Source organism: Pseudophryne corroboree, chromosome 4, assembly GCF_028390025.1.
Source record: "Pseudophryne corroboree isolate aPseCor3 chromosome 4, aPseCor3.hap2, whole genome shotgun sequence".
Lineage (NCBI taxonomy): Eukaryota > Metazoa > Chordata > Amphibia > Anura > Myobatrachidae > Pseudophryne > Pseudophryne corroboree.
In genome coordinates this window covers 805,568,667-805,640,755 of record NC_086447.1, presented here as the reverse complement: position 1 = coordinate 805,640,755, position 72,089 = coordinate 805,568,667, and the positions used below count along the sequence as shown (strand labels likewise).

The window sequence follows — 72,089 nt, the reverse complement described above, 5'->3', positions numbered from 1 at the left end:
GCCACTCTGTCTGGTTCTTGTATTGCTGACAAAAGCCTTTTGATGTGGGATGCATGTGCTACAGGTGTGCCAGCTGCCGTCATGAAATTTCTGAGGCGCCATAGGGCCCCAAAATCATGCACCACTCCAAAGGCGTACCTAGAGTCTGGGTATATATTAGCTGACTTACCATTGGCCAATTCACATGCTCTGGTTAGGGCGACCAACTCAGCAACTTGTGCTGAGTGCGGTGGACCAAGGGGTTCAGCTTCTATGATACCTTCGTCATCTACAACTGCATATCCAGTGCACAAATCTCCCGATTCCGTCTGTCTGTGGCAACTACTGTCAGTGTAGAAAGTAAAGTCTACTCCTTCCAGTGGGTTGTCACTGATGTCAGGTCTCGCTGTAAAAGTTTGATTCAGGTATTCCATACAATCATGTGTATCAGTATCTGCACTAAATACTCCTTCACCATCATTCTCATCCTCCACTCTTTGCAGGATTTAGTGAGCTGCATCTCTTAATGGTGATGTTTACAAGGGCCATCAGTGATAATTCCCACTTTGTAAACCGAGCAGATGATACATGTCTGGTTTGGGCGGAGTTTAGTAAGGCTGATACTGCATGAGGTGTATGGATTGTCAAGTCGTGTCCTAACACTACATCCTCGCTTTTACTTACCAGCAAAGCTATCGCTGCAACACTTCGCAAGCAAGTGGGGAGAGACCGCGCTACAGTGTCCAACTGTGCACTATAGTAAGCTATCGGTCTGCTGGCATCACCATGTCTCTGTGTTAAGACTCCTGCCGCGCACCCAGCACTTTCAGTACCGTATAATTCGAAGGGCTTCTCATAATCTGGCATACCTAATGCAGGTGCCTGTGATAGACATTGCTTGAGTCTCTCAAACGCCAGTTCGGACTCATCTGTGTGAGAGATCCATTCCGGTTTGTTCGAAGAGACCATTTCTTGCAATGGTAAAGCCAGTATAAAGAACCCTGGAATCCAGTTTCGACAGTACCCACACATTCCAAGGAAGGATCTGTTGCTGAGTTTGTGGCAGAGTCATGTCGCGAATCGCCTGTATTCTATCACTGGTGAGGTGTCTAAGTCCTTGAGTCAAGCAGTGACCCAAATATTTGAACCTGGTCCGGCACAACTGCAACTTATCCTTTGAAACCTTGTGTCCTGTATGGGAAAGATGAAACAGAAGCTGTTTCGTATCTTTCAAGGACGATTCGAGTGAGTCAGAACACAACAATAAGTCATCAACATACTGTATTAGTACTGATCCACTCTCAGGTTGAAAGGATTGTAAACAGTCATGCAAGGCCTGGGAGAAAATACTCTGGCTGTCAATGAAACCTTGGGGGAGACGAGTCCAGGTGTACTGTACTCCCCTGTATGTAAAAGTGAAGAGGTATTGGCTGTCAGGGTGAAGAGGGACAGAAAAGAAAGCAGAACAGAGGTCAATGACAGTGAAGAATTTTGCAGTAGAGGGAATTTGCATGAGGATGACAGCTGGATTGGGCACTACGGGGAATTGACTCTCAACTATTTTGTTTATCCCCCTTAGATCCTGCACTAGCCTATAACCCCTCCCCCCACTCTTTTTCACAGGGAAGATGGGACTATTGGCGGTGCTGGATGTCCTGACTAGGATGCCCTGCTGTAGCAGCTGCTCTATGATGGGGTACACTCCTAACTCTACCTCTGGCTTCAGAGGATACTGAGGGATTTTTGGAGCTATCCTACCATCTTTTACTTGTACTGCTACTGGAGCTACATTCGCCATCAATCCAGTGTCCTGTCCATATTTGGTCCAAAGGGAACCCGGTACTTGAGAGAAAATTTCCTCTACCTTTGATGGACACATGTCTATAACAGTAGAATGCGACATTAGCCTTTGAGGGGTGTCTAGTATATCTTGTACTTCTTGAGCATGGTTCTCAGGTATATCTAAAAAGACACCCTCAGGAGTACAGTATATGACACACCGCATTTTACACAATAGATCTCTGCCGAGATTAGTCGGAGCCGATGCAGCCAGCAGAAAAGAATGTTTGGTTTGTAAGGGCCCTATCGTAATCTCTGCAGGTCTACTCAAAGGGTATTGATGCACCGTTCCTGTTACTCCCATTGCAGAAATCATTTTTCCCGTGGTCTTTATACCTGATGTGGAATTCAACACTGACCTGGCCGCCCCTGTATCTACCAGAAAAGGTAATGATACACCAGCTACATCAACCGTGACCTCAGGTTCACTACCAAGGCTAGCAATCAACTTCACCTGCTGCAGACTACAGGTGTGGCCCAACCCCTATTGTGTAGTGGGACCCTTCTGCAGCGCATTGGCAGCTACGATATGTGAGGGGGATAGCTGAGAGTTTTCGGAGGTCTGCCAGTCCCTCTTAGGTGGATACATCCATGTTTCCCCTCTGTGTGGTCCCTGTTCCCAATTATGTGTGTTATAGCGTGGTTCATATCCTGGTCTAGGGGGTCGGTATACATTATGTGTACCTTTATTCATACATTCCCTTGAGTAATGTCCTTCCTTCTGACAATTATAGCATATTACTACACGTGACTTACCATCAGGGGTCTGGGGTCTTGGCTGATGTGGTTTTGTTGTAAGAGCTATTATACTTACTGTCATCAGCTTATCCCCCTGTGACTCCCTGTGCTTACTGATGTTCCTATCGTGCTCGATAGCGGACTCTCTCAATGCAGCCACCGAGATACCTCTCCAGTTAGGTAGAGAGGTCTGCACTCTTGTTCTCAATGCCTCTTTTAACCCGTCCACTAATACTGAAACAGCTACCTCCCTATGGTGTGCATTATCTTTAATATCCTCGATCCCAGTGTATCTAGCTATTTCCTGCAGTGCCCGATGAAAATATTCGGATGCCGTTTCACCTTCCTTTTTTCTTATGGAAAAGATTTTATTCCATTTGACAACAGTAGGGAAATATACTCCTAATTGCAGATTGATTTGCTGTACATTCTCCTGATTGTATTAATCAGTGAGAGGTACCTCTGCGTCTAATTTACAATCTGTTATGAATTTTGTGGTGTCAATATTTGAGGGTAAACACACCCGTAGCACTCTTTGCCAATCTTTATTTGTGGGCTCATGGGCGTTACCTAACTCTTTAATGAACTTCTGGCATATGCCGATATCGTGCTGGGTTTATCTTCCTGCTCACAGTCCTGGCGAAAATTTAAAATGGGATACAGCTGGCAAGGGTTAGCGTTAGTACATTTATTAATCACTTTCCTATCCTGTACCAATGCAACATTGCTTGTAGCCACTTTCTCCCCATCAACATATGGTGGTGGTGGTGGTGGTGCGGTCGCCATTGTTTTCCCGCTAGGTTTGGAACCTGCTGTGCGAGCTTGTTCCCTTTGCACATCCCCCTCTTGCTGCCACAGATTTAAACAATCTGTATGTCTAATCCTTTGTTTTCTGGATTTTATCAGACATATCCTTATCCTTAAGTTCTGTAATACCTCTGGCTCAAAGCTGCCCACCCTAGGGAATGATACCCAATCTTTGTCAGTCATACGTACCCATTCGTCATAATAAACTTCAGTGTGTGGACCATATTTCCCACACATTATAAACCTCGCGGACCCCTTGGGCCACGACTCTTCTGCCTGAACCTGGCTACCATACGTCTCTTAGTTGAGCAACTGGCTCCCATAATTGTGGGCCTTTTCCCACAAACACAAAAATACTCAATATAAGCAGACGGTGAAAGTTCTTTCACCCACTCCCGCCCACGTTGGCCGGTACTGCGATACACTGTTGTTAGCGGAAGGCAATGTACCCAACTTAGGGCCCCTAATAGACCTATATTTACTGGAAGTTTTTAGGAGTGACTTACCCTTTCCAGTAAATATCTGCCATTGGAGATTTTCCTGAGTGACCAGCGAAAACTCCCTTTATGCACTTGTACACAAATCACGCTTGCGTATGCTCTATACAGCGATAATGATACCGCGATTTTATGCAAAAGCTCGTAAAAGGGGTATCAAGTTGCGCTATGTATCGCACCCACAAACATGCGGTCCAATCGCACAGCGTATAGGTACTTGTTACCTATCCGCCCTACGACCACTGGAATCGAATCACAAGCTGCGAAATCTCAGCCGGAGCGTATTAAAAAAAAACCTATATGGGTCACAATTCACAATTCCCTACCACACTCCTGTGTAAGTCTCCTCACAACATACATATTCCAATCTATACTAACGTGAGTCAGCCGCCTCACGCCGCCAAGCCTCCACTCACTTGGTGTGCCGAACGACGGGATCCCGAATTCACGGGGTTCAATACGTTCACTCCTACTTTCACTCACTCAAATACACTTTGTTTTTCTGTACAGAAAATTTCCACTCGTTCTGATCGGCAGCTTTTCCCCCAGAGGCAATACTGTTTAAACAAAAGTTTTATACTAATCTGCTTTTGAAACCGGATAGTTATGTGCTATTGTAGTATGGCTACTATCCCACCTTTCAATTGAACTAAACTATCGTGTAATTTGTACTTAGTGTCCTCACTCTTACGCACTTTGCGTAAACACGCGACCATGCGTGTCTTTTACGCTGCGTGCGCAGTCCTGTACTTTGTCCGAGCCACGGGTACAAAACCGTGCATTCGCAATAAAACAAATCCCACAACATTTATAAATGTGAGCAATGCTAACTATAATCACTCACGAGCACAACTCATGCTTGTTCTGTGTAACCCTTTATGACTGGGCCAGACCTGCGCGTTGTGCTTTATACTTACTTCCTTAAATATTTGTATTTCAAATTTAACTATATCGCAACAAATGTATCCGATTTCACACAGATCTAAACGAATCTAGCAATCTAAACCATGTGGCAGACCAATATGAGAGGGTATGCAAAGTATCGGTGCTCTTTGTGTACGCTTTTGGCGCCAAAAAAAAATTACACAGATTTTTAAATAGCTTTTTGCCTGTTTACCTATGGGTTCTATCAGTAACCTCTGCAGACCAGACAGAGCAGACGCAATCTAACAGCACACAAATAGGGTTTTTAGAACATCTACCAACCAGGAAAAGGTTACGTAGGATAACTTTCCACCGTTTGCTGATAGATTAAGTCTGCTATGACCTGCTAGTCTGTGAGCATGTGAAATCCGGATCGAGCCCCCAATTGTAAATGTTGATTTACATACAGGACTAAAAGCAACACTTTAAAAAGACATTAAATACACTTTAAATGGAGCCGCTGCGGCCGCTGTAATTAATCCTTAGCCTATGTACTTTTTACACCATTAGCGTACAAAGCCCTGTACCATGTACGTACTTTGCGTACAAACGCCGCGCTGGCCGTACAAAGTACACGCAATGCGTACACACCCAAAGATTCTCCGTGAGCACTTAGCAGCTACACGTGTGACTGAAATACACTTATAACCTTAGCAGGGAAAAGAGACACGAAACCAGTTTGTATTTAAGATGCTGGGTTCCAACACACCAACATATAATTGCTGAAAGGGGGGTTACAATAAACAACAATACAATACAATAGAAAAATGGCTACAGTCAATGGTACATATGTTTTTGGTTTCGCCGGCGCTTCCCGGCCAGTCCTCAGTCATCAAGGGAGATGACCTTCAGAGTCTGTGTGAGACCAGGCATGCAGCTGGCTTTTTTATACAATAGTCCAAAACCTAACACAATGGAAACTGTAATCTCTTTGTCCATTGGACACAGGGATGGTCATTTACAGTACAGGAGAGATCATAGGTCGGTTTGAATAGGTGGGCGATGTCTGTTCCAGGTGCACTTGCAGATGGTCTCCTCTGGGTTCCCGCCGCATACCAAGTGTACTGTAAATACAGTTAATATTTATATTCTGCTCCTGCGCATAACTATTCGCAGGAGCGTGCGATCTTCTGCAAACCAACACCGGAATATTGCCCTTAATGTATCCAGTCAGGGGAGGCAGGGGAGGCAGTGCCTCCCCTGTGATTAATTATTAAAATAATACAAAGTAGATACTTATGACACATATTCTGTGTCATAAGCATCTTCTTTATTCTCTTCTAATAATTTTTACTCATTAAATTTGTTTGGGAGGCACTGATAGCAGTGCCTCCCATAGATAACGGCAACGGGGATCGAGCGGGGGGGCGGTGCCAAGAACTGGGCTTTAAAAGCCCATTGAAATAAGGGAAGAAAGCGGCACCTACAGAAGTGCCTCGCTGACAGGGATGGACTTTCCCTGTCAGCAAGGCAGAAATGATTGGACAGCGGATCAAGCGCTGGATCCGCTGTCCAATCCCCCATACAGCAGGCAGGACAGTAAGCTGCTCCCCTCCCTTCATTCTCTCCCCCCCTGTCCTCACCTGCTGCTGGCGGTGGGAGAGTCCCGCGGCCGGCGATCATCACCGGGACCTTGTGCAGTGATAGCCGCAGGCAGCACCGAGGAGTGGGGAAAGTGTAGCGGCGTCAGCTGGCCGGAGCCGGCGCCCAGTAGCCTAGAGCTGCAAGTGCAGGAGCGGCGGCCGGTGCTCTCCTCCTCCTTCAGCCTCGTCCAGACAGCAGCCACAGACGCATCTCCGGGTGTCTGTTTCCTGTGGAGCCGTGTCCGGTGGGCTCTTTCAAGTGAATGCAGGGTTAGTCGAGCCAATAGCCGGCCGCGATCCTGAGGTGCTTGTGGTGAGTACGGCACCCCTGTTCCTCCTCACAGCGCGGACAGGTAATGTCACCCCCACCCGCCTCCCTTTCCCTCTTCAGGGCCGAAACTAGGATATTCGGCACCCGGGGCAAGGCAGTCATTTGGTCCTTCCCCCCCCCCCCCCCCCACCGCCCCAAACTAAGAAAAAACAAAATTAAAAATAAGTAAATAAAAAAAAAAATACGTAATTAAAAATTTAAAGTAAAAAACACTGCACGGTAGTACCTCTCATTACGCAGTCCCACAGAGGAGAGAGAGAGAGGGGTGAGGGAGAGATGGGGGGGGAGAGGGGGGGCATGCACTCCTACATAACCCTGCAACAAGGTGTGTGGTGCCAGGCAGGTATAGGGGGGTATTCCACACACAGCCCTCCCCCAGCACATTGTAACATTTGATCCATGACACAGCTCTCCCCCCAGCAGCACATATAATCCACAACAAAACTCTCCCCCCCAGCACATATAATCTTTTACACAGATCTCCCCCACAACACATATAATCCCTGACACAGATCTCCCCCACAACACATATAATCCCTGACACAGATCTCCCCCACAACACATATAATCCCTGACACAGATCTCCCCCACAACACATATAATCCCTGACACAGATATCCCCCCCAGCACATGTAATCTTTTACACAGATCTCCCCCACAACACATATAATCCCTGACACAGATCTCCACCCCCCAGCACATATAATCCTTTACACAGCTCTCCCCTAGTGCATATAATCCCTGACATAGCTCCCCCCAGCACAAATACCACACACAGCTCTCCCCCTCCCCAACACATTTAATCCCTGACACAGCGCACATTACCCACCCTCATTAACATCTTTCTACTTGTAACTCACCGTGGGTTATCCTGTCTATGGGCTCTGGCTGGCAGTTCCTCCTCTTAACGGTGCAGGTGAGACGGTGATGGCACTGCGTTGTGTCATTCCCGCCGCCGCGGTCAACGTCGGAGGGGGACTTTAGGAGGTGGGCTGTGGGAGACACCGTCCAATCGCTGCCCGCCCACTCCACCTATTAACGTGGGAGGGGCAGCACACAGTGACGGTGGGGACAGCGGGGATGGAGGAGCGGCTGGCCGAATCGCTGGGCAGAGTTCTCAGCGCCCCCCTTCTTCCGGCGCCCGGGGCACGTGACCCCTTAGCCCCCCCCCCCCTAGTTACGGCCCTGCCCTCTTTCCCCACTACATGCTGAGCCCATACACGGAGAAGGGGTTACCTCTGTGAGGGCTGATGACCTCTCTCCCAGCTGCCATAATGTATAAAAAAGAAAGAGGGACTCTGCTGCATAATGTGTAAAATGGGGGACTCTGTTGCTGTAATTTTGAAAAAAGGTGACTCTGCTGTAATGTGTAAAAATGGGGTTTCTGTTGCTGTAATGTGTAAAAATGGGGATTCTGCCTGCCGTAATGTGTAAAAGGGGACTCTGCCTGCTTAATGTGTAAAAAGGAGGGCTCTATAGTTGTAATGTTTAAAAAAAAAAAAAAAAAGGGGGGACTCTGTTGCTGTAATGTGTAAAAAGGGGGACTCTGCATTCTGCCGTAATGTGTAAAAAGGGGGACTCTCTTGCTGTAATGTGTAAAAAGGGGGACTCTGCATTCTGCCGTAATGTGTAAAAAAAAAGGGGACTCTGCTGCGGTAATGTGTAGAAAGGGGGATTCTGCCTGTCTGCCGCAATGTGTAAAAAAAAAAAGGGGGGGACTCTGTTACTGTAATGTGTAAAAAAGGGGGACTCTGCCTGCCGTAATGTGTAAAAATGGGGACTCTGCCTGCCGTAATCTGTAAAAGGGGGCTCTACCTGCCTACTGTGCAGTACTAGCCCACCCCCATGTACTCTAATGTATCTGCTGTTCCTAAAAAGTGAGCTGAGGTTTGTGTTCTTGTGCTGCTGGGGATGTACTGGTGAAGCCAGTGCCTCCCCAGCCATTGACCTCACCGCACGTCACTGATATATACCCTGTTGCAAAGCGGATTACTGAGGCCAGAACAACTATGTTGGTGTTAGACGTGCGTCCGGTATCCACCATTAGTGCAGTGGTACTGCAGTGTCACCCCTAGATGGGCCAGGTGTTTGTGCCGCACACTTGTGTCGAACTTTTGAAAAATTACCAGGAGATGCTGTCAGTGGACTGAAAAATTGCAGCCCATTTTCAAAATTCAGCCACTGCGTGACACTACTGGATGGGCCGGGTGGTTAAATCGCTTAGCTTAGTCATACAGTTACCTCAGTGCACTTCTTTTTCTTCTTTGCATCATGTGCTGTTTGGGGACTAGTTTTTTAAAGTGCCATCCTGTCTGACATTGCAGTGCCACTCCTAGATGGGCCAATTGTTTGTGTCGCTTAGCTTAGTCATACAGTTACCTCATTGCACCTCTTTTACATCTTTGCATGATGTGCTGTTTGGGGCCTTTTTTATATTTGCTATCCTGTCTGCCACTGCAGTGCCACTCCTAGATGGGCCAGGTGTTTGTGCCGCACACTTGTGTCACTTGGCTTAGTCATATAGCTACCTCTTTGCACCTCTTTTTCTTCTTTGCATGATGTGCTGTTTGGGGCCTAGTTTTTTTAAGTGCCATCCTGTCTGCAACTGCAGTGCCACTCCTAGATGGGCCAGGTGTTTGTGTCACACACTTGTGTCACTTAGCTTTGTCATAAAGCCACCTCTGTGCAACCTTTTGGCCTAAAAACAATATTGTGAGGTGTGAGGTATTCAGAATAGCCTGGAAATGAGTGGAAATGAATGTTATTGAAGCTAATAATACCGTAGGAGCAAAATTACCCCCAAATTCTGTGATTTTAGCTGTTTTTATGGGTTTTCCCCCCAAAAAATCATCCAGATCCAAAACCAAAACCAAAACACCAAAGGGTGGTTTTGGCAAAACCAAGCCAAAACCAAAACACGAGCGGGGAATTAGAACCAAAACACAAAACACGAGAAGTGCCCACCGCACATCTCTAGCTTTCACTGGTTGGTTAATGGCTATTGGTATAGTCTGGCTTTCATATTTAGATTGGCGCTGGACTCCTTGAAGGTAGATGTTTCCACTGAATTAGAAGCACTGAGAGAAGTTTCCTATGGCAACAAGATTGAAATTTGTAGACGAGTAACATCAAACTACCTCATTCATATGGTTTTGTATTTCTTGTGCTCAAAAAGTTGGAGATGTATTAAACCTTGGAGAGAGATAAAGTGAAGAGATAAAGTACCCACCAATCAGCTTCTGTCATTTTTCAAACACAGGCTGTAAAATGGAAAAGCTGACTGGTTGGTACTTTATCTCTCCTTACTTTATCTCTCCAAGGTTTAATACATTGCTCCCTCAGTTTTATAATTACGATGCTTCATTGGTTATAGAGATATGTTGTGTTTGTTTGCCGTCATTGGCGTTCCTACCATGGGAAAAATGTGTGCGATGCACACAGGCCCACACCGCACCCACTGCACCCATGTATTCACCTTTTTCGGAGTTCCGCACCGGGCGCTGCAGCTGCGGCATAAATCACACCCAAAATAGCCACCACGCATGCGCAGTACGAAATTTACCTCCAGACCATGGCAGGCGCCATGTTCCCAGAAACCTAAACATGCGTAGTAGACTCCAGCACAATGCCGGAGCCTATGGTGCTGTGGAGTGGAGGGGGCCCACCTGTTTCTGCACACGGGCCCCCTCCTCTCTTAAAACACCCCTGGTTGCCGCAGTAGCACTACACATCCACATAGTCTTGGGATTTGAGAATCCATTTTATCTCCTCTTACTAATATCAGGGACATGCAGTCAGGGGAGGCAGGGGAGGCAGTGCCTCCCCTGTGATTAATTATTAAAATAATACAAAGTAGATACTTATGACACATATTCTGTGTCATAAGCATCTTCTTTATTCTATTCTAATAATTTTTACTCATTAAATTTGTTTGGGAGGCACTGACAGCAGTGCCTCCCATAGATAACGGCAACGGGGATCGAGTGGGGGGGCGGTGCCAAGAACTGGGCTTTAAAAGCCCATTGAAATAAGGGAAGAAAGCGGCACCTACAGAAGTGCCTCGCTGACAGGGATGGACTTTCCCTGTCAGCAAGGCAGAAATGATTGAACAGCGGATCAAGCCCTGGATCCGCTGTCCAATCCCCCATACAGCAGGCAGGACAGTAAGCTGCTCCCCTCCCTTCATTCTCTCCCCCCCGGTCCTCACCTGCTGCTGGCGGTGGGAGAGTCCCGCGGCCGGCGATCATCACCGGGACCTTGTGCAGTGATAGCCGCAGGCAGCACCGAGGAGTGGGGAAAGTGCAGTGGCGTCAGCTGGCCGGAGCCGGCGCCCAGTAGCCTAGAGCTGCAAGTGCAGGAGCGGCGGCCGGTGCTCTCCTCCTCCTTCAGCCTCGTCCAGACAGCAGCCACAGACGCATCTCCGGGTGTCTGTTTCCTGTGGAGCCGTGTCCGGTGGGCTCTTTCAAGTGAATGCAGGGTTAGTCGAGCCAATAGCCGGCCGCGATCCTGAGGTGCTTGTGGTGAGTACGGCACCCCTGTTCCTCCTCACAGCGCGGACAGGTAATGTCACCCCCACCCACCTCCCTTTCCCTCTTCAGGGCCGAAACTAGGATATTCGACACCCGGGGCAAGGCAGTCATTCGGTCCCCCCCCCCCACCCCCACCCCCAAACTAAAAAAAGAAACAAAATTAAAAATAAATAAATAAAATAAAAAATAAAAAATACGTAATTAAAAATTTAAAGTAAAAAACACTGCACGGTAGTACCTCTCATTACGCAGTCCCACAGAGGAGAGAGAGAGATGGGAGAGAGAGAGAGGGGTAAGGGAGAGATGAAGGGGGGGAGAGGGGGGGCATGCACTCCTACATAACCCTGCAACAAGGTGTGTGGTGCCAGGCAGGTATAGGGGGGTATTCCACACACAGCCCTCCCCCCAGCACATTGTAACATTTGATCCATGACACAGCTCTCCCCCCAGCAGCACATATAATCCACAACAAATCTCTCCCCCCCAGCACATATAATCTTTTACACAGATCTCCCCCACAACACATATAATCCCTGACACAGATCTCCCCCACAACACATATAATCCCTGACACAGATCTCCCCCACAACACATATAATCCCTGACACAGATATCCCCCCCAGCACATATAATCTTTTACACAGATCTCCCCCACAACACAAATAATCCCTGACACAGATCCCCCCCCCAGCACATATAATCCTTTACACAGCTCTCCCCTAGTGCATATAATCCCTGACATAGCTCCCCCCCAGCACAAATAATCCCACACACAGCTCTCCCCCTCCCCAACACATTTAATCCCTGACACAGCGCACATTACCCACCCTCATTTACATCTTTCTACTTGTAACTCACCGTGGGTTATCCTGTCCATGGGCTCTGGCTGGCAGTTCCTCCTCTTAACGGTGCAGGTGAGACGGTGATGGCACTGCGTTGTGTCATTCCCGCCGCCGCGGTCAACGTCGGAGGGGGACTTGAGGAGGTGGGCTGTGGGAGACACCGTCCAATCGCTGCCCGCCCACTCCACCTATTAACGTGGGAGGGGCAGCACACAGTGACGGTGGGGACAGCGGGGATGGAGGAGCGGCTGGCCGAATCGCTGGGCAGAGTTCTCAGCGCCCCCCTTCTTCCGGCGCCCGGGGCACGTGACCCCTTAGCCCCCCCCCCCCCCCTAGTTACGGCCCTGCCCTCTTTCCCCACTACATGCTGAGCCCATACACGGAGAAGGGGTTACCTCTGTGAGGGCTGATGACCTCTCTCCCAGCTGCCATAATGTATAAAAAAGAAAGAGGGACTCTGCTGCATAATGTGTAAAATGGGGGACTCTGTTGCTGTAATTTTGAAAAAAGGTGACTCTGCTGTAATGTGTAAAAATGGGGTTTCTGTTGCTGTAATGTGTAAAAATGGGGATTCTGCCTGCCGTAATGTGTAAAAGGGGACTCTGCCTGCTTAATGTGTAAAAAGGAGGGCTCTATAGCTGTAATGTGTAAAAAAAAAAAAAAAAAAAGGGGAGACTCTGTTGCTGTAATGTGTAAAAAGGGGGACTCTGCATTCTGCCGTAATGTGTAAAAAGGGGGACTCTCTTGCTGTAATGTGTAAAAAGGGGGACTCTGCATTCTGCCGTAATGTGTAAAAAAAAGGGGACTCTGCTGCTGTAATGTGTAGAAAGGGGGATTCTGCCTGTCTGCCGCAATGTGTAAAAAAAAAAAAAAGGGGGGGACTCTGTTGCTGTAATGTGTAAAAAAGGGGGACTCTGACTGCCGTAATGTGTAAAAATGGGGACTCTGCATGCCGTAATCTGTAAAAGGGGGCTCTACCTGCCTACTGTGCAGTACTAGCCCACCCCCATGTACTCTAATGTATCTGCTGTTCCTAAAAAGTGAGCTGAGGTTTGTGTTCTTGTGCTGCTGGGGATGTACTGGTGAAGCCAGTGCCTCCCCAGCCATTGATCTCACCGCACGTCACTGGTGCACGCACGGCAGAGCAAGTACGCGCACGGAGGCCATCTGTGTGTAGTTTGTACGTGATGTGTGTACTGCAATATTTTTCGACTTCGACACTTCCCTATTTGAATAATGAAGTGCTTTGCAACTGCCACTGCAAGGACATTAAGGAACAGAGCATTGTGTCCTCCCCTTTCCGCGACTTGGTATTGCCGGCACCATGTATTCTTTATAGCCTTGGCTGGGTGGGCGGCCTTAACTCTCATCCTTTTAATCCCTTTGTGGGTGTAATTTTGAAAAATCCCTTCTTAGTGAGTGCCTACGTCACAAAAGCAAGCTACTGTCCAAATATCAAGTTCCTAGTCCTTATGGTTAAGGAGATTTTGTGATGAGTGGTATTTGCTCTACAGTATATATATATATATATATATATATGTAAGAAATAGAGAATACAAGCGCCCAAAAGTGTAGATATTGTGATATTGATGAAGTCCAGACACTGACGGAAGAAACACGTTGGGACGCTTTGCAGATATCTCCTTTATGGACATATAAGCTTTATATATTTTTTAATCTTGTATGTGTGTTTTTCAGCCATTCCTATGTCATTTTTATATATATTAAATCTATGTATTTAAAAACTTTGCACTGTTAAGGCTGATAATTGATTCTAATTGGGAACAAGCAATTCCAGACAGTGATATATGACATGTTTATGAATGGTACACACTATGTTTGCTATTTTCTCTTTTATTTATATGTACAGGTTGAGTATCCCATATCCAAATATTCCGAAATACGGAATATTCCGAAATAAGGATTTTTTTTAGTGAGACTGAGATAGTGAAACCTTTGTTTTCTGATGGCTCAATGACACAAACTTTGTTTAATACACAAAGTTATTAAAAATATTGTATTAAATGACCTTCAGGCTGTGTGTATAAGGTGTATATGAAACATAAATGAATTGTGTGAATGTACACACACTTTGTTTAATGCACAAATTTATTACAAATATTTGCTAAAATGACCTTCAGGCTGTGTGTATAAGGTGTATATGAAAGATAAATGTATTCTGTGCTTAGACTTAGGTCCCATCACCATGATATCTCATTATGGTATGCAATTATTCCAAAATACGGAAAAATCCGATATCCAAAGTACATCTGGTCCCAAGCATTTTGGATAAGGGATACTCAACCTGTATTAAGATCCAAATGATGGTTATCTGATCAATACCACTTAACTGACGATTTTTCCCTTCAAAAGCATTAACAACATTGTTTTTTAACATTTAGTTTATTTAATAAAGTTGAAAAAGTATTTTTGTTAAATATTAACCATTATATTATGCACATCTGCAGAACGGATCTCCTCGTCAAAAACGGGGGGACAGGGTGGGACGGCGCAGTTGCATGAAATCTGACCATGCCAGTTAAGGGGTTAAACCAGATAAGTGATCCGAGCCGAATTTATTATCTCCTGTACCTGCTCTCACCTTTTAATATCTATACTTTTGGGTGCTTGTATTCTCTATTTCTTGCATTTTATTTTATGTGTATACCCAACACTGTTTCCTGTGGAAAAAGTGAAGCAGCACTGTGAATACTTTCCGGATGCACTATATAATATATATATTGTAAGGACAGAAGCTACGGCACTAGGGTACAATCCGTAGTACTGAATCACGTTGAGCGTATATGCACCTGAAGTCAATAGAAACACTCCTCATACATTGGGGTAAATTTACTAAGATGGGAGTTCTATTTAAGATGGGATGCTGCCCATAGCAACCAATCAGATTCCAGGTATTATCTTCTAGATGGTGCTAGATAAATGAGAAGTAGACTCTGACTGGTTGCTATGGGCAACATCCCAACTTAAATAGTACTCCCATCTTAGTAAATTTACCCCAATGTATGAGGAGTGTTTCTATTGACTTCAGGTGCATATACGCTCAACGTGATTCAGTACTATGGATTGTACCCTAGTGCCGTAGCTTCTGTCCTTACTATATATATATATATATATATATATATATATATAGTGCATCTGGAAAGTATTCACAGTGCTGCTTCACTTTTTCCACATTTTGTTATGTTACAGCCTTATTCCACAATGGATACATTTATTTTTTCCCTCAAAATTCTACACACAATACCCCATAATGACAATGTAAAAAAAGTTGTTAATTTATTTATTTATTAAAAAAAACCCTAAGAAATCACATGTACATAAGTATTCACAGCCTTTTCCATTAGTCTCAAAATTGAGCTCAGGTGCATCCTGTTTCCACTGATCATCCTTGAGATGTTCCTACAGCTTAATTGGAGCCCACCTGTTGTAATTCAGGTGACTGGACATGATTTGGAAAAGCACACACCTGTCTATATAAGGTCCCACACTTGAAAGTGCATGTCTGAGCCCAAACCAAGCATGAAGTCAAAAGAATTGTATGTAGACCTCCGAAACAGGATTGTCTCGAGGCCCAAATCTGGGGAAGGGTACAGAAAAATATTGCTGCTTTGAAGGTCCCAATGAGCACAGTAGCCTCCATTATCCGTAAATGGAAGAAGTTCGGAACCAACAGGACTATTCCTAGAGCTGGTCAGCAGTCTAAACTGAGCGACCGGTCAGGGAGGTGACCAAGAACCCGATGGTCACTCTGTCAGAGCTATGGCATTCCTCTGTGGAGAGAGGAAAACCTTCCAGAAGGACAACCATCTTTGCAGCAATCCACCAATCAAGCCTGTATGGTAGAGTGGCCAGACGGATGCCACTCCTTAGTAAAAAGCACATGGTAACCTGCCTGGAGTTTGACAAAATGCACCTGGAGGACTCTCAGATCATGAGAAAATAGAATTTTAATTACCTACTGGTAAATCCTTTTCTCATAGTCCGTAAAGGTTACTTGGGATCCATTTAGTACCATGGAGTATAGATGGGTCCACTAGGAGCCATGGGCACTTTAAGAATTGAATAGTGTGGGCTGGCTCCTCCCTCTATGCCCCTCCTACCAGACTCAGTCTAGGAAACTGTGCCCGAGGGGACAGACATACTTTGAGAGAAGGATATAAAAGGATAGTGGTGAGATTCCAAAACAGCACACACAAACAAGAGGAAAGCCATGCTAACCAAACTTTGAACAGGAACAGCTGAACCAAACAACAATACTTAACCAAGTAACCGTGCAGGACGAACGAAGCACTGGGCGAACTACGAGAAAAGGATTTACCGGTAGGTAATAAAAAAACCATTTTCTCTTACGTCCTAGAGGATACTGGGGATCCATTTAGTATCATGGGGAAGTATCAAAGCTCCCAAACCGGGTGGGAGAGTGCTGAGGGTCTTGCAGAACTGATTGACCAAACTGAAGGTCCTCAGAGGCCAAGGAATCGAACTTAGAGAACTTTGCAAACGTGTTCGAACCTGACCAAGTAGCTGCTCGGCAGAGCTGTAAGGCCGAGACACCACGGGCAGACACCCAAGAAGAATCCACTGACCTAGTCGAGTGGGCCTGTATAGATTTTGGAATTGGCAATCCTGCCGTGGAATAAGCATGCATGATAGTGAGCCTGATCTAGCGTGCAATTGATTGCTTTGAAGTGGGACACATAATCTTATTGGGATCGTAAAGAACAAACAGCAAGTCCGATTTCCTTTGACGAGTTGTTCTCATCACATACACATTCAAAGCCCTCACAACATCCAAAGACTTTGAAGTAACAGAGGTGTCGGTAACAACCGGAACCACAATTGGTTGGTTGATGTGTAACGCAGACACCACCTTAGGAAGAAATTGCTGGCGAGTCCTAAGTACAGCTCTGTCCTCATGGAAGATTAAATAGGGGCTCTTGTGAGACAACGCCCCCAGCTCCAACACACGTCTTGCTGAAGCCAAGGCCAACAGTGTGACGGGTTTCCACGTAAGATATTATATGTCTACCTCCTGTAACGGTTCAAACCAGCCCGATTGGAGGAACTGCAGCACCAAATTGAGATCCCAAGGTGCCGTGGGAGGCACAAAGGGAGGCTGGATGTGCAGAACCCCTTTCAAGAACGTCTGGACCTCAGGAAGAGACGCCAATTGTTTCTGGGGAAAAAATGGACAAGACCGAAATCTGGACTGTTATGGAGCCCAGACGTAGGCCCACATCCACACCCAACTGCAGAAAAAGTAGGAAACGTTGCAGATGAAATTCCACTGTAGGATATTTTCTGCTCTCACACCAAGAGACGTAATTCTTCCAAATACGGTGGTAATGTTTAGACGTAATGTTTAGACGTCTTTGAATGGCATCCTGTAAGGTTATACTTGCCTCTTGTGAAACTGGTAAGACTGATTTGTAGAATCTGTGAGGTGGAAGCTCCTAAAACTCTAGTCTGTAGCCCTGGGAAATAAGATCTATGACCCAGGGATTCTGGCATGATGTTGTCCAGATGTGACTGGAAATTTTTAGTCGGGCTCCCACCTGCCAGTCTTCCAGGCCACGTGGTCCACCGTCATGTAGAAGGCTCTGAGGAAGCAGAACTGGAGCTCTGTTCCTGTGAACCGGCAGTTGCTGGTTTGCGTGGTTTACCTCTAGCGCCTCCGTTGGCAGTAGAAGATCCTCTGACTTTGCCCTTAAACCTGGCAGTACGAAAGGACCATAGGGTAAGTCCTGAGTAGGTCTTCCTGGTTGGGGAGCTCAGAAGGAAGATATGTGGACTTATCCGCAGTAGCTATTTGTCCAGTTCATCTCCAAATAAGGCCTCTCCTGTGAAGGGTTGGCCTTCCACACCTTTCCTGGAGTCCGCATCCACAGTCCACTGGCGTAACCATAAGCCCCTGCGTGCTGACATTGACATGGCAGTAGTGCGTGCATTAAGCAAACCTACTTCTTTTATGGCTTCCACCATAAAGTTCGCAGAGTCCTGTATATGTTGCAGGAGTAATACAATCTCCCCCCTAGATAAGGAATCCAACCCTTCAATAAGGTTACCTGACCATTTAGCAATGGCTTTAGTAATCTACGCACATGCTATAGTGGGTCTCTGAGCCACCCCAGCAGCTGTGTACAAGGATTTAAGTGTAGTTTCAATCTTACGCTCAGCTGTGTCTTTCAGGGAGGCTGCACTAGGGATGGGTAACACAATCTTACGTGACAACCTGGACACAGATGCATCCACTATCGGTGGACTTTCCCATTTTTTCCTATCCTCAGGAGGAAAAGGAAAAGATGATAGTAACCTTTTAGTGATTTTAAATTTCTTATCAGGATTAACCCATGGTTCTTCAAACAGGGTATTCAACTCCTTTGACACAGGAAAACTGACTGAGGACTTCTTTTTTACATTAAAATAAGATTCCTCACACTCCTCTGTCACCTTATCAGGAATTTGTAGCACTTCTATAATAGCTTCTATAAGAGCATGTATTCCCTGTGACAGAGCAGCGTCCCCCCTTCTGAATCCACCTCCCCCATGTCTGACCCCTCAGCGTCAGAGCCAGACTGCAGGATATGGGCCAGAGTTTGTTTTTTATGGACAAATGGCAAGGGACTGAGATGCTTGTTTGGGGACTGAGTCTCTGTTCATAATCTCATCCACAGACTGTCTTAAGTATTGCGTCTCTTTCTCATTGCGGGACAATTTATTAAAGCTATTGGAAATCATTCCTTTGAAGGAATCCAGCCATGCTGGTTCAGCCTCGCTAGCCTGAGAAGGTGCACTACACTGAGTACATAGTAGAGAGCTCCCTGGGGAAGAGGAACACTCTGCCATACATGCCACACACTCTTTGCCTGACATATTGTAAATGTGACAGCACACACACACACACACACACACACACACACACACACACAGGAAAGGTTAAAAATAGGATTTTAATTACCTACCGGTAAATCCTTTTCTCGGAGTCCGTAGAGGATGCTGGGGTCCACATGGGGGGTATAGACGTGTCCCTGGGGAGCCATGGGCACTTTAAGAGTTTAATAGTGTGGGCTGGCTCCTCCCTCTATGTCCCTTCTACCAGACTGAGTCTAGAAACTGTGCCCGAGGAGACGGACATACTTCGAGAGAAGGAAATACACAGATAGTGGTGAGAATCACACCAGCTCACACATAACAGAAATCCAAGCTAACCAGCTTAAAACAAGTCAGTAACAGCTGAACAACAGTACTTAACCAAGTAACAACGCAGTACGTAACTAAGTAACAATTGCAGGAAAACGAAGCGCTGGGCGGGCGTCCAGCATCCTCTACGAACTACAAGAAAATGATTTACCGGTAGGTAATTAAAATCCTATTTTCTCTTACGTCCTAGAGGATGCTGGGGTCCACATTAGTACCATGGGGACGTACCAAAGCTCCCAGTACGGGAGGGAGAGCGCGGAGGCTCCTGCAGAACCGATTAACCAAACTTCAGGTCCTTAGAGGCCAAAGTATCGAACTTGTAGAACTTAGCAAACATGTTCGATCCTGACCAAGTAGCCGCTTGGCAAAGTTGTAAAGCTGAGACACCCCGAGCAACCGCCCAGGAAGAAGCCACTTTACGAGTAGAGTGGGCCTTAACAGATTTTGGACACGGCAAGCCTGCCGTAGAATAAGCATGCTGGATAGTAGCAGGCCACCCAACTTTGTTGGGGTCATTAAGGACAGAGCTACCGACTTTCTGTGACAAGAAGTTCTCTTCACATAAATCTTCAACGCCCTTACAACATCCAAGGATTTTGAAGTAATTGAGGAGTCAGTAGCCACTGGCACCACAATAGGTTGGTTGATATGAAAAGCCGATACAACTTTCGGAAGAAATTGCTGACGCATCCTGAGCTCAGCTCTGTCTTCATGGAAAATCAAGTAGGGGCTCTTGCAGGACAATGCCTACAATTTCCGACACACGTCTAGCAGATGCTAATGCCAATAGTGTGACCACATTCCAAGTAAGGAATATGAGAGGGTATGCAAAGTATCGGTGCCCTTTGTGTACGCTTTTGGCGCCAAAAAAAAATTACACAGATTTTTAAATAGCTTTTTGCCTGTTTACCTATGGGTTCTATCAGTAACCTCTGCAGACCAGACAGAGCAGACGCAATCTAACAGCACACAAATAGGGTTTTTAGAACATCCACTAACCAGGAAAAGGTTACGTAGGATAACTTTCCACCGTTTGCTGATAGATTAAGTCTGTTATGACCTGCTAGTCTGTTAGCATGTGAAATCCGGATCGAGCCCCCAATTGTAAACGTTGATTTACATACAGGTCTAAAAGCAACACTTTAAAAAGACATTAAATACACTTTAAATGGAGCCGCTGCGGCCGCTGTAATTAATCCTTAGCCTATGTACTTTTTACACCATTAGCGTACAAAGCCCTGTACCATGTACGTACTTTGCGTACAAACGCCGCGCTGGCCGTACAAAGTACACGCAATGCGTACACACCCAAAGATTCTCCGTGAGCACTTAGCAGCTACACGTGTGACTGAAATACACTTATAACCTTAGCAGGGAAAAGAGACACGAAACCAGTTTGTATTTAAGATGCTGGGTTTCAACACACCAACATATAATTGCTGAAAGGGGGGTTACAATAAACAACAATACAATACAATAGAAAAATGGCTACAGTCAATGGTACATACGTTTTTGGTTTCGCCGGCGCTTCCCGGCCAGTCCTCAGTCATCAAGGGAGATGACCTTCAGACTCTGTGTGAGACCAGGCATGCAGCTGGCTTTTTTATACAATAGTCCAAAACCTAACACAATGGAAACTGTAATATCTTTGTCCATTGGACACAGGGATGGTCATTTACAGTACAGGAGAGGTCATAGGTCGGTTTGAATAGGTGGGCGATGTCTGTTCCAGGTGCACTTGCAGATGGTCTCCTCTGGGTTCCCGCCGCATACCAAGTGTACTGTAAATACAGTTAATATTTATATTTTGCTCCTGCGCATAACTATTCGCAGGAGCGTGCGATCTTCTGCAAACCAACACCGGAATATTGCCCTTAATATATCCTACAGCTGGGTACCAAACACCACCTTATAACCTAGTTCTGTCTCCTCCTATCCTGTAAAGGTGAATCCCTTTGTTCTTATACCATTTAAACTAGTGTAACTTGCTGGTGTGGTGCAGGGAGACTATGTGTACATTATGAACACATTAAATATGTAATGTGTTTTGATGGCTTTTCCATGCGATTACAAACACTACCGTAATTACTCATACCACGCGCTAATACGCAGGACCGCGGGAGTGACCATACGCAAATTGCGAATATGTGCACGCACGGCAGAGCAAGTATGCGCACGGAGGCCATCTGTGTGTAGTTTGTACATGATGTGTGTACTGCAATATTTTTCGACTTCGACACTTCCCTATTTGAATAATGAAGTGCTTTGCAACTGCCACTGCAAGGACATTAAGGAACAGAGCATTGTGTCCTCCCCTTTCCGCGACTTGGTATTGCCGGCACCATGTATTCTTTATAGCCTTGGCTGGGTGGGCGGCCTTAACTCTCCTCCTTTTAATCCCTTTGTGGGTGTAATTTTGAAAAATCCCTTCTTAGTGAGTACCTACGTCACAAAAGCAAGCTACTGTCCAAATATCAAGTTCCTAGTCCTTATGGTTAAGGAGATTTTGTGATGAGTGGTATTTGCTATACAGTATATATATATATATATATATATATATATATATATATATATATGTAAGAAATAGAGAATACAAGCGCCCAAAAGTGTAGATATTGTGATATTGATGAAGTCCAGACACTGACGGAGGAAACACGTTGGGACGCTTTGCAGATATCTCCTTTATGGACATATAAGCTTTATATATTTTTTAATCTTGTATGTGTGTTTTTCAGCCATTCCTATGTCATTTTTTATATATATTAAATCTATGTATTTAAAAACTTTGCACTGTTAAGGCTGATAATTGATTCTAATTGGGAACAAGCAATTCCAGACAGTGATATATGACATGTTTATGAATGGTACACACTATGTTTGCTATTTTCTCTTTTATTTACATGTATTAAGATCCAAATGATGGTTGTCTGATCAATACCACTTAACTGACGATTTTTCCCTTCAAAAGCATTAACAACATTGTTTTTTAACATTTATTTTATTTAATAAAGTTGAAAAAGTATTTTTGTTAAATATTAACCATTATATTATGCACATCTGCAGAACGGATCTCCTCGTCAAAAACGGGGGGACAGGGTGGGACGGCGCAGTTGCATGAAATCTGACCATGCCAGTTAAGGGGTTAAACCAGATAAGTGACCCGAGCCGAATTTATTATCTCCTGTACCTGCTCTCACCTTTTAATATCTATACTTTTGGGTGCTTGTATTCTCTATTTCTTGCATTTTATTTTATGTGTATACCCAACACTGTTTCCTGTGGAAAAAGTGAAGCAGCACTGTGAATACTTTCCGGATGCACTATATAATATATATATATTGTAAGGACAGAAGCTACGGCACTAGGGTACAATCCGTATTACTGAATCACGTCAAGCGTATATGCACCTGAAGTCAATAGTCAAATGAAGTCAAAATGACTGGTTGCTATGGGCAACATCCCATCTTAAATAGTACTCCCATCTTAGTAAATTTACCCCAATGTATGAGGAGTGTTTCTATTGACTTCAGGTGCATATACGCTCGACGTGATTCAGTACTATGGATTGTACCCTAGTGCCGTAGCTTCTGTCCTTACTATATATATATATATATATATATAGTGCATCTGGAAAGTATTCACAGTGCTGCTTCACTTTTTCCACATTTTGTTATGTTACAGCCTTATTCCACAATGGATACATTTATTTTTTCCCTCAAAATTCTACAAACAATACCCCATAATGACAATGTAAAAAAAGTTGTTAATTTATTTATTTATAAAAAAAAAAAACACATGTACATAAGTATTCACAGCCTTTTCCATTAGTCTCAAAATTGAGCTCAGGTGCATCCTGTTTCCACTGATCATCCTTGAGATGTTCCTACAGCTTAATTGGAGCCCACCTGTTGTAATTCAGGTGACTGGACATGATTTGGAAAAGCACACACCTGTCTATATAAGGTCCCACACTTGAAAGTGCATGTCTGAGCCCAAACCAAGCATGAAGTCAAAAGAATTGTATGTAGACCTCCGAAACAGGATTGTCTCGAGGCCCAAATCTGGGGAAGGGTACAGAAAAATATTGCTGCTTTGAAGGTCCCAATGAGCACAGTAGCCTCCATTATCCGTAAATGGAAGAAGTTCGGAACCAACAGGACTATTCCTAGAGCTGGTCAGCAGTCTAAACTGAGCGACCGGTCAGGGAGGTGACCAAGAACCCGATGGTCACTCTGTCAGAGCTATGGCATTCCTCTGTGGAGAGAGGAAAACCTTCCAGAAGGACAACCATCTTTGCAGCAATCCACCAATCAAGCCTGTATGGTAGAGTGGCCAGACGGATGCCACTCCTTAGTAAAAAGCACATGGTAGCCCGCCTGGAGTTTGACAAAATGCACCTGGAGGACTCTCAGATCATGAGAAAATAGAATTTTAATTACCTACTGGTAAATCCTTTTCTCGTAGTCCGTAGAGGTTACTTGGGATCCATTTAGTACCATGGAGTATAGATGGGTCCACTAGGAGCCATGGGCACTTTAAGAATTGAATAGTGTGGGCTGGCTCCTCCCTCTATGCCCCTCCTACCAGACTCAGTCTAGGAAACTGTGCCCGAGGGGACAGACATACTTTGAGAGAAGGATATAAAAGGATAGTGGTGAGATTCCAAAACAGCACACACAAACAAGAGGAAAGCCATGCTAACCAAACTTTGAACAGGAACAGCTGAACCAAACAACAATACTTAACCAAGTAACAGTGCAGGACGAACGAAGCACTGGGCGAACTACGAGAAAAGGATTTACCGGTAGGTAATAAAAAAACCATTTTCTCTTACATCCTAGAGGATACTGGGGATCCATTTAGTATCATGGGGAAGTATCAAAGCTCCCAAACCGGGTGGGAGAGTGCTGTGGGTCTTGCAGAACTGATTGACCAAACTGAAGGTCCTCAGAGGCCAAGGAATCGAACTTAGAGAACTTTGCAAACGTGTTCGAACCTGACCAAGTAGCTGCTCGGCAGAGCTGTAAGGCCGAGACACCACGGGCAGACACCCAAGAAGAATCCACTGACCTAGTCGAGTGGGCCTGTACAGATTTTGGAATTGGCAATCCTGCCGTGGAATAAGCATGCATGATAGTGAGCCTGATCTAGCGTGCAATTGATTGCTTTGAAGTGGGACACATAATCTTATTGGGATCGTAAAGAACAAACAGCAAGTCCGATTTCCTTTGACGAGTTGTTCTCTTCACATACACATTCAAAGCCCTCACAACATCCAAAGACTTTGAAGTAACAGAGGTGTCGGTAACAACCGGAACCACAATTGGTTGGTTGATGTGAAACGCAGACACCACCTTAGGAAGAAATTGCTGGCGAGTCCTAAGTTCAGCTCTGTCCTCATGGAAGATTAAATAGGGGCTCTTGTGAGACAACGCCCCCAGCTCCAACACACGTCTTGCTGAAGCCAAGGCCAACAGTGTGACGGGTTTCCACGTAAGATATTATATGTCTACCTCCTGTAACGGTTCAAACCAGCCCGATTGGAGGAACTGCAGCACCAAATTGAGATCCCAAGGTGCCGTGGGAGGCACAAAGGGAGGCTGGATGTGCAGAACCCCTTTCAAGAACGTCTGGACCTCAGGAAGAGACGCCAATTGTTTCTGGAAAAAAAATGGACAAGACCGAAATCTGGACTCTTATGGAGCCCAGACGTAGGCCCACATCCACACCCAACTGCAGAAAAAGCAGGAAACGTTGCAGATGAAATTCCACTGTAGGATATTTTCTGCTCTCACACCAAGAGACGTAATTCTTCCAAATACGGTGGTAATGTTTAGACGTAATGTTTAGACATCTTTGAATGGCATCCTGTAAGGTTATACTTGCCTCTTGTGAAACTGGTAAGACTGATTTGTAGAATCTGTGAGGTGGAAGCTCCTAAAACTCTAGTCTGTAGCCCTGGGAAATAAGATCTATCACCCAGGGATTCTGGCATGATGTTGTCCAGATGTGACTGGAAATTTTTAGTCGGGCTCCCACCTGCCAGTCTTCCAGGCCACGTGGTCCACCGGCATGCAGAAGGCTCTGAGGAAGCAGAACTGGAGCTCTGTTCCTGTGAACCGGCAGTTGCTGGTTTGCGTGGTTTACCTCTAGCGCCTCCGTTGGCTGTAGAAGATCCTCTGACTTTGCCCTTAAACCTGGCAGTACGAAAGGACCGTAGGGTAAGTCCTGAGTAGGCCTTCCTGGTTGGGGGAGCTCAGTAGGAAGATATGTGGACTTATCCGCAGTAGCTATTTGTCCAGTTCATCTCCAAATAAGGCCTCTCCTGTGAAGGGTTGGCCTTCCACACCTTTCCTGGAGTCCGCATCCGCAGTCCACTGGCGTAACCATAAGCCCCTGCGTGCTGACATTGACATGGCTGTAGTGCGTGCATTAAGCAAACCTACTTCTTTTATGGCTTCCACCATAAAGTTCGCAGAGTCCTGTATATGTTGCAGGAGTAATACAATCTCCCCCCTAGATAAGGAATCCAACCCTTCAATAAGGTTACCTGACCATTTAGCAATGGCTTTAGTAATCTATGCACATGTTATAGTGGGTCTCTGAGCCACCCCAGCAGCTGTGTACAAGGATTTAAGTGTAGTTTCAATCTTACGATCAGCTGTGTCTTTCAGGGAGGCTGCACTAGGGATGGGTAACACAATCTTACGTGACAACCTGGACACAGATGCATCCACTATCGGTGGACTTTCCCATTTTTTCCTATCCTCAGGAGGAAAAGGAAAAGATGATAGTAACCTTTTAGTGATTTTAAATTTCTTATCAGGATTAACCCATGGTTCTTCAAACAGGGTATTCAACTCCTTTGACACAGGAAAACTGACTGAGGACTTCTTTTTTACATTAAAATAAGATTCCTCACACTCCTCTGTCACCTTATCAGGAATTTGTAGCACTTCTATAATAGCTTCTATAAGAGCATTTATTCCCTGTGACAGAGCAGCGTCCCCCCTTCTGAATCCACCTCCCCCATGTCTGACCCCTCAGCGTCAGAGCCAGACTGCAGGATATGGGCCAGAGTTTGTTTTTTATGGACAAATGGCAAGGGACTGAGATGCTTGTTTGGGGACTGAGTCTCTGTTCATAATCTCATCCACAGACTAAGTATTGCGTCTCTTTCTCATTGCGGGACAATTTATTAAAGCTATTGGAAATCATTCCTTTGAAGGAATCCAGCCATGCTGGTTCAGCCTCGCTAGCCTGAGAAGGTGCACTACACTGAGTACATAGTAGAGAGCTCCCTGGGGAAGAGGAACACTCTGCCGTACATGCCACACACTCTTTGCCTGACATATTGTAAATGTGACAGCACACACACACACACACACACACACACACACACAGGAAAGGTTAAAAATAGGATTTTAATTACCTACCGGTAAATCCTTTTCTCGGAGTCCGTAGAGGATGCTGGGGTCCACATGGGGGGTATAGACGTGTCCCTGGGGAGCCATGGGCACTTTAAGAGTTTAATAGTGTGGGCTGGCTCCTCCCTCTATGTCCCTTCTACCAGACTGAGTCTAGAAACTGTGCCCGAGGAGACGGACATACTTCGAGAGAAGGAAATACACAGATAGTGGTGAGAATCACACCAGCTCACACATAACAGAAATCCAAGCTAACCAGCTTAAAACAAGTCAGTAACAGCTGAACAACAGTACTTAACCAAGTAACAACGCAGTACCTAACTAAGTAACAATTGCAGGAAATCGAAGCGCTGGGCGGGCGTCCAGCATCCTCTACGGACTACAAGAAAAGGATTTACCGGTAGGTAATTAAAATCCTATTTTCTCTTACGTCCTAGAGGATGCTGCCGTAGAATAAGCATGCTGGATAGTAGCAGGCCACCCAACTTTGTTGGGGTCATAAAGGACAGAGCTACCGACTTTCTGTGACAAGAAGTTCTCTTCACATAAATCTTCAACGCCCTTACAACATCCAAGGATTTTGAAGTAATTGAGGAGTCAGTAGCCACTGGCACCACAATAGGTTGGTTGATATGAAAAGCCGATACAACTTTCGGAAGAAATTGCTGACGCATCCTGAGCTCAGCTCTGTCTTCATGGAAAATCAAGTAGGGGCTCTTGCAAGACAATGCCTACAATTTCCGACACACGTCTAGCAGATGCTAATGCCAATAGTGTGACCACATTCCAAGTAAGGAACTTGACATCAACCTCCTGTAAAGGTTCGAACCAATCCAACTGCAGGAACTGCAGCACCACATTAAGATCCCAAGGTGCCATAGGAGGCACAAAGGGAGGCTGGATGTGCAGAACCCCTTTCAAGAAAGTCTTAACCTCAGGGAGGGCAGCCAATTGTTTCTGGAAAAAAATGTACAAGGCCGAAATCTGGACTTTTATGGAGCCCAACCTCAGGCCCACATCCACACCTGCTTGCAGAAAGAGGAGAAACCACCCTAGTTGAAACTCCACCATAGGAAACTTCTTGGATTCACACCAAGACACGTACTTTTCCCAAATTTGATGGTAATGTTTAGACGTTACTCCTTTCCTAGCCTGTATCAAGGTAGGGATAACCTTTTTCGGAATGCCCTTCCAAGCTAAGATCTGGCGTTCAACCTCCATGCCATCAAATGTAGCCATGGTAAGTCTTGATAAGCGAATGGCCCACATTGCAGAAGGTCCTCTGGAAAAGGAAGAGGCCTCGGATCTTCCAACAGTACCTCCAGAAGATCCGCATACCAAGCCCATCTTGGCCAGTCCGGAGCAATGAGGATCGACAGAACTCTTGTTCTTTTTATTAGTTTGAGAATCCTTGGGCTGAGTGGAAGTGGAGGAAACACATACACTGACTTGAACACCCACAGAGTTACCAGGGCGTCCAAAGCCACTGCCTGTGGGTCCCTTGACCTGGTACAGTACCTCTGAAGCTTCTTGTTGAGGTGGGAGGCTATCATGTCTATTTGAAGTACGCCCCACCTCTGCGAACACCTCTGGGTGGAGGCCCCACTCTCCTGGATGGTGATTGTGTCTGCTGAGGAAGTCCGCTTCCCAGTTGTCCACTCCCGGAATGAAGATTGCTGACAGCGCCACCGCGTGCTTTTCCGCCCAGAGGATGATTCTTGTTACCTCTGACATTGCAGCTCTGCTCTTCGTTCCTCCTTGTTGGTTTATGTAAGCCACTGTCGTTACATTGTCCGACTGAACCTGAATGGACTGATCTTTTAGAAGATGTGCCGCTTGTAGAAGACTGTTGTACACGGCCCTCAGTTCCAGAATGTTTATCGGAAGGATGGATTCCAGACTTGACGACCGTCATTGGAAGTTTTCCCCTTGGGTGACTGCTCCCCAACCTCTTGAGACTTGCATCTGTGGTTAGGAGGATCCAATTCTGAATCCCGAAACTGTGGCCCTCTAGTACGTGAGAAGTTTGCAGCCACCAGAGGAGCGATATTCTGGCTTTCGGTGACAGACGTAACCTCTGGTGCATGTGAAGATGAGATCCCGACCATTTGTCCAGGAGATCCAGTTGGAAAGACTGTGCATGAAATCTTCCGTACTGTAGAGCCTCGTAGGAGGCAACCATCTTTCCCAGAAGGCGAATGCACTGATGAACCGATACCCGGGCAGGCTCCAGGACATCCCGGACCATTGCTTGTATCACCAGCGCTTTCTCCTCCGGCAGAAACACCCTCTGTACTTCCATGTTGAGGATCATCCCCAGGAAGGACAATCTCCGAGTCGGCTCCAAATGCGACTTTGGAAGATTCAGGATCCACCCATGATCCTGGAGTAGTTGAGTTGAGAGAGCAATGCTCTGTAACAGATTCTCCCTGGAAGACACTTTTATCAGCAGAACATCTAGATAAGGAATTATGTTCACCCCCTGCTTGCGGAGGAGTAGCATCATCTCCACCATGACCTTGATGAACACCCTCGGTGCAGTGGAGAGGCCAAACAGCAGTGCCTGGAACTGATAGTGACAGTCCAGCAGCGCAAATCTGAGATAAGCCTGGTGAGGCGGCCAGATCGGAATGTGAAGGTACGCATCCTTGATATCCAAGGATACTAGAAATTCCCCCTCCTCCAGACCTGAGATCACCGCTTTCAGAGACTCCATCTTGAATTTGAATTCCCTCAAATAAGGCTTCAACGACTTTAGATTCAATATTGGCCTGACAGAACCATCCGGTTTCTGTACCACAAACAGGTTTGAGTAATAACCCTTGTTTGTTAAGTGATGTGGAACTGGAACAATAACATTTGACTTTAGCAATTTTTGAATGGCTTCCTGTAGGATAGCACTTTCTGTCAGCAAAACTGGTAAGCCTGATTTGAAGAATCTGTGAGGTGGGAGTTCTTGAAACTCCAGTCTGTACCCCTTGGTAACAATATCCTGTTCCCAGGAGTCTAGGCCTGATGACGCCCAGACATGATTGAAATTTTTAATCTTGCTCCCACCTGCCCGATCTCCAGGCTGGGAGGTCCACCATCATGCCGAGGATTTTGAGGAAGCAGTACCAGGTTTCTGTTCCTGTGAACCTGCTGGTGCAGTTTTTCTGGATTTTCCCCGACCTCCTCTAAAGAAAGTGGAAGGGGGTTTGGACTTTTTAACTTTCGCGGTCCGAAAGGACTGCATGGTAGACGCGTGATAAGATTTCCTAGTAGGTGGTGTAGCTGAGGGAAGGAATGTTGACTTACCTACAGCTGCCGTGGAGATCCACACATCTAACGCTTCCGCAAACGGAGCATGACCTGTGAAGGGTAGGTTCTCCACACTCTTCTTGGATTCCGCATCCGCAGACCATTGGCGCATCCAGAGTCCCCTGCATGCCGAGACAGCCATGGAAGTAGCCCTCGCATTGAGATGGCCTCCACCATGAAACCTGCAGAGTCCAGTATGTGACGTAAGAACAATTCAAACGCACAAGCAATAGTAGGCCAGCTACGCCAGTAGCTGTGTATAATGATTTGAGGGTAGTCTCAATCTTACGGTCAGCCGGCTCTTTTAAAGCGGTGGACCCTGGGACAGGTAAGACCACTTTTTTAGACAACCTAGACACACAAGCGTCTACTACAGGCAGGATTTCCCACTTTTTCCTATCCTCTTCAGGGAAAGGAAAAGCTATGAGAACCCTTTTTGGGATATGGAATTTTTTCTCTGTGTTTTCCGAGGATTTTTCAAACAATGCGTTTAATTCCTTAGACGCAGGGAATGTAATAGAGGATTTCTTAGTATCAGTAAAGTAAGTCTCATCTGCAGACTCAGGTACCTTATCAGTAATGTGTAAAATGTCCCTAATAGCCTCAATCATAAGTTGCACCCCTTTAGCAAGGGATGCATCTCCCCCCTGCATCTCCCGATCCCCTGTATCAGAGTCGGTATCCGTGTCAACTTGCATTATTTGGGCAAATGCACGCTTCTTAGGGTAATTAATTGAACTAGTCTTTGAAGAGGTAGTGGGAGTTGAATACGACAAAACCTCAACAGACTTTTTCAAAACCTGTGTTTCACTCTCATTTTGAGCTATCCGAGATGAAATCTGGCATATCATTCCCCTAATAGAATCCACCCATGGGGGTTCGGATTCAGAAAGCGGAGACAGTATATTACAGTCCTGAGTACAAGGAGTAGACTCTTCAGGTGAAGATACACAATCTGCAGCACAGGATACAGAGTTCTTAGACATGTTTATGTGAGCTATACAAACACACACACACACACACACGAAAATGCAGACAGTTTCCCCCAGAGTACCTTCAGAGAGAGACAGAGTATAAGGAGCCAGACACATAGCGCCCCAGTAGGCAGTTTATACAGTAAACAGCTGGCGCTACCTGAATAACCATAATAGATTAAACAGTTAATATCTCACCCCCCCCCCCCCATCTATAACACCCTGGTACCACAGAGGTATGCTGGAGTTATGTGGAGGGCAGCGCTCCCTGTCAGCGTCTCTTCAGTGTGATCTGCAGGGAGAAAATGGCGCTGGTGAGTGCTGGATCCGCTCTGGGGAAGAAGCTCCGCCCCACTGTAATGGCGCGTCTTCCCGCACTTAGAGATTATACTGGCCTGAGGTAATTTCTGTAGCAATCAGTGGGTTAGACCTTGTAAGCTATACATGACCAATGTAGGGTTTTGCGCTGGCCCAGGGTGCCCCTCACAGTGCTGCACTACAAGTACCGCTGAGCCCTCCGGAGCGCAGCCTGTCAGAGCTGCGCTCCTACCCTTGTGCCGCCATCTTCCGCCCGTGACCCACTTAGCGAGGCACCAGCATCATACTCACCACTCCATCTTCTGGCTCTGTTAGGGGGTGGCGGCCGTGCTGCGGGAATGAGCGGTCGCCTCGTGGGCTTGCTATCAGCACCATCAGGAGCTCAGTGTCCTGTCAGCGGAGATAGAGAACTATTAACCTCTAGGGTTGGTTCCTACTCCCCCCTAAGTCTCACGAAGCAGGGAGGTTATTGCCAGCAACCTCCCTGTACCTAACTCTTTTAAAAAATAATAAAACTAGAAAAACTCCTAAGAGCTCCCCTAGCTGTGACCAGCTCCACCGGGCACATTTTCTAAACTGAGTCTGGTAGGAGGGGCATAGAGGGAGGAGCCAGCCCACACTATTAAACTCTTTAAGTGCCCATGGCTCCCAAGGCACCCGTCTATACCCCCCATGGTACTAATGTGGACCCCTGCACCCTCTAGGACGTAAGAGAAAGGAGAATTCCAAACAATGGGGGTAATTCAGAACTGATTGCAGCAGCAAATTTGTTAGCTAATGGGCAAAACCATGAGCACTGCGGGGGCAGATATAACATGTGCAGAGAGAGTTAGATTTGGGTGGGTTATTTTGTTTCTGTGCAGGGTAAATACTGGCTGCTTTTTTTTTACACTGCAATTTAGATTTTAGTTTGAACACACCCCACCCAAATCTAAATCTCTCTGCACATGTTATATCTGCCCCCCCTGCAGTGCACGTGGGTTTGCCCATTAGCTAACAAATTCGCTGCTGCGATCAGATCTGAATTAGGTCCGATGGTGGTCATTCCGAATTGATCGCAGACAGCAACTTTTTGCTGCTGGTGCGATCAACTAATCCACGCCTATGGGGGAGTGTATTTTAGCTTAGCAGGGCTGCGTTCGCTTGTGCAGCCCTGCTTAGCTAAAAAAGTTTTGTGCTGTTGTAGAGTAAGGCTGGATCTACTTACCCTGTGCGACGGATCCAGCGACGTTCCTCCCGGCTTTGACGTCAGACATCCGCCCTCCGTTTGCCTGGACACGCCTGCATTTGGACGACCACTCCTCAAAAACGGCATCCAACGGTGAGTATCCACCCCGGAACGCCTCTCCGCTGTCAATCTTCTTGCGATCGGTGTTGCGTCTTCTTTTTTCGCTGTGCGCGCCGTTGCCCGGCGATGTCCATCGCTGGGCAACGACGCGCGCATGCGCACGACGCACATGCGCAGTTCCAACCCATTCGCACCGCAGCGAAGAACCGCTGCATGCGAACGGGTTGGAATAACCTCCAATATCAGATGATGTACTCCCTGAGGACCCAAGTCCCCAGTTAAAGCTCCCGTCTCCTGCTCAAATTGGAAGAAGAGAGGTCCTAAAATAACAGAATGGTAAAGCCTTCATAAATCGGGTTCGAGTGCTACCTCGCTGCTTGCAGGATGGATTATTTAGAAGTACAGAATGGAGGTAAAGAGCCCAGATCTACCTGTGAAATAACAGGAAGTGCTTCCAATGGGAAGTCCCTGCAAGGGACAGATTTCACTGGGGGGGGGGGGGGGGGGGGGGGCATAGGTAAAATCTGCAACTGACTGCCTAACATATGCTATTTACAATATACACTACAAAATAAGATTTTACTTACCGATAAATCTGTTTCTCGTAGTCCGTAGTGGATGCTGGGGACTCCGTCAGGACCATGGGGTATAGCGGCTCCGCAGGAGACAGGGCACAAAAATAAAGCTTTAGGATCAGGTGGTGTGCACTGGCTCCTCCCCCTATGACCCTCCTCCAAGCCTCAGTTAGGATACTGTGCCCGGACGAGCGTACACAATAAGGAAGGATAATGAATCCCGGGTAAGACTCATACCAGCCACACCAATCACACCGTACAACTTGTGATCTGAACCCAGTTAACAGTATGACAAACGTAGGAGCCTCTGAACAGACGGCTCACAACAATAACAACCCAATTTTTTTGTAACAATAACTATGTACAAGTATTGCAGACAATCCGCACTTGGGATGGGCGCCCAGCATCCACTACGGACTACGAGAAATAGATTTATCGGTAAGTAAAATCTTATTTTCTCTGACGTCCTAAGTGGATGCTGGGGACTCCGTCAGGACCATGGGGATTATACCAAAGCTCCCAAACGGGCGGGAGAGTGCGGATGACTCTGCAGCACCGAATGAGAGAACTCCAGGTCCTCTTTAGCCAGGGTATCAAATTTGTAGAATTTTACAAACGTGTTCTCCCCCGACCACGTAGCTGCTCGGCAGAGTTGTAATGCCGAGACCCCCCGGGCAGCCGCCCAGGATGAGCCCACTTTCCTTGTGGAATGGGCCTTGACAGATTTTGGTTGTGGCAAGCCTGCCACAGAATGTGCAAGTTGAATTGTGCTACAAATCCAACGAGCAATCGTCTGCTTAGAAGCAGGAGCACCCAGCTTGTTGGGTGCATACAATATAAACAGCGAGTCAGACTTTCTGACTCCAGCCGTTCTTGAAATATATATTTTCAATGCCCGGACCACGTCCAACAACTTGGAATCCTCCAAATCGTTAGTAGCCGCAGGCACCACAATAGGCTGGTTCAGGTGAAACGCTGACACCACCTTAGGCAGAAAATGAGGACGCGTCCGCAGTTCTGCCCTGTCCGAATGGAAAATCAGATATGGGCTTTTATAGGATAAAGCCGCCAATTCTGACACTCTCCTGGCTGAAGCCAGGGCCAGTAGCATGGTTACTTTCCATGTAAGATATTTCAAATCCGCCGATTTGAGTGGCTCAAACCAATGGGATTTGAGAAAATCCAAAACTACATTAAGGTCCCACGGAGCCACTGGGGGCACAACCGGGGGCTGTATATGTAGTACTCCTTTTACAAAAGTCTGGACTTCAGGAACTGAAGCCAATTCTTTCTGGAAGAAAATCGACAGGGCCGAAATTTGAACCTTAATGGACCCCAATTTGAGGCCCATAGACAATCCTGTTTGCAGGAAATGTAGGAATCGACCCAATTGAAATTCCTCCGTGGGGGCCTTCCTGGCCTCACACCACGCAACATATTTTCTCCAAATGCGGTGATAATGTTGTGCAGTCACCTCCTTCCTGGCTTTTACCAGTGTAGGAATGACCTCTTCCGGAATGCCTTTTTCCCTTAGAATTCGGCGTTCAACCGCCACGCCGTCAAACGCATCCGCGGTAAGTCTTGGAATAGACACGGTCCCTGCTGAAGCAGGTCCCGTCTTAGAGGTAGAGGCCACGGATCCTCCGTGAGCATCTCTTGAAGTTCCGGGTACCAAGTTCTTCTTGGCCAATCCGGAGCCACGAGTATCGTTCTTACTCCCCTTTGCCGTATAATTCTCAGTACTTTTGGTATGAGAGGCAGAGGAGGGAACACATACACTGACTGGAACACCCACGGTGTGACCAGAGCGTCCACAGCTATTGCCTGAGGGTCTCTTGACCTGGCGCAATACCTGTCCAGTTTTTTTTCTGGCAGATATGGACATCGCATTTACTCTCGATGCCAGAGTGCAAATATCCCTCTGAGCATCTCGCATATAAAGAAAAGCATCCTTTAATTGCTCTATAGTCAATAAAATACTGTCCCTATCCAGGGTATCAATATTTTCAGTCAGGGAATCCGACCAGACCACCCCAGCACTGCACATCCAGGCTGAGGCGATGGCTGGTCGCAGTATAACACCAGTATGTGTGTATATACTTTTTAGGGTAGTTTCCAGCCTCCTATCAGCTGGATCCTTGAGGGCGGCCGTATCAGGAGACGGTAACGCCACTTGTTTTGATAAGCGTGTGAGCGCCTTATCCACCCTAGGGGGTGTTTCCCAGCGCGCCCTAACCTCTGGCGGGAAAGGGTATAATGCCAATTATTTTTTTTTGAAATTAGCACTTTTCTATCTGGGTTAACCCACGCTTCATCACATACATCATTCAATTCCTCTGATTCAGGAAAAACTACAGGTAGTTTTTTTACCCCCCACATAATACCCCTTTTTGTGGTACTTGCAGTATCAGAGATATGCAAAGCCTCCTTCATTGCCGTGATCATATAACGTGTGGCCCTACTTGAAAATACGTTTGTTTCTTCACCGTCGACACTAGATTCAGTGTCCGTGTCTGGGTCTGTGTCGACCGACTGAGGTAAAGGGCGTTTTACAGCCCCTGACGGTGTCTGAGACGCCTGGGCAGGTACCAACTGGTTTTCCGGCCGTCTCATGTCGTCAACTGATTTTTGTAATGTGCTGACATTATCACGTAATTCCATAAACAAAGCCATCCATTCCGGTGTCGACTCCCTGGGGGGTGACATCACCATTATCGGCAATTGCTCTGCCTCCACACCAACATCGTCCTCATACATGTCGACACACACGTACCGACACACAGCAGACACACAGGGAATGCTCTTATCGAAGACAGGACCCCACTAGCCCTTTGGGGAGACAGAGGGAGAGTTTGCCAGCACACACCCAAGCGCTATAATATATATGGGAACAACCTTATATAAGTGTTGTATCCTTATAGCAGCTTAAATATATAAAATATCGCCCAAAAAAGTGCCCCCCCTCTCTGTTTTACCCTGTTTCTGTAGTGCAGTGCAGGGGAGAGTCCTGGGAGCCTTCCTCACAGCGGAGCTGAGCAGGAAAATGGCGCTGTGTGCTGAGGAGAATAAGCCCCGCCCCCTATTCCGGCGGGCTTTTCTCCCGGAGTTTGAGATATCTGGCATGGGTTTAATACATCCATATAGCCTCAAGGGCAATATGTGATGTATTTTTTAGCCATAAAAGGTATTATACATTGCTGCCCAGGGCGCCCCCAGCAGCGCCCTGCACCCTCCGTGACCTATGGTGTGAAGTGTGTGACAACAATGGCGCACAGCTGCAGTGCTGTGCGCTACCTTCATGAAGACTGAAAAGCCTTCTGCCGCCGGTTTCTGGACCTTCAATCTTCAGCATCTGCAAGGAGGGTCGGCGGCGCGGCTCCGGGACGAACCCCAGGGTGAGACCTGTGTTCCGACTCCCTCTGGAGCTAATGGTGTCCAGTAGCCTAAGAAGCCAATCCATCCTGCACGCAGGTGAGTTGAACTTCTCTCCCCTAAGTCCCTCGATGCAGTGAGCCTGTTGCCAGCAGGACTCACTGAACATAAAAAACCTAAAAACTTTTTCTAAGCAGCTCCTTAAGAGAGCCACCTAGATTGCACCCTGCTCGGACGGGCACAAAAACCTAACTGAGGCTTGGAGGAGGGTCATAGGGGGAGGAGCCAGTGCACACCACCTGATCCTAAAGCTTTATTTTTGTGCCCTGTCTCCTGCGGAGCCGCTATACCCCATGGTCCTGACGGAGTCCCCAGCATCCACTTAGGACGTCAGAGAAAGTAGGTTAAGCCATAAATGCTAATTTCCATGAACTATGGGGGAGATTAATCAAAGCTTGGAAAGAGATAAAGTGCCAACCAATCAGCTCCTGTCGTTTTTCATACACAGCCTGTAATATTACAGTTAGGAGCTGATTGGCTGGCAATTTATCTCTCTCCATGCTTTGATAAATCTTCCCATAGGTTTACTATGTAAGGATATCACTACTACATGTTCATTACCACCCACAAAGTGTGTCTGCGCTAGACTGCAGCTGATTCTTTTCTGCAAGTCAATCGTCAATCTGCTGAAAACCATTAAATATATAAAATACTTACAGCGGAGATATTGTGCAAAACATCATTTCAGCGAGAAAATAAAAATTGTCTTAAAAAGTTTGAAAATATGCAAATCCAGCCATTTAATCCCAGATACACACAATTACCCAAGTGTAAAGTTCAACAGAATATGTTGGCTACTTAGGCCCCCATTTATCAAGCATTGGAGAGTGATAAATAGCACGGTGATAAAGTATCAGCCAATCAGCTCCTAACTGCCATGCTACAGGCTGTGTTTGAAAAATGACAGCTAGAAGCTGGTTGGTACTTTATCACCGTGCTGTTTATCCCGCTCTCTGAGGCTTGCTAAATCTTAGCCTTAATAAGGAAAAGTTAATAAATAATATAGACTACACACACATTGCAGTTCACCCTTGATAATGGCTATGTACATACAGTATGTATATATCAGACAGAACAAGCTCAGAGCAGCAGCAGGATTATGTGCTGTCTGTGTACTGCGCATGCTCCAGCGAAGAATTAGCCGCTGTGCGTACGGAACGTGAGGTAACGCCCAGCACTCTGACCTCCCGTCCAATCAGGTCCACTTCCGATCACACTGACCGCCAATCGCCTGTTTGCTTTGCATTGGGGAAGATGGCGGCGCCGTAGTGGTGGTGGTAGTTACGCCGTGGTCTTGTTTCCATCCCCGGCCGTCACTCCCCTAACTGTCTGCGCTGCGTCTCCGGAGCACCGAGACCATGATGAGCCGCAGGAGGCAGCCTGCACATAGCTCCCGCACGGCATCCGAGGAGGAGGAGACCGGGGAACGGAAAGTCTCCAGGGAGGGGGCCCCGGCCTCTGGCAGGGAGACCCCAAGCCGGAGCAAGAGCAGTAGGAAGCTGCGCCGGAGCGAGCGGTGCGGGGCTTCCCGCTTACTAAGCCCGACCTCATCATCTGTAGCCCCCCGGGGCGAGAGAGAGGAGGGTAAATGTGACCTCACACCCAGCCTGGGCACAGTGACAATGATCCTGAATATACATCTGTCTGTGTATATACACATGCACACACATTGCAATTAAAGTGAACCTGACACTACATTTGTGTGTGTATATGTATGTAATGTATACAAACAGGCTCAAGTTCAGCACATGGGACCCCTGGCCTATCAATTTCACTATCTACGTGGACATCTAATGCGAATAGTAACCTGTGGCGAGCGGAGTGAACACCGTGCCCGAAGCGTGGCGAGGGTACACTCGTTAATGTTCTGAACAAGTGTGATGACGTTCTGGAGCAGTTTAGCGATGATGATCCAGGTGGTCTCATGTTCTGAACTTGAACCATGCATACATACACATTGGAGTTAAAGTGCACCTAAAGATAGCTAGATATGGCTAGTTACGGAGATCGATACTTTATTAGGAGGGGGGGATTATACACAATGTGCCGGCAGCTGCACACGTATTGGCCATTTACGGTAGTGCCGACTTCACAAATTTTCATGTGATGCCATTGGGCACGTTGCGCCATACTGAAAATGGTAGATCACGTATACTCGCCCGTATGTCTATCTCACAATGCTGGTGCGGGTTCCCTGTTGGTATTATAACTTTATACATGCTGGTGATCTACCATTTTCAGTATGGCACAACGTGCCCAATGGCATTACATGAAATATATATATGCATGGTAAAATGTGTAAGTTACATAACACCTATGTTGGGATCTCTTCACCAGCATTGTGCGGTCAACATACAGTACCCATAGTGGCTATAGTGGATGTACTGCCCCCCGCCCCCCCCACATCTATTACACATACACACATTGCAACGTCAGGTGCTGTAGACAAGCTGCCTTGATTTCAGGTCACTGCTAACTGCCTGCAGAATGAAAATACACAGCTTTGATTTGTAATTTTTGTTGAATTGCAGAATGATACGAGGTAAGACCTCTTGTTTGTCCATAAGGGCTATCATTATTTGCAATAGGTGAAACAAAAGAACAGTTGCATATATGTACCCATAATACACCATTTATCTTGCTTATTTTGTAAATTTCAGTATTGACAGCGCGTTATGCTTTGTTTATCTCTTCAGTCATATTATGTTGAACTTGAGAGAATTTGTCAGAACATGGATACGTATACAAGGTTAAATGTACTGAGCTGTGGCTTTAACCCCTGAAATTTAGAAGGTCACTGATATTAGAAGCAAAACAAGGCGTATATTGATTTTAATATCAGTACAGTTTTGAATTTCAGGGTCATACCCGCCGAGAAACGGTGCCTTTCAAAAGCTGCCACTTGGTAAATTTACCCCATAGGGACAGGGGCCCAGATATATCAGGCATTGGAGAAAGATAAATTGCACGGTGATAAAGTACCAATTAATCAGCTCCTAATTGTTATTTTTCAAACGCAGCCTGTAGCATGTCAGTTAGGATCTGGTTGGTTGGTACTTTATCACCGTGTAATTTATCACTCTACAAGGTTTGGTAAATCTGGGCGAGATTCAGAAAGCGACCAGCTTCCAGTGCGATAACACTACACTGGTTCTTAAATTAACAAAACTTTGCTTGCTTTGGGCAATGATAAGGTTTTACCTTCGAAAACAACTGGAAGGATTCTCCCAACTGAATGAAACTGTTTGTTGCACTTTTAAAACATGATTATGCGAACATTGTAACATACACACCAATAAGTTCTCTTGTATTTCAGCATAGTGCTTTCTGAATGTCTATTGTTGGAGCTTGATATAGTGTGAAAAAATTATATCAAGGTGTAAGCTGTTACACAGCTTGAACGTCAAGCCGTCGTTTCATGGGCTGTACCATTATTCCTAAACTAAGCTTAATCATACAGTACTTAAATAATACCCCTCTCTTTTCCTAATAAATTGTTTATTGGTTAAGACACCATCTCAGTGCCGCATTCCCCCTTTAGCGCATTTCATTTTATCATCCCCGTGAGGTCGGTTATACCAAATCATTGCAAAAAGATGTATCAAGTTTAGAAAAAAACAATGAATGTTTTATTTCTTCTACAGACTTGTGTCCAGATAATAAGACCCCAAAGAGATTAACTAAATGTAAACCATGGATGTCTGCCATTAATTCTCCATACAATGATGCAGAACAACAGCAAGAAATATTTTGGGATCCCCATTCACCAGCACCCTTTAAATTAGGTAATAATGATTATTATATTTCATATGTTATGTACAGTTACTGTGATACTTCCAACGTCTCTTTTTGTACCTGGTTCATGTACTAGTGCAGTGGTTCTCAACCTCTGTCCTCAAGTACCCCCAACAGTTCATGTTTTCCAGGTCACCTAGCAGTTGATCAGGTGTATTCATTACTCACTGACACATTATAAAAGACCCACAGGTGGAGCAAATAATTTCACTTGCAATCCTATGAGGAGACCTGGAAAACATGAACTGTTACATGAACTGTTAGGAGACCTGGAAAACATGAACATGTACTTGAGGACCAAGGTTGAGAACCACTGTACTAGTGCACATAGCAGGTAGTATTAGATTTAGGTTACATGTTCCTGCTGGTGTTGCAAGAGATGTATCAAATTTTAGGGATACTACTTTATACCTCAATGAGGCCCATTGCAGTTATAAGGGGGAATTAAATTAGCTGTGGGGCTTACCACAGACTTTTACATCCTGATATTAATTGCGCGGCGCTATTCAATTACTGCCCACGTTAAACCCCAAGAGCGACTTAATGTTGATTTCTGATCACACCTCAGATTTTACCATGGGCTTACTGTGAGCGGTAATTACATAGCTCTAGGCACATAACCCAGAATTTATGCTTCACTGTGGATCTAACTGGATAACTCCGGGCATTTAACCCTGGAGCTAAAAGGCATAAGTCCTGCAGCTAATTTCGAAGTCCCACCTTAGTGTAAGAATAAAAAGGATTATTATTTTTTTTTTGGGGGGGGGGGGTTGTTTAAATCAAGTAGCCTTCAGCAGTTTCCTGCAATACATCATTGCCAGTACTAGTAGATTGCCTGTAACCTAAATCTAAAACTACATTTCCACTAATAATAGATCCAGGTTGTTCCAGATTATTAGTGTTTGGATGCAAATCCGTCCATTATCTTGGGGAAATGTGACATTGATTGCAGTGTCTAATATGTTAGCAGTGATATAAGGTAGTTGTTACACAGTTTAGCTATTCCTGGTCACTCAACTGAACTTCCAGGCTGCCACTGAGCACTTGGGTTCAGTGATGGTTTCCATCTTCCGTGACCATGCTGAGCGAATAAATTTGTGGGTCCCAGGAACCCCTCACTTTAAAAAATTGAGGTGCAACAGAAGGACAGGAAGCAGTTTGGACAGTGCTGGGGGAAGGTAGCAGTTGGTATAGAGGGGGTTATGGGCAAGCAGTTGTTGAGATATAGCCAGGGGTAGAGGGGAGTAAGGGCAGGCACTGCTGGGGGTAGGGAGGGATTAAGTAGAGAAAGCAGTTGGGGCAGTACTGGAGTTCAGGGAAGGGGCTTGCAGGTAGTGCTTGGGAGCAGTGAGGTGGTAAGTGCAAACAGCAGTTGGGACAGTGCTGGGGGGCACGAAGTTAGGATAGGGAGTAGTGGGTAAGGGTAGATGGCAGCTGTGGCAAGGAGGGGGTTAAGGTTCAGGCAGTACAGGGGGAAGGGAGAGGGAAAGGGTAGATAGTAACTGGGGGCAAGGAGGGGGTTTGGGGCAGGCAGGGCTTGGTTTAGGGAAGGGGTAAATGTAGTTAGCAGCTTAAAATAGTAGTAGTAGCAGCATCCAGCCCATCACCTGTCCACCAGCCACACTGTTTGCATTGTTTTTGTAGTGAAAGCAGCCAGACTATCTTGCCCCCCTCCCCCGGGCACACACTATATGCATTGGCTGCTGGTACAGTACCCCCTACTGCCCACCAGCCACACTGTTAGCAGCCCCGTCACTGTATTAATAACAGCACTCCCACCCGACACAGCACCAAACCAAGCCCCCACCTGCTACCTGTTTACAGTTACTTGAATCAGGGAGTCAGTGCAGCCACGTGCAGAGTGCCAGGCACAGTCTTCCCAGCTTCCACGTGTGGTACACTGGGTGCTGCCAGGGCTGTCGCCTTACTGGGTGCTGCTGCTGCTGAATCCAGGAAAGGCCCCAAATGGCTGGCTCCACCTCCACTTATTATACTCCTCCACATGTAGCCAGCCAGGGAGATCCAGTAGCCAGGGCATTGGCCGCAGCACCAGGCCAGAAAGAATTAAGAACCAGGGGATTGGCTGTAGCGGAGTGCGTGCCTGGGGACCCACCTATTCTGCAGTGAGTCCCCAGTACTCATTGTCAGGTAAAATGTGCGCTGTAGCGCATATTTGCGATCACTGTCTTTTCAAATAGGTAAATAAGTCATACACGGGGAGAAACAATGTTAGAGAGAAGTGTAACTTAATTTGATTATGATTTTTTGGTGGGGTGTTACTTAACATACCCACATAGCTGGATCTGTTCAAAATGTTTTTTGATGCTTTTTTATTCTTTAGATAATGGAAAGAAAAAACAGGCTGCAAGCAAATGCTCAGTTGACATTTCAGATATTGTTAATAGAATTGCTCCAAAGGTAACTTACTAGATGCAATATTTCATTTCTAATAAATGACCCAAGTAAATGGATTTATTTTTGTTCTTCCTTCTCAGTGGAAAAATAATGAGGAGTGTTGTGCTTAATTGTTTAAGGGGATATAACGTGTAGAACTGGGCTATTCGACATGCAGCCCTCCAACTGCTGCGGAACTACGCATCCCAGTGTACCTGCCACCGTTTCAGTATGCTCTAATAGCAAAATTGTGGCAGGGCTTGCTGGGATGTATAGTTCCACAGCAGCTGGAAGACTGCATGTTAAAGACCCCTGGTGTACGGCTTAAAAAAATAATCTAATAATTGCAGTATTCAATTCTTTCCATCCCCTTCAACACCTGTTCTGTTTCTGCTGATGGGCGTGGTCTCATAATTTCAGCTCGCTACCCCCAGGATAGCGAGGCGCCCAACTCTTTACGCAGCTAAACCTGATTACTGTGGGCGCGATAATGGGGATTACTTTAGAAAGAAAATTGGGCGTGATATCATGTGAATATCGCCAAATGTGTTTAAATATAGTTAATTTCAGTGATCTAAACTGAGTCAATTGAAGGATAAATATGAGGACTCTAGAAACCATCTGAACCTTTTCACACAGTACCGACCAGTGATTAGATGAAGAGGACCACATACATGTATATTGTGCGATTACTTGGATACCACCTGTTTAACAAAGTGAGGGGAACAATGCAAACATTGAAAGCGACAAGAACTTGCCATAAAAAAATGACAAGTACACTATTAGGAGAAGTGGAGACTTCTGTGCTTAGTCTTGGGAAGATGCTACATGTCTTTTTCCATTGGAAACTAATACTGTAAATTGTGTACTATTATTTCTTCTTTATGGTTACAGTATATCAGTGAATAGTGATAAGGACTGTGCGTCTCTGTTGTGTTATAAGATAAGTCCAACTTCTTTATAAGTAAGTTTTGAGGAATAAATGCCTTGATTTTATGTGCTTATTATAATAATCACAAAAGCTGGGTTATCTTTTATGGATTAACCGGTTTATCTTGAAAGTACTGTAGGTAGATCTCGATGCTTGGTTGCTTTGAAATGGTCCAAAACTTGTAGAGGAACATGGGGACTGTGTACACAGCCTGAATGCATCTTAGTATTACTTAATACAGGCAGGATGAAATTCCACCTTCATTATGCAGTACTGTTGACAGTGGTAGGGTATGTAGGCAAATACAGTTTAATAATCAAATATATACAGGGTGCATGATCTGTTTCTTTTAAATGTTTGTTATGAAGAGGCAGACTTTGCTATGTGTACAAAAGATCCGATGCTGCACACCATGTTTACCCCAAGCAATATCTTATTTTGTGAAGCCTGAGTTTGGTTTTGTAGTAACAAGATAAAAAGTAGAAAGACTTTTGCTATTGACGCTAACAATAATATACTGCAAATCTGTGTGTATGTAGCAAATAAAATCCTGGGGATTTGTTCATATTTTGATCAAAATATTTAAGCTTGCAGCCCATCATCATACCTCCCCACTGTCCCGATTTTCGCGGGACAGTCCCTTCTTTTGAAACTGTCCCACCCGTGGGCCGCAGTGTCCCGGGGTGGGGGGCAGTTGGGAGGCTCCTGTCACTCGTTGCTCTGCTGTAGGGCAGTGGTGAATAGACACTGCACGCATGCGCACAGCGTCTATTCAGAGACAAGAGAGACTGGGGGCATGCCAGCAGCTCACAGAGCGCTGGCCTTGCCCCCACAGTGACGGAAAACAGGGAGCGTGGCTCTCGATCGATCTTCCTTTTGCCAAGGTACGCCCCCTTTTCGGTCGGGTGCGGTTCTGCCACACACAAATCCCGCTGCGAGTTATGCATCATCAAGGGATCCCCCCTCTTGCTGAATATTGGGGTCCCTTGATAATGGTCTGCAAAGTTAAGTGTTTTTAGCAAAATATGAACAAAATCCCTGTGATTTTATTTACTACATTCACATAGATTTGCAGTATATTTGCAGTTAGTCATTCTGTTTTGTATACCTTTATGGCATTAATACTGTCACGCAGCTGGTACTATGTACAATAAAACAGAGCATGGGCATATCGCTTTCCTGTTTTATAAGATAAAAAGTGATTCAACATGAAATAAAGAATACTGTTTTTGAAGAAAAATGAAGTATTTTGATGTAGAGACAGAGAAGTGGCCTGACGCTGGTTATATTACGTGTACCTATTCTAGGATGAGAAGCCGGTGAACTCTGACGCAGCTTACCTCGGCGTTTGGATTGGAGATGATGCTATCCCATGTACACCAGTAGTTTCCCGGACCAGAACGAAAAAGAATAGGTACATTTTTCAATTGATCAAATACAATACTTGTTTTTTTTTTTTTTTTTTTTTTTTTTTTATTTCTATGCATTAATCTATTAACTAACGTAACTTTATACAGGTTAAACCTCTGAAGTAGCATTGCACGAACAGTATACCTGTAGGTCGGTGACTGGCAAAAGGCAGACCTCTGCTCCTTCACCTGCCGCCCCTAGCCACTCAATGTTTTATTATCCAATTTGAAACCTATAACTTGAAACACTTTTTTTTTTTTTAAATACCTACTGATGTTATTCCATTCATGTATCTCTTTGATGAAATGTATTATTATAGCTTAGTACTGAGTGTAAGCATGAAGAATGGTAGGAGGCCACCCTTACTGCTGGTTTCAGTTTGCCTGACACTGCTATAGTTCATGGAACTTTGTCAACACATGGCAAAATGCATTTACTGCTTGGGGGGAGATTTAAATGTTTGAAAAGTCAGTTGGGAGTCTGTTTTTTCCTATCTAATAGACAGGAAAAAACAGACACCCAACCGACTTTTCAAACATTTGAATTCCACCCTTGTTATCTAAATTGTCACTTTTTTATGTTACTACTGCAGGTCTAGCATTCTACCTACGGAAGACGAACTTATGAAGTTGGCAAAACAGCTAGACAGGAACTTGATAGAGCATAAAGACCAACATGTTGATGTGTTGATCGATTCAGCAAATACTATGGGTACTGTTAAGAACAGTCATGACGATTCTTTGCTAGAAGACATCCCGGAAGAAGATGATTTATTACTTGACCTGAAATCTGTTAGTCAGAGTTCAAATGTAGATGTCCTGCCCCAGATCAGCAGTCAGAGGTCCGTGGATCAGGATGCCGAAAAAGCTTTAAATGACCTTTTTGATTCTTCTACGCAGAAATGCAGCGGACGGTTAAGCCAAGGTTTATCAGATGTTAGCACCAGGAGCTTACATGAAGTTCACGTAGATGCAACAAGCTGTATTGAGAGAGAGATTTTGCACTTTAATCACCAACAATCTTGTAAAAAGGTTACAAATTCAAATCAGTGTAGTTTTAGCACAACGTTAAACGCAGATGCATCTGAAGGTGTAAACAAATATTCTATGCTAAATATTGTTAAACCAAAAGATGCTGTGCAGTCGTCTGATGTGGTCCAGTCCGTATCAAGCAGCCAAGATGACTTTGAGGATGACTGGGGGACTGATCTTCTTGATGATGATTCCTTTATTATGCAGATTACTCAAAATCCTGATTTGATAGCTACCCCTAAAAACAGCATGTCTATGGATAAATCGGGCCAAACAAAGGTGGATAATGTTAGAGGGAAAGTTATTGTTAAGTCCATAACCACTTCTACCTCTAATAAGTTGAATAGTTTTAAGTTTGTGCCACCAAAATTAAACGAGTGTAATGGAAAAAACAGTAACTTACATAGCCCAGAGTTGCCAAATGTCAAGAAAACGGAAAATAATGCAAATTACAAGAATATTAAGAGGGCAGCTTCTGGTACAGGACCTCAGATGATGTTGAAACCGGAAATACACTCGGGACTACAGATGACAATAAATAGTAACAGTAACCTAGTACGTGATGGAAATCCTTCCAATATTTGTGAACTTTCTAAAACCTCTAATGTGACTAAGAACTTTTCATTTAAATCCTCAACGTTTCGTGAAGGAAAGGACCTACCTGTTAAAGAGTGTACCCAGGCTGTGCCACAAACACATTCCTCATGTATAACCAAGGACACTGTCCTGATGGACGAATGGGATGATCCTAAGTTTTCCGATGACGTTCTGGACATGTTTTGTGAATCTGATAGTCTTTGGGAAGAGAAAGAAGACGATGATGATCTATTGTACCAAGTTTGTGATGACGTTGAAAGGTTAACGCAGGTTCTGATAACTAATGAAAGTAATTGTCAAAAGGAAAATGCTTTGTTGCCAAGCTCCAGTTGCAAAGCGATTGCAAACACGAGATCAAATATTGACATTGCAAGTCGACAAAATAAAAATGAAAGCCATGCTCATAAATTCAATGGCCACGTAGAACAGTGTAATAAGACAAATAATAAAGGGGCCTCCCCTGCCACGGTCAGTGGAAATTGCTCAAACTCTTATCAAAACAAAGGTTTTCTGAGGTCTAAATCTGTGCCTTCTGGAGTGGAGTGTAAAAAGCCAATGCTCAATGAGTCTCACTCACAGAATCTTCTGAAGCCACAGACTGTTACATCCAATGCAGCAAGTTCATGTGCACCCTCAAAGTATTCTTTTACAAGAATGAAACCTTCCCAGGCCACATCTGTTCACACGAAACATCCTGCCGCTGCAAATGAAAGCAGTTTTCACTCGCAGGACGTCGGTGAAAGTAAGAATAAAAGAAGCAGCTTTATGCAGTCAAGCATACACTCCAGTCAGCAACCTTCATTAAAAAGGCACATTTCAGAGTCTACCCTGCACTCTTCAAAAGGTAAGTGTGAAAAGATTCTAAGCTACGCTAAAATTAAATGGAATACAGTATGTGTTGAAAGTTAAACTACTGTTCCTTCTAGGCTGTTTCAACAGGGTGCTGCACCCTGCCCATTTTTGAAATGTGAAAAAGCACCCTGCCCTTTTTCAGTGCACCCTGCAGGACCATAAATCGCCCCCTTGTATACAGAATGCAGCAGTCAGAGTGCATGTTACAATGTTGTTGTCTACTCCTTGCCCACCTCTGAAATTGGAACACAATTTCTATCCTTAGTCAACTGGATGGCAGAGGAGGCACTGTAAATAACACAGCACTCTGATAAAGAGGGAAAGAACAGGGTAAGCAGTGAGCATGTACTGCTTACAGTATTTCCCTAGTAGAACAGACTTATTTTTCCCCTATATATTTTAACCCATTGTTTAACTTTTCTGTTTTATAACACATACGGATTATAACTACTTCAGCACTGGAAAAGACATTTATAATTATCTACTTATGTATATGCTACAGCCGATCTTTCAAGAAGACTGGACATATACAGTATGTTTCTCTGTACAGATGTTAGGTGTCTTATATGTATGCATGGGTATATGGTTAACTACGGGCAAAATGTATGTACAAAAACTATAAACATATGCTCTATGCTTCGTGCGCAAAGCGTCACATCAAAAATGTGCCCTTCAAAATACAAATGTGCCCTCTTCAATGCTCAGCACCCTGCCCTAAAAAAATCCTAGAGTGAACACTAGTTAAACTGATGCAACTTTCCCACAATACTCATTTTATGGGGGCAATTGATTCTCCACAATCTCCTTGGGCACATTGTTTAAATTTACGGTAGAGCTACATCGCAGATTATCCTGTGCAATCTCTTAGCTGCAAAAGAATTCCTTTGATGTTCAAGGCCGCAAGTTGCATAATTAGAATGTCAGCTGCACTTCTTGTAAGGGTGCAGCTAGGTTCACTGATAGCAATCACCAATTACCAGCAAATAAGCTATAAATATGAAGATAGAACATGCACTTCCATGAGGGGATGGCGGTAGTAAACGAAATGGGGGAGAAGTTGGGGGGAGGGTAAGAGCAGGCGGTAAGGTTACTAACATGGGTACTAAAAGGGATTTTACCAAAGCACTAACCAATGACGATTACAGGTCATCATTGCTACATAAGGTGAAAGATGTCCCTAACGCAAGGGAAAATACTTATCTTAGTTGTATGTATGTAAACGCCAGAAGCATTACTGGTAAAAAGGGTGAACTAGAAATACTTGCAGCAAGCAAACAGTATGATATTATAGGCATTACTGAAACTTGGTGGGATGAATCTCATGATTGGACAGTCAATCTAGAGGGCTATACACTGTTTAGGAGAGACAGACTAAATAAAAAGGGTGGAGGGGTGTGTCTTTACGTAAAGCCGTTTTTAAAACCTGATATACGGGAAGATATTCAGGAGGGGACTGTAGACACTGTCGAGACATTGTGGGTAGAAATTGCATGCAGGGAAAAAGGAATAAAAAAGTTAGTATTGGGTGTATGCTATAGGCCGCCTGGTATCAACGCATCTGATGAGGAATTGTAACTAAAGCAAATTGAAAGAGCAGCAGGAGTAGGAGACATAGTAGTGATGGGAGATTTTAACTATCCAGAGATAAACTGGAAAAACGATTCATGTGATACTGCTAGGGGCAATATGTTTTTAAACACACTTAATGATAACTACTTAGTCCAACTAATTGAGGAACCAACTAGGTACAATGCAATCTTAGACCTGGTATTAACAAACAATGGGGATTTGGTATCAGGTATTATAGTAGGGGAACCCATAGGAAACCGCGACCACAATATGGTCACATTCAATATCAGTTTCCATAAACAGCCCTATACTGGCTCAACTAGGACTCTAAACTTTAGCAAAGCAAATTTTGAAAAGATGAGTGTATTTTTCAGGGATATTGAATGGGAAGGTTTGTTTTTAGGAAAAAATACTACAGAGAAAAGGGAGGTACAGGTTGAGTATCCCTTATCCAAAATGCTTGGGACCAGAGGTATTTTGGATATGGGATTTTTCCGTATTTTGGAATAATTGCATACCATAATGAGATATCATGGTGATAGGACCCAAGTCTAAGCACAGAATGCATTTATGTTACATATACACCTTATACAGACAGCAGGAAGGTAATTTTAGCCAATATTTTTTGTAACTTTGTGCATTACACAAAGTTTGTGTACATTCACACAATTCATTTATGTTTCATATACACCTTATACACACAGCCTGAAGGTCATTTAATACAATATTTTTAATAACTTTGTGTATTAAACAAAGTTTGTGTACATTGAGCCATCAGAAAACAAAGGTTTCACTATCTCAGTCTCACTCAAAAAAGTCAGTATTTCGGAATATTCCGTATTTCGGAATATTTGGATATGGGATACTCAACCTGTACTAAAATTCCTGCTAGCTAAAAATACACTCAAATTTATTCCTATGAGTAGCAAAAAAAGGAATAAAAATCATAAACCGATGTGGCTTAACAAAAAGATTAAGGAAGTTATGGGCAAGAAAAGGCGAGCATTTAAAAAATACAAATCTGACGGGGAAGCAGAGTCATTTCAGCACTATAAGGAATGTAACAAAATTTGCAAAAAGGAAATAAGAGCGGCTAAAGTAGAAACTGAAAAACTAGTAGCAAAGGAAAGCAAAGCGAATCCCAAAAAATTATTTAAATACATTAATAGCAAGAGATTAAAGAAGGAGAGTATAGGCCCTTTAAAAGACAAGTTGGGAGTCTTAAGCAAAAATGATAATGACATAGCGGACACACTAAATGAGTTTTTCTCTAACGTCCTAGTGGATGCTGGGGACTCCGTCAGGACCATGGGGATTAGCGGCTCCGCAGGAGACAGGGCACAAAAGTAAAAGCTTTAGGATCAGGTGGTGTGCACTGGCTCCTCCCCCTATGACCCTCCTCCAAGCCTCAGTTAGGTTTTTGTGCCCGTCCGAGCAGGGTGCAATCTAGGTGGCTCTCCTAAAGAGCTGCTTAGAAAAAGTTTTTAGGTTTTTTATTTTCAGTGAGTCCTGCTGGCAACAGGCTCACTGCATCGAGGGACTTAGGGGAGAGAAGTGAACTCACCTGCGTGCAGGATGGATTGGCTTCTTAGGCTACTGGACACCATTAGCTCCAGAGGGAGTCGGAACACAGGTCTCACCCTGGGGTTCGTCCCGGAGCCGCGCCGCCGACCCCCCTTGCAGATGCCGAAGATGGAAGAGGTCCAGAAGCAGGCGGCAGAAGACTTTTCAGTCTTCCTGAGGTAGCGCACAGCACTGCAGCTGTGCGCCATTGTTGTCAGCACACTTCACACAGCGGTCACGGAGGGTGCAGGGCGCTGGGGGGGGCGCCCTGGGCAGCAATGTATAATACCTTTTTATGGCTAAAAATACATCACATATAGCCCCTGGGGGCTATATGGATGTATTTAACCCCTGCCAGGTCTCAGAAAAACGGGAGAAGAAGCCCGCCGAAAAGGGGGCGGGGCCTATTCTCCTCAGCACACAGCGCCATTTTCCCTCACAGAAATGCTGGTGGGAAGGCTCCCAGGCTTTCCCCTGCACTGCACTACAGAAACAGGGTTAAAACAGAGAGGGGGGGCACTGATTTGGCGATATGACTACATATATTAAAATGCTATAAGGGAAAAGCACTTATATAAAGGTTGTCCCTGTATAATTATAGCGTTTTTGGTGTGTGCTGGCAAACTCTCCCTCTGTCTCCCCAAAGGGCTAGTGGGTCCTGTCCTCTATCAGAGCATTCCCTGTGTGTGTGCTGTGTGTCGGTACGTGTGTGTCGACATGTATGAGGACGATGTTGGGAGGCGGAGCAAATTGCCTGTAATGGTGATGTCACTCTCTAGGGAGTCGACACCGGAATAGATGGCTTATTTAAGGAATTACGTGATAATGTCAACACGCTGCAAGTCGGTTGACGACATGAGACGGCCGGCAAACATATTAGTATCTGTCCAGGCGTCTAAAACACCGTCCGGGACGTTATAATGCCCATTTTACCTCAGTCGGTCGACACAGACACGGACACTGACTCCAGTGTCGACGGTGAAGAAACAAACGTATTTTCTTTTAGGGCCACACGTTACTTGTTAAGGGCAATGAAGGAGGTGTTACATATTTCTGATACTACAAGTACCACAAAAAAGGGTATTATGTGGGGTGTGGAAAAACTACCTATAGTTTTTCCTGAATCAGATAAATTAAATGAAGTGTGTGATGAGGCGCGGGGTTCCCCCGATAGAAAATTATTGGCGGTATACCCTTTCCCGCCAGAAGTTAGGGCGCGTTGGGAAACACCCCTTAGGGTGGATAAGGCGCTCACACGCTTATCAAAACAAGTGGCGGTACCGTCTCCAGATACGGCCGCCCTCAAGGAGCCAGCTGATAGGAGGCTGGAAAATATCCTAAAAAGTATATACACACATACTGGTGTTATACTGCGACCAGCGATCGCCTCAGCCTGGATGTGCAGCGCGGGGGTGGCTTGGTCGGATTCCCTGACTGAAAATATTGATACCCTTGACAGGGACAGTATTTTATTTACTATAGAGCATTTAAAGAATGCATTTCTATATATGCGAGATGCACAGAGGGATATTTGCACTCTGGCATCAAGAGTAAGTGCGATGTCCATATCTGCCAAAAGATGTTTATGGACACGACAGTGGTCAGGTGATGCAGATTCCAAACGGCACAAAGATGTATTGCCGTATAAAGGGGAGGAGTTATTTGGGGTCGGTCCATCGGACCTGGTGGCCACGGCAACTGCTGGGAAATCCACCGTTTTTACCCTAAGTCACATCTATGCAAAAAAAGACACCGTCTTTTCAGCCTCAGTCCTTTCGTCCCCATAAGCATATCTGCCCAGGGATAGAGGAAAGGGAAGAAGACTGCAGCAGGCAGCCCATTCCCAGGAACAGAAGCCTTCCACCGCTTCTGCCAAGTTCTCAGCATGACGCTGGAGCCGTACAGGACCCCTGGATCCTACAAGTAGTATCCCAGGGGTACAGATTGGAAAGTCGAGACGTTTCCCCTCGCAGGTTTCTGAAGTCTGCTTTACCAACGTCTCCCTCCGACAGGGAGGCAGTATTGGAAACAATTCACAAGCTGTATTCCCAGCAGGTGATAATCAAAGTACCCCTCCTACAACAAGGAAAGGGGTATTATTCCACACTATATTGTGGTACTGAAACCAGAAGGCTCGGTGAGACCTATTCTAAATCTGAAATATTTGAACACTTACAAAGGTTCAAATCAAGATGGAGTCACTCAGAGCAGTGATAGCGAACCAGGAAGAAGGGGACTATATGGTGTCCCGGGACATCAGGGATGCTTACCTCCATGTCCCAATTTGCCCTTCTCACCAAGGGTATCTCAGGTTCGTGGTACAGAGCTGTCACTATCACTTTCAGACGCTGCCGTTTGGATTGTCCACGGCACTCCGGGTCTTTACCAAGGTAATGCCCGAAATGATGATTCTTCTTCGAAGAAAATGGACGACCTCCTGATAAGAGCAAGGTCCAGAGAACAGTTGGAGGTCGGAGTAGCACTATCTCAAGTAGTTCTACGACAGCACGGGTGGATTCTAAATATTCCAAAGCCGCAGTTGTTTCCGACGACACGTCTGCTGTTCCTAGGGATGATTCTGGACACAGTCCAGAAAAAGGTGTTTCTCCCGGAGGAGAAAGCCAGGGAGTTATCCGAGCTAGTCAGGAACCTCCTAAAACCAGGAAAAGTGTCAGTGCATCTTTGCACAAGAGTCCTGGGAAAAATGGTGGCTTATTACGAAGCGATTCCATTCGGCAGATTCCACGCAAGAACTTTTCAGTGGGATCTGCTGGACAAATGGTCCGGATCGCATCTTCAGATGCATCAGCGGATAACCCTATCTCCAAGGACAAGGGTGTCTCTCCTGTGGTAGTTACAGAGTGCTCATCTTCTAGAGGGCCGCAGATTCGGCATTCAGGATTGGATGCTGGTGACCACGGAGGCCAGCCTGAGAGGCTGGGGAGCAGTCACACAGGGAAAAAATTTCCAGGGAGTGTGATCAAGTCTGGAGACTTTTCTCCACATAAATATACTGGAGCTAAGGGCAATTTATAATGCTCTAAGCTTAGCAAGACCTCTGCTTCAAGGTCAGCCGGTATTGATCCAGTGGGACAACATCACGGCAGTCGCCCACGTAAACAGACAGGGCGGCACAAGAAGCAGGAGGGCAATGGCAAAAACTGCAAGGATTTTTCGCTGGGCGGAAAATCATGTGATAGCACTGTCAGCAGTGTTCATTCCGGGAGTGGACAACTGGGAAGCAGACTTCCTCAGCAGGCACGACCTCCACCCGGGAGAGTGGGGACTTCATCGGGAAGTTTTCCACATGATTGTGAACCGTTGGGAAAGACCAAAGGTGTACATGATGGCGTCCCGCCTGAACAAAAAACTGGACAGGTATTGCGCCAGGTCAAGAGACTTTCAGGCAATAGCTGTGGACGTTCTGGTAACACCGTGGGCGTACCAGTCGGTGTATGTGTTTCCTCCTCTGCTTCTCATACCCAAGGTATTGAGAATTATAAGACGTAGAGGAGTAAGAACTATACTCGTGGCTCCGGATTGGCCAAGAAGGACTTGGTACCCGGAACTTCAAGAGATACTCACAGAGGACTCATGACCGCTGCCGCTAAGAAGGGACTTGCTTCAGCACGTACCATGTCTGTTCCAAGACTTACCGCGGCTGCGTTTGACGGCATGGCGGTTGAACGCCGGATCCTAAGGGAAAAAGGCATTCCGGAAGAGGTCATTCCTACCCTGGTCAAAGCCAGGAAGGACGTGACCGCACAACATTATCACCACATGTGGCGAAAATATGTTGCGTGGTGTGAGGCCAGGAAGGCTCCACGAAGAAATTTCAACTCGGTCGATTCCTGCATTTCCTGCAAACAGGAGTGTCTATGGGCCTCAGATTGGGGTCCATTAAGGTTCAAATTTCGGCCCTGTCGATTTTCTTCCAAAAAGAATTGGCTTCAGTTCCTGAAGTCCAGAAGTTTGTCAAGGGAGTACTGCATATACAACCCCCTTTTGTGCCTCCAGTGGCACTGTGGGATCTCAACGTAGTGCTGGGATTCCTCAAATCACATTGGTTTAAACCGCTCAAATCATTTGAAATATCTCACATGGAAAGTGACCATGATGTTGGCCCTGGCCTCGGCCAGGCGAGTATCAGAATTGGCGGCTTTGTCTCACAAAAGCCCATATCTGATTGTCCATTCGGACAGGGCAGAGCTGCGGACTCGTCCCCAGTTTCTCCCTAAGGTGGTGTCAGCGTTTCACCTGAACCAGCTTATTGTGGTACCTGCGGCTACTAGGGACTTGGAGGACTCCAAGTTGCTAGATGTTGTCAGGGCCCTGAAAATATCGGTTTCCAGGACGGCTGGAGTCAGGAAAACTGACTTGCTGTTATCCTGTATGCACCCAACAAACTGGGTGCTCTTGCTTCTAAGCAGACGATTGCTAGTTGGATGTGTAGTACAATTCAGCTTGCACTTTCTGTGGCAGGCCTGCCACAGCCAAAATATGTAAATGCCCATTCCACAAGGAAGGTGGGCTCATCCTGGGCGGCTGCCCGAGGGGTCTCGGCATTACAACTCTGCCGAGCAGCTACGTGGTCGGGGGGAGAACACGTTTGTAAAATTCTACAAATTTGATACCCTGGCTAAAGAGGACCTGGAGTTCTCTCATTCGGTGCTGCAGAGTCATCCGCACTCTCCCGCCCGTTTGGGAGCTTTGGTATAATCCCCATGGTCCTGACGGAGTCCCCAGCATCCACTAGGACGTTAGAGAAAATAAGATTTTACTTACCGATAAATCTATTTCTCGTAGTCCGTAGTGGATGCTGGGCGCCCATCCCAAGTGCGGATTGTCTGCAATACTTGTACATAGTTATTGGTACAAAAATCGGGTTATTATTGTTGTGAGCCATCTTTTCAGAGGCTCCGCTGTTATCATGCTGTTAACTGGGTTCAGATCACAGGTTGTACAGTGTGATTGGTGTGGCTGGTATGAGTCTTACCCGGGATTCAAAATCCTTCCTTATTGTGTACGCTCGTCCGGGCACAGTATCCTAACTGAGGCTTGGAGGAGGGTCATAGGGGGAGGAGCCAGTGCACACCACCTGATCCTAAAGCTTTTACTTTTGTGCCCTGTCTCCTGCGGAGCCGCTAATCCCCATGGTCCTGACGGAGTCCCCAGCATCCACTACGGACTACGAGAAATAGATTTATCGGTAAGTAAAATCTTATTTTTTCAACAGTATTCACTAGAGAGGACCCATTTCAGGGACTGACACACAATCTCAATAATGATAATATCCCACTAATAGGTACTTATTTAAGCGAGGAAGTAGTCTGTGACCGATTAAAACATTTAAAGATTAATAAATCACCAGGGCCCGATGGTATTCACCCAAGGGTTCTAATGGAGCTTCACTCTGAACTGGCAAAACCGCTATCTTTGATCTTTAAGGATTCAGTTATATCAGGTATGGTTCCCAAAGACTGGCGTATAGCGGAAGTAGTGCCTATATTCAAAAAGGGAAGTAAAGCTGAACCAGGTAATTATAGACCAGTTAGTCTTACATCTATAGTGGGGAAAGTATTGGAAGGTATTCTAAGAGATAGTATTCAGAAGTTCCTTGAAGTCAATAAGGTCATTAAAAGGAATCAACATGGGTTTATGAAGGACAGATCCTGTCAAACCAACTTACTTGGCTTTTATGAAATAGTAAGCGCAAACCTAGATCAGGGTAAAGACGTGGATGTAATCTTTTTAGACTTTGCCAAAGCGTTCGATACTGTACCACACATGAGACTTATCTACAAGCTACAAGAATCAGGGCTAGGAAGCACAATATGCACTTGGGTCAAAAACTGGTCAGATAACGGAGCAGCGCGTTGTGGTTAATGGATCTTTTTCAACTTGGACTGAAGTGCTAAGTGGTGTGCCGCAAGGCTCAGTATTAGGACCGCTATTGTTCAATATTTTAATTAACGACCTAACAGAAGGTCTAGAGAGCATGGTGTCAATTTTTGCAGATGATACCAAATTGTGTAAGGCTATAAATACAGAGGAGGATGCCGAGTCTCTTCAGAATGACTTAGTTAAATTAGAAGCATGGGCAGCAAAATGGAGAATGCGCTTCAACACAGACAAGTGTAAGGTAATGCACTGTGGTAACAAGAACAAAAATTACACCTACCTACTTAATGGGGTAAAATTAGGGGATTCTGTACTGGAAAAGGACTTAGGTGTCCTCATAGATAGCAAGCTAAGCAGTAGTACCCAAAGTAGGACTGCAGCAAAGAAGGCTAATAAGATATTAGCATGCATAAAACGGGGTATTGATGCTAGGGACGAGAGTATTATACTCCCGTTATATAAATCACTAGTGAGGCCACACCTTGAATACTGTGTACAATTCTGGGCACCGTACTACAAAAAGGATATCCTGGAGCTTGAAAAGGTACAGAGGAGGGCGACCAAACTAATTAAGGGCATGGAGACGATGGAATACAAGGAAAGGCTTGAAAGACTAGGCATGTTTACATTGGAAAAGCGGAGACTAAGAGGGGATATGATCAACATCTACAAATATATAAGGGGACAATACACAGAGCTTGCGCGGGACCTGTTTTTGGTTAGATCAACACAGAGGACTCGTGGACACTCGCTCAGGTTAGAGGAGAGGAGATTCCGCACAATACGGCGTAAAGGCTTTTTCACGGTAAGGACAATACGTGTTTGGAATTCCCTGCCCGAGGGAGTTGTAATGGCGGAATCTGCAACACCTTTAAGAATGGGTTAGATAAATTCCTAATGGATAAGGATATCCAGGGGTATGGTGCATAGTCATGCATTATAGTTACTATAAATAGGGATAAAATGCAAAGGCTGACAGCAGCATCAGTCAGAAATTTTAGTCAAATCATCATGCATAGGAGACCACAAATAGGTTGAACTCGATGGACAATTGTCTTTTTTTCAACCTCAGTTACTATGTTACTAGGTGACAAGGATAAAAGGATCAGTAGCCCAACTAGGCACAGATAAAGTTGGAAAGGTGTGATTCAACCCAGAAACCACCCAAAAATCAAAACCGAGCATCACAAGTCAATGTAATGTGAGGTGTGGCTATTACATAACAAGACTGGTGCTATAGTGTACATTTAATTATATTAAGTGCATTTTATCTCCATCCTCCTTCTATGTACTCGTCTTGTGCATCCACACACCATCTTAGCACAAACATAAGATCTCGATGCAAAACTTGCCTAAAAAGTTTCTTTGTTGATGATTACCGTTTCTGCTATCATTGGGATGTGAAGTCGATTTTTTTAAAAAATGCAAACAATTTTCTCTATATTTTCCTTAATTTTGTTTGTTATTGATGTGCAAGGCCTTCCGGGACATTCATCATCTTCGACATCCTCACGGTCATCACTAAATCTTTTGTGCTACTCAAACACACATGCATGTGATTTATAATCTGCCCCATAAGCCTCGGTTAGCATATGGAAAGATTTGGTCGGCGTTTTGTTTACTTAAAATTTTTATAAATTTAACGTGTTGCTCTATTTTGGACTAAGCATTTTTACGACGCACAGAAAAAACACAAATTCTTCGAACGCTGGGTCACATTCAATTAAGTGTAGTAGCCGCCGACACCTGCTATGAACATTAATTCACAGTAGCTTTTTTTTTTGCTTGCAGGCTTTGGCGGTGCAACCAGAAATTTGCTACCTTAGCTGGCCAGATTATGTAACAGATTTTTTTGCACTTAATTGAATCTGACTCCTGGAGATTTACTTGCTATGGCCCCACTTACCATTCGTTTGTTTTTTCATTGTACTTTAAATGATTGATTTTGCAGTTGCTTCAGTAAGAGCAGTTTTAGCATCACAAATATTCCTAATCAAAATTGCAAGAAAACCATGAAAATGTCCAGAACGTTGAGATATGCGTCACTGAGTCAACATTTACACACGTTGGCGAAAACACACAATATTATATACGAAATACAAGTCATCCATAACATCATTCGATATTGTTCACCCCGTTCCCCCATACCAAGTGAAATAGGTTTGCGCACATTATATAAGTTACAGTTGGCAGGAAGGATAAGCAATCTTTGGAGATATAAATGTTATGGAAGTACAAGAGAGAAAAATGTGGAGTGGACTAACTTAAGAGATAAGGTGCGGGATGTAGAGAACTTTTGTAACCTAAGGACGAGTTGGCCATCTTGTGTGTAGTGTTCGCTAAAACCAGGTTCATGCTGTATTTTGCTGTATCCTGTTGCCACCAGCATTGACAGCCAGCTATGATTGGTTAGAAAGTGCTGCTAGAGATACAGGAGTGTTCTGATGGTGCAGCTCTGTAATCATGGGAGACATTTTCTGTTAATGGGCATCAAAAGCTTTGTACGGTATCTACTCTCTGTCCATATATACCCTCTTCATTTACGTTAATAAAATTAAGTTACAGTACAAATAAAAGCATGTGCTTTAACATGTATAAAGTACATAAATCAAACAACATACAGAATGTGTCTTTGCAGTTACAATTGTTTTATTTAATGTGGTTCTTACGTTACAAGTAGATTTTTATGCTGGGCATGACAGGTAAATTTAAGCAGTATATTTTACAAATGTTTTTTTATTTTATCTGTTTTTTTTATTCCAGTATTTGTCTCAGACGACAGAAATAAGAGATGTTCAATGGAAGAGATTGAGCGGAAAAAACAGGAAGCTTTGGCTAGGAGAAAAATGAGAGTACGAGCATGTTCGAATGACAGTGCACCAACGTGATCTGTCACCACTCTTATGTCATCAAACGAGACATGTTCTTTAGATTATTAATATAGTTTCTCTGTGAGAATCTCAGTTTATAATTGCCAGCAAGCACTATTTTATTATTTATTACAAATTGTTTACAGTGTTAAACTGTGTTTTTTCCCCACAATTTTTGGATAACTGAAATATCCTGTTATTTTCAGGAATAAAATATGTTGATTGTATTTATCATGTTTTCAAAAAATACTGTCCTTGAGTCTTATTTTCACTACACAGCAAAGCAAATTCCTAATTTCATAGCACTTCTAAATGTGTTTATATGTTCTTTGTTGAAATACATTCCCTATTTTTTTTCTAATTGCTCACTGTTACATATGTTAAATAAATAGGATTATCTCTTATTTGTCTGATTCATATTTGTTATTTAAGTAACATTTTCTGGTGTAATTATCTCTTGCATGGGGTTGCGGTGAAGATGGCGGCTGTTGGCATCCCTGCAGTCGGAATACCGACACCCATCGAGATGTCAACGCTGAAATCCTGACAGCCAGCATCTCGACCATAATTATGGTGGGTTGGGGTGGGGAAGTGGTTTGCTTAGGCTTAAGCGCCACCCAGAGGGTTATTGTTAGGCTTCAGGGGAGGGGGGGGGGGATTGGCGGGAGGTTAGGTTTAGGCAGTAAGGGGAGAGGTATAGGCAGTACGAGGGAGTTTAGGGTTAGGCATTAAGGGTGGAGGTTAGGGTTAGGCTGTGGAAAGGGATGGGGGGGGGGGTAACATGCTTGCCTCCCCCCTGTCGGGATTTTCGAAGATCAGGATGCCGGCGTCGGTATTGTGCAGGTTATTTCTACGAGATTCCACTACAAAACTATGCAGTTTTCACAAAAATCGGTTTTGTAGTTTCTGCGCTAACCTGGGGCTGACAGACACAATGCTGTTATAATATTACTATAGATGTGTGTATATGTATGCACGCATACATGTATAGGCACATACATGTTTGATGTGTGAAACAAAAATGTCTGCATGGAACTTTGAACCAGTCCCAGCTGGTAAATGTTTAGAACATGCCATATCTGGCACGTGGCCGCAGGTTACTGACAGCACTGCTGTATATTAACAATTTGAACACTATAGGTTAATACAAATATACTGGGGCATGCATAAAAGTTCAGTAGTTTTCTTTCCAAAAAAACTGAAATGTACCCTCTCTCCAGTATGTTGTCTTGATTTTGTCCTGTAGCTAGTACGTCCATAGGCTGTAGCTATAAAATAATTTTGAAAGCACAAAGTGTACCATAAAACACTTGATTAGCATCAATAAATGGAGAAAATGTAGCGCAACAGGGACATTGCCAAGATCAGGATGTGCTATAGTTAAAGACAATACAAGGAGAAAATTCATCAGGTAGGTGAACAAGAGACCTATGGTAACATTAAATTAACTGTAGTAATTCTATCAGGAACTGGTCAATCCCTGCATGTGACAACCTACTGTATACTACACATGTCAAGACCATGTCGTAGGGCAGAAAGACAGCAGCCATTTCGCACAAAAAAGAAACCCCAAGCTTCTCTAAATTGTGCAATAATTATCCACACCAAACCATATGGGAAAATTTCTTCTGGTCTGATGAGACCAAGTTTGACCTTTTTGGCCTTGGTTCTGAAAGAGGTTTTGCTTGAAAGATAAGACAGCTTATCACCATACTGGGAAGCACATTGTGGTAGCATCATGCTTTGGGGCTGGTTCTCTTCAGCTGGAAGAGGTGTTCTAGTGTGGATGGAGAATATAATAAATAGCTGGGAAAAAAAGAATTTAGCATGAAGCATGTGTTCCTCTGTCAGAGAGCTTAAGATGACTTTCTTCTGCCGACATGACAATGATCCAAAGTGCACATCCAAGTCAGCCAAGCAATGGAAAGGAAGATCAAAGTCTTGGAATGGGCCATTTAGAGCCCAGACCTCAAACCCATGAAAAATAAAGAGGGCTGTGCTCAGGAGATCCCCTCACAATTTAATAAAGTTAATGGAGCTTGAACTTTTTTGTTGTTGTTGCAGGGATGAGTAAGGATACATAGAAACATAGAATATGATGGCAGATTACGACAATTTGGCCCCTTTAGTCTGCCCATGTACACACGCGTTCATTTTTTTTTTTGGGAAGCCAATTAACCTACCAATATATTTTTGGAGTGTGGGACTAAACCGGAGTACCCGGAGGAAACCCACGCAGATAGGGCCATGGTGAGAATCAAACCCATGACCTCAGTGCTGTGCTCAGTTACCGTGCTACTCATTACACCAAAATTGCGAAGTTGACAGACTTATTCAAGAAGACTAACTCCTGTAATAAAAGGAAATAGGGCTTCTACAAAGTATTGGTCTAGGGGTGTGCACACATATGCAGCCAGGGTTACTGTAGAAGGTTAATATTTCTTATTTTTGTAAACTCATAGTAAATTATCTCAGGCTTTACATCACAAAATCCTACAGTTTGCATAAGGGTGTGTAGACATTTTATATCCACTGTACAATCCCTCTCTTGTGGTAGTTTTCCACTGAAACTAATATAAGAAAAATGCTACCAGTCACTGCGTGAGTCAGGCCAAGTGACACACACAATTATTAACATGTAAAAAATCAGGTTACATGAGCCTCTCAGGGTTTGGGTGTAAAAACACAGAATCCAGAACTAAAATTAAGATTTTTATTTCAAGTTAAAACTTTAAAGCTTATAGTTTACAGAAAAAGAAAATTGTAAGAATGCAATAGTGTAAATCATGGGTCTTCAACCTGCAGCCCTCCAGCTGCTGTGCAACTATACATCCCAGCATGCTCTGCCTCAGTTTTAGCATGTCATAATAGCAAAACTGTGGCAGGGCATGCTGGGATGTGTAGTTCCACAGCAGCTGGGGGGCCGCAGGTTGAAGACCCATGGTGTAAATAGTTACATCAACAATTTCTAGAAATAAAGGTAAGGGGAAAAAAGACTGGCCCTCATTCCGAGTTGTTCGCTCGGTAATTTTCTTTGCATCGCAGCGATTTTCCGCTAATTGCGCATGCGCAATGTTCGCACTGCGACTGCGCCAAGTAAATTTGCTAAGAAGTTTGGTATTTTACTCACGGCATTACGAGGTTTTTTCTTCGTTCTGGTGATCGGAGTGTGATTGACAGGAAGTGGGTGTTTCTGGGCGGAAACTGCCCGTTTTATGGGAGTGTGTGAAAAAACGCTGCCGTTTCTGGGAAAAACGCGGGAGTGGCTGAAGAAACGGGGGAGTGTCTGGGCGAACACTGGGTGTGTTTGTGACATCAAACCAGGAACGACAAGCACTGAACTGATCGCACTGGAAGAGTAAGTCTCGAGCTACTCAGAAACTGCACAGAAAAATCTTTTCGCAATATTGCGAATACTTCGTTCGCAAATCTGCTAAGATTCACTCCCAGAGGGCGGTGGCTTAGCGTGTGCACTGCTGCGAAAAGCGGCTAGCGAGCGAACAACTCGGAATGAGGGCCAATGTTCTGATCACCTGTAGAGTTGAACGCTGGTTGAGTGAGGTCTCTTTTCATATCCTGGACATTATAGGCCTCAGTCTCTCCTTGGATGCCAACTCAATGATAACGACAACTTTTGGTCTGTGCTTCTCATATTTAAACCTCCATGCTGCAACCTCGCCTCCACCTCTTTGGAATTCCTTTAACCCTTCCAAAACCAGAGTGGATTGAGTCTCATCTTACATTTTGGGGTTTCTCAGCCAGTCTAGCAGGGCTGTTACTTTCATCTTTATGGATTGCTTTAAAGCCCTGGACCTGGTTCCTGGGCAAACAAACTATTGTTCTGGTACACCAGGCCAGGAAGACCATTTCACACCTGGTTAGGCAGTGTGTATCCCTGTACTGCAGGCTTGACCCCTGCTGTGTTTATTTACAGATTCCTGTCCCATGCACAGGATTCTAGGGCTGATTAGCATTTGTCTCTGGACTTCTGGTGGATATGAGCACATTCCAGCAGATCAATTAACTTTCTGCAGCGGGGTACACTGGGTTCCACATGAATAACATCGAGGGTGTAGAGTAGGATCTTGATCCGAGGCACCAACAGGCTAAAAGCTTTGACTATTCCCAAGATGCTCAGCGCCGCCTCCTCTATAACCCTGCTTCTGTGCACAGGAGCTCAGCTTAGTTTGTAAGTTGGTGCCTGCAGTGCAGGCAGCTAACAGGCCAGTCCTGAAAAGAGCTTTAAAAGTGAAGATAGAAGACTTCAAGGGCTGCAGCAGAGGCACTGTCTGTGCTAGATGTCATTCTGACATCTCCTGCTGCAGCTCCCTCACCTCCCCCAGCGGCGTTGTATACTCCTGTGTCACTGGTTGCCAGGTACTTACAGCGGAGGCTCTGGTTCGGCAAGTCAGGCAGACACACTCACCGAAGCTCTCCGGGATCGCGTGGCCGCATCTAGGGAGGAGGTAAGAGGGTCCCCCAGGCGGGAACCGCTGGAAATCGCGATCCGACGCGGACATTATGAGGCGGGCTGTGCACGCTGGCGTGGAGACTGTGTCAGTACAGGGACCCCACTAGACCAGCAGGGCAGGGGCACAGGTTGGTTTACCTACAAACCGTTTTCTTACGGCCCACAGTACCGGTGGTGAAGTCCAGCAAGGGGATAAGGCTCTGACCTGTAGCCCCTCCCCTAGCCCCAGGGCGCCATTTAGAGTAAATGTTCACGCCCTGGAGCTGCATCTCCCTCACTCCCTGTCAGCGTTTGGGCGCCATCTTCACATGCTGAGCTGATCCTGGGACTGTATGGGCAAAGCCTCTAAAGCCACCTGCATTATCAGCGCTGTGCATTTTACAGGACACTTAAGTGGGAGGCGGGCCGCGTGCGCTGGCGTGGAAACTATGGTTGGGCAGGGACTCCACTAAACCACCAGGGCAAGGGCACAGGTCGGTTTTTTTACCTCCCAAAAAACGTTTTATTAACAGCCCATTGTACCAGTGGCGAAGCCCAGCAGGGGGATAAGGCTTGGACCTGTAGCCCCTCCCCCAGCCCCAGGGCACCATTTATAGTAATGTTCCCGCCCTGGAGCTGCATATCTCTCCCTCACTACCAGTCAGTGTTTGGGCGCCATTACACAGAGCAGCACTGTTCCTGGGACTGTTTGGGCAAATCCTCCTTTGTAAAGCCTCCTGCATGTCAGCGCTGTGCATTTTACAAGACACTTTAGTATTCTACATGTCTGTTGACAGTATTAGTTAAGAAAAGGTGCATTACTTCAGGGTTATGTAGTACAAGTACCCTGTGATATACATCCAGTCTTTACTGTGCATTGATATATCTATTACCCTATATAGCTTTACTTCGTATTACTTAGTATTGCTAGTCCAGTGCAGTTTTATTGCTTGTCATAATTTCTGCATTGTACATGTGACTGTGTGTGTGTGCATATAGCTGCTGCGTGATTTCTACTTTGTGTATCTCACTCAGATTTCTATCCCTATATTCTGTACCCTGAGGGGAGCTTAGTGCGTCAGGGTTATTATTTGATATAGGTGTTACACAGGATATACTTATTTTGTCTTTTTTGCTGTGATTTTCAGTCACTGTCTACCTCTTGAATCCTCTGTGCTATCACACTGCACAGGGGGTTCTTGGTCAGGTAATATACTGCTGATATTGTACTGTGGTGCCCGTGATTTACGCTTTCAGATATGTCAGCTTCAAGGGGCGATGGTTCTCTGGCTGATCCCACAATGCATGGTGGTGACGCTGCAGACACTTTAGAGGAAAACATAGCAGCGGAGGGTTCAGTTTCTGGGGGTTCCCTACCCCCCAGTAGGGCTGTGGCAACGATGGTCCATAATGACACACCTTGGGCTACTTTCTCTACTCTATTGAATACGCTGGTAACGACTTACGGCCCCCTATGGGACCTCACGTGCCGTTACAGCCACATATTGTCCCTGTGGTTCATCCGCCATGGGCAGATCTCCTGTCCACTCAGTTACAGTAATTGAATCACTCACTGAACAAACAGAAACCTAACCCTCGCTCGCCTAAGACCAAGCAGTCTGTCACGATCCGGGTATCTGGACGCCATTTCTCACCCATCAGATGCCTCCTAAGGCTGGCTCAGCGCTCCAGGACCGGATCCCATCTGTTATCCTAATGTTCACATTCCTGCATCCTCTCCTGTCTCTCTGAGACGCTGTCACAGTAACGCCATATTACATCTGGCATGGCGTCTCCCGCGGCCTCCGCCGCCGTCCCTGAGCTTCTGCATTCAGAGTGGCGACTACGTCAGCCGCGGCCTCCGCTGTGTCCGCGTGGTTGGATGTGCACTTGTCAGCCTGGCGTCTCCTGTCTCCAGTGGCCGGCGCCGCCATTACTGTTTTCATTACCACATGGATTACAAACCAAACTTCCCTCCAAGTGTCTGCATGGGCGCAGCCATCTTGGATTCTGTCAGCTGATCATTTCCTCCAATCTGTTGTCAGTATTGTTAATCTGCATAATTGCCTAGCCAATCCCTTCCTTGCTGCAGGTATAAATACACTGTGCCTGAGCAAGGAAGGCGTCAGTGCTTTGGTTGTCAAACCTAGTTCCTGTTTGTCTCTCTCCTGTGATTGTCTTCCAGGTTCCAGCTCCTGTCTCAAGACTTCCACCATAGAGACCCGCACCAGCATTCCACCTGCGGTGTAGCCTGACTCTCCAATCCATTGTGGATTCATCTGTTTCCAGCTACAACATTACCTGCTTCCAGCTCAGCTTCCAGCAGAGTACAGCTTCCCTTAAAGGGCCGGTGTCCTTTCTACACTTTACCACTCTCCACCGGTATTATTATTTCTCCGCTCTCAAGTTCTACATTTCAGTTCATATTTCATCGCTCCCAAGTTCATTTATTATTTAACTGGTTCCAGCCAGTATCCACTCCGTGCTAACAACAGTCTGGTTCCAGCCAGTATCCACAGCAGCTGTTTTATCTTCAGCAACCCAGCTTTTCCTGGAACACCAGCTGGCACAATCCTGGGTTATCTCCATTACTACAGTCGGGCCTGGTAAGGACTTTCCATCTAGAAGATCATAAGAACTATCTCACACTACCTGTGCCCTGTGGCTCCTGCCATCCTGTAGTACCCAGGAACTGTATTTATTCTTTGCTGACTTTTACGTTTTCTTTTACTGCTGCTGTGTTGCGGAGTTGTCATAATAAACATCATTGACTTTTATCCAAGTTGTCGTGGTCACGCCTTCGGGCAGTTATTCTTCATGTTACTTACATGTCCAGGGGTCTGATACAACCTCCCAGGTTCCGGTACATCTCAGCCCCTACAACTGAGGCTGCCTCCCGTCAGCTCAGGCCCTCAGTTGTGACACAGTCCTCTAAGCGGGCCATTACATCTTCACAATCCACCCATGTTCCAGATACTTCGTCTGATGAAGATGGCGTGTATACTGACCCCTCAGACACTGATCCAGATGCTTCTGATGGGGAATCTGTTTCACAGGTGGATGTTCCTGACCCATTGGAGGCTATCAGGCTGATTCTTCAAATTGATGATGACCCAGAAACTGTTGTTACCTCTAAGAAACCGGATAGATTTAAACGTCAGAAGGTTATTAAACAAGTTTTACCTCATTCTGACCACTTAGTTGACATACGTCAGGAATCCTGGGAAAATCCAGGAAAGAAATTGACTCCTCACAAGAAGATGCTGGCTCCCTATCCCCTTGCTGAGGAGCTAAGTAAGAATTGGGAAACACCACTGCCGGTGGATTCGCAAGTGGCGCGTCTGGTGATGTGCTCTGCCTGTAACTACCGTCACCTCTCTGAAAGAACCGACGGATAAGCGTGTGGAGGGTTGCTTAAAAGCTATACCCTTGCAGGAGCTGTGCATCGGCCCACCATTGCAGCTACTTGGGCTGCAGAAGCTATTAAAGCATGGGCTCAGGAAGTGGAAGCGGAGCTGACGTCCAATTTTTCTGATAAAGCTAGACAATGTCTCTCGTAAATTGTCACAGTGTCTCATTACGTTAAGGAGGCAGCTTCTGATGTCGGTATTCTGGCGGCCAAGGCTTCTACTATGTCCATTTTGGCTAGCCGGATTCTCTGGTTACGGTCCTGGTCTGTGGATCTGGACTCTAAGAAAACCCTGGCGGTGTTCCCTTTTAAGAGAGACATTCTTTTTGGTGAGGATCTCAACAAGATTGTGGCTGACTTAGCTTCTGCCTAGCTAGTACTGCTCCTTCTGTCCCGAAGGTTAAGAGCATGTCTACCTAGTACTGCTCCTTCTGTCTCGAAGGTTAAGAGCACTTCCTTTTGTTCCTTTCATCCTCCAGGTAAAGCAAAGGGTCAGGCGTACCCGAAACAGGCTCGCACTTCCAAAACCACTAAGCCCAAACCTAAACGTGCCTGGGCTGCCCATCAGCCTGCTTCCAAATCAGACAAGCCTTACTGCATGACGGGACGGGCCTCCCCCTGGGGGATCCCATGGTGGGAGGCCGACTTCTAAGGTTTACCTAGGAATGGTTGAAGACCACTTCCGACGCCTGGGTATGGGAAGTTGTCACTCACGCCATATCCTTCAAGAAATGTCCCCGTCATCGACTTTGCCTGACAGACATCCCTTCGAATCAGGTGAAGGCAAGATCTCTTCATTTGGTGGCATAGTCCCTCCTGGACACAGGAGCGGTAGTGCCAGTGTCTCTGGCTCAGCGAGGCAAGAGGTACTATTCACCGCTGTTCCTAGTCCCGAAACCGAATGGTTCCTCCCGGCCCATGCTCAACCTCAAGTTTTGAACAAATTTGTGAGGGTCTCCAAGTTTCGTTTGGAAACTCTTCGCTCTATTGTTCTGGATTGGAGCCCGGGGACTATATGGTCTCCCTGGCTATACAGGATGCTTACCTCCATATTCCTATTGCCATGTCGCATCAGCAATACCTGCGGTTTGCTATTGGCAACCTCCAATATCAATTTCGAGCCTTACCTTTCGGATTGACCACGGCTCCGCGTGTATTCACCAAGGTCATGACTGTAATGACAGCGCTACTCTGCCATCAGGGTGTCAGGATCCTGCCGTATCTGGACGACTTGCTAATCCTGGCGAATTCCCCAGAAATTCTCCTCCGTCGTCTGGTTCTGACAGTCCAGTTTCTACAAGCCCATGGGTGGCTCATCAACTGGAAGAAATCTTCCCTGGTCCCTGCTCAGAGCATGGTGCACCTAGGGGCATTGTTGGACACTCACAACCAGCGGTTGTTCTTGTCTCAGAAGAAGGTCCTGAACCTTCAGGACAGGATTCGATGCTTCCTCTCTCGCTCGCGAGAGTCGATACACTCAGCGATGCAAGTACTAGGCCTCATGGTGTCGGCTTAAGGCATTGTAGAGTACGCTCAATTTCATTCCCGCCCTCTGCAGAAGCTTATTTTTGCCAAGAGGGACGGCCTGCCTCACCGGATCAGGTCTCACATGATCTCCTTGTCTCCAGAGGTTCATCTGTCAATGAGCTGGTGGCTACAGGACCATCGACTGAGCAGGGGTCATCCCTTCTGGATCTCCAACTGGGTCCTTCTGACAGCGGATGCCAGTCTGTGGGGTTGGGGCGTGGTGTTGGAGCAACACTCTCTTCAGGGTCGGTGGACCAGGGAGGAGTCTCTCCTCCCGATAAACATTCTGGAATTGCGGGCAGTGTTCAATGCTCTGACCCTGGCCCAGCATCTAATACAGAACAGGCCTGTTCAAGTACAGTCGAACAACGCCAACATGGTGGCGTACATAAATCATCAAGGCGGCGCTCGAAGCCGCATGGCAATGATGGAAGTATCAAGGATTCTTCAGTGGGTGGAACGCCATCTGCCAGCCATATCAGCTGTGTTCATTCCGGGGGTCCTCAACTGGGAAGCGGACTTCCTCAGTGGTCAGGACGTACACGCCGTAGAATGGAGCCTCCATCCAGAAGTATTAAAACTCCTAGTGGATAAGTGGGGCCTACCAGACGTAGACCTGATGGCGTCTCAACACAATCACAAGGTTCCGGTCTTCGGAGCAAGGACAAGGGATCCTCAAGCAGCGTTCGTGGACGCACTTGCAATTCCATGGAACTTTCGGCTGCCGTACGTGTTCCCTCCGGTGTCACTTCTGCCCAGGGTGATAAGGAAGATCAAGCAAGAAGGAGGAATCCTACTTCTGATCGCTCCAGCGTGTCCCAGACGGCATTGGTTCTCAGACCTGCAGGGTCTCTCGATAGAGCATCCTCTTCTACTTCCGCAACGCCCAGACCTCCTCGTTCAGGGCCCTTGTGTCTACCAGGATTTGGCCCAGCTGGCTTTGACGGTGTGGCTCTTGAAGCTTCAGTTCTGAGGGCCAAAGGATTTTCTGGGGCTGTCATTCAAACCATGTTGAAGGCCCGTAAGCCAGCTTCGGCCCGTATTTATCATAGGGTCTGGAATTTTTACTTTGCTTGGCGCGCTTCTAACAATCATGACGCTTACAAGTTTAGTACGGCCAAACTTTTGACCTTCCTACAACGGGGCCTGGACTTAGGCCTTCGTCTGGCCTCCAAGGTTCATATTTCTGCCTTATCGGTATGGTTTCAGAGAAAAATTGCGACTCTGCCTGATGTTCATACATTCACTCAGGGTGTGTTAAGGATTCAACCTCCCTATGTCCCGCCGGTGGCTCCTTGGGATTTGTCGGTGGTTCTGGAGGCCTTGCAAGAGTCTCCGTTTGAACCTCTTGAATCTGTGGACCTTAAGTGGCTTACTCTTAACGTCTTGTTTCTACTGGCTATTGCCTCTGCTAGATGGGTTTCAGACTTGGGTGCCTTGTCCTGTCGATCACCTTTTCTGATTTTTCACCGTGACCGGCGGTTCTTCGGACACGCCCTGGTTATCTGCCTAAGGTGATGTATTCTGTCCACCTTGACCAAGAGATTGTGGTTACGGCCTTTATCTCTCCTGATTTATCCTCCAAAGAGCGGTCTTTGGATGTCGCCTCCGTATCTGTGTAAAGAGGACAGCCTCCATTAGGAAGTCTGATTCTCTCTTTGTACTTTTTGGTTTTCACAAACGTGGCTGGCCTGCGAATAAGCAGACCTTGGGAAGATGGATTAGAATGGTGATTGCACATGCTTATGTATAGGCTGGTCTTCCAGCTCCTGCTACCATCAAAGCCCATTCTACTCGGTCGGTTGGACCTTCTTGGGCGGCCCGCCGTGGTGTGACCCTTGAACAATTGTGCAAGGCGGCTACGTGGTCCTCAGTGAACACGTTCATAAGGTTCTATGCCTTTGATACTTCCGCCTCCCAGGATGCTTCCTTTGGACACCAGGTCCTTGTGCCCGCTACAGTGCATCCCCTCCCATGAAGAACTGCTTTAGGACATCCCCGATGTTATCCCTGTGGAACCCAGTGTACCCCGTTGCAGAAAAGGAGATTTATGGTAAGAACTTACCGTTGTTAAATGTCTTTCTGCGAGGTACACTAGGTTCCACAGGGCGCCCACCCTGACGCATTTAGCTTCTTCGGGTTTGTATGGCATTAGCCGCTGATACCTTCTCCTGTCGTGAGAATGTGGTGTATGTGGCTAGTAACGGCTGTCGTCTCTTTTGCCTGATACTGCATTGGACTGGTTAACGAAACGGAGCTCCTATGCACGGAGGCGGGGTTATAGAGGAGGCGGCACTGAGCATCTTGGGAACAGTCAAAGCTTTTAGCCTGTTGGTGCCTCGGATCAAGATCCTACTCTACACCCCCAATGTTATCCCTGTGGAACCCAGTGTACCCCGCAGAAAGATTTAACAACGGTAAGTTCTTACCATACATCTCCTTTTCTACCAATTGACAAGCAAACACATTTAACTTGTACAATATATTGATACATCGGGCAATGCTAATATCACAATTGCTTAATCATGCCCAGTCCAATAAGCTTGGGCACTACACACAGTATTGATAGTTCAAAAGTTCTTTTTACAGACTACATTTATTTCAAATAGCATTGATTTCAGGCACTTGTTATCTGTTCTACTATGTAAAAATGCTACTTAGGCTAGTTATGTGAATAAATAGCAGATATCTTTAAAAAAAACAGCTTAGAAAACACAGGATTCAAAACAGCCTAAATAAAACAGGGCATACAGTATGACACAGATTTAACCGTTTTTGTCCGTTTTGCAGTGTTTGGGAGCAAATGGTCTACTGTCATTTGCTCCCATATAATACCAGATTTTCATTCCAACCAGCCAGATTGGACAGAGGATCTGGCAGATAATTGTATAACTTCGGGGACATCACTTCAATCCTTGGCAACATCACTGCGCACTTTAGTGCTTGTTGCAGAAAGGAGTCTGCTCATTTTCTTTGCACACCTCTATAGGGTGAGGAACAATAAGCGAATATGGGTATAACAATGCTAAATACCTTTAGAACCATTTCCAGAGGCACTTAGGAGTCACATGGCCAAGAATTCAATCACCCACAATGATTAGCTGGTTTCTGGAATGCCTCATCCCTTTCAGACATCCTCCAAAATCCTGGGATTTTGCACATTTAGCATTTTAGCATGTCTGAAAG

At 45.5% G+C, this 72,089-nt stretch overlaps 1 protein-coding gene across 3 annotated transcripts; it reads left to right on the top strand.

Moving 5' to 3' along the window:
* Positions 1 to 37,722: 37,722 nt before the first annotated feature.
* ETAA1 (ETAA1 activator of ATR kinase) lies at positions 37,723 to 59,892 on the top strand. 3 transcript variants are annotated; one of them, XM_063918411.1, is made up of 6 exons: positions 37,723 to 37,768; positions 40,249 to 40,389; positions 42,741 to 42,817; positions 45,032 to 45,138; positions 45,727 to 47,606; positions 59,411 to 59,892. In XM_063918411.1, the coding sequence occupies exons 2-6, from the start codon at positions 40,302 to 40,304 to the stop codon at positions 59,533 to 59,535; spliced, it is 2,277 nt and encodes a 758-aa protein (XP_063774481.1). In that variant the 5' UTR covers positions 37,723 to 37,768; positions 40,249 to 40,301; the 3' UTR covers positions 59,536 to 59,892. The 3 variants fall into 3 exon arrangements, with proteins under 3 accessions (XP_063774481.1, XP_063774479.1, XP_063774480.1); XM_063918409.1 differs by lacking the exon at positions 37,723 to 37,768 and adding an exon at positions 37,786 to 38,188 and having other exon boundaries at positions 59,411 to 59,891; XM_063918410.1 differs by lacking the exon at positions 37,723 to 37,768 and adding an exon at positions 38,843 to 39,146.
* Positions 59,893 to 72,089: the final 12,197 nt, after the last annotated feature.

What these genes read in the sequence shown, in the direction of transcription:
- ETAA1 (XM_063918409.1), top strand. Translation starts at nt 37,963, where the DNA reads ATGATGAGCCGCAGGAGGCAGCCTGCACATAGCTCCCGCACGGCATCC. An exon ending in CCGGGGCGAGAGAGAGGAGG is followed by an intron (nt 38,189 to 40,248) that starts GTAAATGTGACC and finishes TTTCTTCTACAG; the next exon opens with ACTTGTGTCCAGATAATAAG. An exon ending in ACCAGAACGAAAAAGAATAG is followed by an intron (nt 45,139 to 45,726) that starts GTACATTTTTCA and finishes TTACTACTGCAG; the next exon opens with GTCTAGCATTCTACCTACGG.